General features: G+C 38.3%; 3 protein-coding genes across 8 annotated transcripts; all 3 read right to left on the bottom strand.

Annotated features, from left to right (window-relative positions):
• Positions 1–436: 436 nt before the first annotated feature.
• On the bottom strand, positions 437–19,204 carry LOC117323194. Of its 4 annotated transcripts, none has more exons than XR_004531672.1 (7): positions 19,071–19,204; positions 10,819–10,898; positions 9,249–9,287; positions 7,988–8,948; positions 6,238–6,341; positions 2,768–4,883; positions 437–2,493 (listed from the first exon to the last, which is right to left on the bottom strand). XR_004531672.1 is itself a non-coding variant. In XM_033878251.1 (6 exons), the coding sequence occupies exons 1-6, from the start codon at positions 19,126–19,128 to the stop codon at positions 4,797–4,799; spliced, it is 1,329 nt and encodes a 442-aa protein (XP_033734142.1). In that variant the 5' UTR covers positions 19,129–19,204; the 3' UTR covers positions 437–4,796. The 4 variants fall into 4 exon arrangements, 1 of the variants encoding a protein (XP_033734142.1); XR_004531671.1 differs by having other exon boundaries at positions 437–2,767; positions 2,828–4,883; XR_004531673.1 differs by having other exon boundaries at positions 2,828–4,883.
• Positions 19,205–24,923: 5,719 nt separating this feature from the next.
• On the bottom strand, positions 24,924–29,421 carry LOC117323193 (cysteine-rich PDZ-binding protein-like). Of its 2 annotated transcripts, XM_033878250.1 has the most exons (7): positions 29,373–29,421; positions 27,964–28,029; positions 27,497–27,551; positions 27,099–27,178; positions 26,619–26,636; positions 26,304–26,382; positions 24,924–26,235 (listed from the first exon to the last, which is right to left on the bottom strand). In XM_033878250.1, exons 1-6 carry the CDS (start codon positions 29,386–29,388, stop codon positions 26,318–26,320), a joined length of 300 nt encoding a protein of 99 aa, XP_033734141.1. In that variant the 5' UTR covers positions 29,389–29,421; the 3' UTR covers positions 24,924–26,235; positions 26,304–26,317. The 2 variants fall into 2 exon arrangements, with proteins under 2 accessions (XP_033734141.1, XP_033734140.1); XM_033878249.1 differs by having other exon boundaries at positions 24,924–26,382.
• Positions 29,422–35,497: 6,076 nt separating this feature from the next.
• Positions 35,498–65,143, bottom strand: LOC117323192. 2 transcript variants are annotated; one of them, XM_033878247.1, is made up of 5 exons: positions 63,943–65,143; positions 45,824–46,277; positions 41,581–41,751; positions 40,220–40,443; positions 35,498–38,049 (listed from the first exon to the last, which is right to left on the bottom strand). In XM_033878247.1, the coding sequence occupies exons 1-5, from the start codon at positions 64,198–64,200 to the stop codon at positions 37,849–37,851; spliced, it is 1,308 nt and encodes a 435-aa protein (XP_033734138.1). In that variant the 5' UTR covers positions 64,201–65,143; the 3' UTR covers positions 35,498–37,848. The 2 variants fall into 2 exon arrangements, with proteins under 2 accessions (XP_033734138.1, XP_033734139.1); XM_033878248.1 differs by having other exon boundaries at positions 40,235–40,443; positions 63,943–65,138.
• Between the last annotated feature and the right edge of the window lie 6,946 nt (positions 65,144–72,089).

The following is a 72,089-nucleotide window of genomic DNA, read 5'->3' as shown; positions in this document are numbered from 1 at the left end:
ATAGCCATTCACCTCAATATTCCTACCCTACTCAATACATTCTGTATTTTCTGGCAGCACATACTTTATAGTTTGATGAATATCATTATGACTCTTGGTTGTAAGAAAGATTCCATTTGGGATCCATCAGATCATCTTATTTCAAGATACTTATAGAAATCCTTGCATACAAAAATTGCAAACTTACTCTAAAAGTGTGATGTACTGATGGGAGTTCATTGCCCGAGTCACCATTGGTGGAGAACTACTGTAGTTACTGTAAACATATTTCAGGACTTTATTTTTTAAAATGTCAAGACTTCTGAGGGAGAATTAATATTAAATTTGTTCTTGGAAGATCCCCCACTCCAACCCCTACTTTTTAAAATTCTTTTTCTTTTCTTTCAGAAAGCTTGATATAAATTCATGGTTATGCAATAAAAATAAAAATAAAGAATTAACTTTCAACAGGATTATTTATTGTACTCATGACCATTTCATACAGACAAGAACTTTTAACTGAAGGAGACTGAGAAATAGCAGGTATATAATGATATGTTGTTTTATATGTATATAAAAAAATGAAATAAAAAACATAATGAAACATTCATGATCAGAGTTAAAAACCCGACATGTCTTAGTCATCTATTAAAGGAAAAATTACCACCAGACATAATTAATGATGTGTTGAGAAAATTTTTTTGATTAGCATACCTTCATCATATTGTATTTCATATTGGATGTATTTTTTCAAAAAGGCCAGAATAAAAATGCTGAAGAAGTACAGGAGAAAAATTGTAAAACATATGCTCATGGAGAAGAGGAGACGAGGAGACGAGGGCAATCATAGAAGCTATAAACATTTCAGATACATATTAGAATATAAAATTTCTAAAGCAAATGAACACAGGTGATACAGACATTATTCATTTAGGTGGAATTGATTTGATTCAATTTCAAAAAGTAATGTTCACAATTTAGTTTTGATGAACAACAATCTAATATGAAATAATTGAAAGTTATAAAAAAAACGTAACAAAAAAAAAAAATCCAAATATTTTCAACATTTAATTGTCATTTTATTACATGTACAGGGGTATAGGATGTAATAAAAAAAAATTGTTTTCAAGTAAGTTTTAACGCAAAAAAAGAAAGAAAAAAGAATTGAATCAAAATCATGATAAATTTCGAAAACATTACCAAATATTTCCGCAAGTTGTAACATCACTCTAGTGCATGGTTACTTGTACTGTACTGATGAACCAAATGGTTTAAAGTAATAAAGAACAACATGAACACTTGTAATCAGTAAACTAAACATCATGATGCTGGTATTGATAACTTCTTGGAACTTTGGGAAATAGGACATAATTCTAAACAACACTTACAGGTTGTATTCAGCACAAAAGCAGGAAGACAAAAGATTTGTTTGACATTTTATCAATATACTTTGCATAAATTAAATATACATGTAGTAAATTAAAGGTACAAGAAAAGACATTTATTTTTCATATTTCAAATACATGTACATAAGATCAAAAATGTATAGATAAAAATGATTTTTTTTTATTATTATTGTGTGTGTACCCTGTAGATGTGATGTAAAAATTAATAAATTTTCATTACATTTTTTTTTTTAATTAGTGACAGGCTGTCATATTTAATTTGCTAATCAACAAAATCAATGTTTTAATGAACCAAAATCTTAACTTCAAACTTTATTCTACCAGTTAGTTTTTAATATCAACATTTAAAACCATGGCATTTTACAATGAATTGTTACACTGACAGGCATCTTGCCCAACTTAATATGGTGGATGGTCATCTTTCATAGTTAACAGGATTTTTATACTTATGCCAGCATGTATATGAACAACAATTCTCTATACACCAGACACTAGTCCAGTCATAACGGTGTGTACATGAACAACAATTCTCTGTACACCTACACCAGACACTAGTCATACCGGTGTGTACATGACAACAATTCTCTGTATACCTACACCAGACACGAGTCCAGTCATACCGGTGTGTACATGAACAACAATTCTCTGTACACCTACACCAGACACTAGTCTAGTCATACCGGTGTGTACATGACAACAATTATCTGTACACCAGACACTAGTCATACAGGTGTGTACGTGACAACAATTCTCTGTACACCTACACCAGACACTAGTCCAGTCATACCAGTGTGTACATGATCAACAATTCTCTGTACATCTACACAGACACTAGTCCAGTCATATTGGTGTGTACATGAACAATAATTCTCTGTACATCTACACAGACACTAGTCCAGTCATACCGGTGTGTACATGAACAATAATTCTCTGTACACCTACACCAGACACTAGTCATACCGGTGTGTACATGATCAACAATTCTCTGTACACCTACACCAGACACTAGTCATACAGGTGTGTACATGAACAACAATTCTCTGTACACCTACACCAGACACTTGTCCAGTCATACCGGTGTGTACATGAACAACAATTCTCTGTACACCTACACCAGACACTAGTCATACAGGTGTGTACATGAACAATAATTCTTTGTACACCTACACCAGACACTAGTCATACCGGTGTGTACATGAACAACAATTCTCTGTACACCTACACCAGACACTAGTCATACCGGTGTGTACATGAACAATAATTCTCTGTACACCTACACCAGACACTAGTCATACAGGTGTGTACATGAACAATAATTCTTTGTACACCTACACCAGACACTAGTCATACAGGTGTGTACATGACAACAATTCTCTGTACACCTACACCAGACACTAGTCCAGTCATACAGGTGTGTACATGATCAACAATTCTCTGTACACCTACACCAGACACTAGTCCAGTCATACCGGTGTGTAGGTGAACAACAATTCTATGTACACCTACACCAGACACTAGTCATACCGGTGTGTACATGAACAACAATTCTCTATACACCAGACACCAGACACTAGTCATACAGGTGTGTACATGAACAACAATTCTCTATACACCAGACACCAGACACTAGTCCAGTCACACCGGTGTGTACATGAACAACAATTCTCTATACACCAGACACCAGACCTACCCAATACCATGTACTTATGCTGGCATATACATGTAAAACATGATTTATCAATTAAGTAACACATCTGTAAATGTATTACAATAAAAGATTCCAGATATTATACACAGTTGCAAAGTAGCCACTAAACATGTATATACACTTTGTACATGATACGTGTTAATCCTTACACGATACTACATAATATATTAATAAAGGTGGTAAACCTTTGTCAACAGACTCATATCAGGACTTTTCAAGAGCACCACAAATAAATACATAATTCTCCAGTCTGTCCCTACCTTATAATTTCAACTAAGTTCATGGAAAAGGAAGACGTAGGACAATTTCAGCATCTCTAATCTTGATTATAAGATCCTTGTAAAGGCTGGGCCAAAATATTGTCTGGACTTGACAAAAATGGCCACCAATAAAGTAAAATCCCAAATGAAAAAAAATCATCCCCCAAATTAAATCCATATTACCCTTGTTAGACCGGTAGACCTCCACAAGTACAAGCAAGTCCAAAATTAGGACAATAAAATTATCTGAGTGAATTGTAGACAAATGAAGATACCTGTACCAAACCTTAGACAAAAAAAATAAAAAAAAATTGAAGTCCCAAACATGTCAAAAGCTAATTAAACTTAAATTATTTTCCCAGATTAAATCGATATTGTCTATGTTTCACCCCACAAGAACATCCATACCAATCAGAAGGACAATAACACCTTATCTGACAGAACTGTAGATCACTGAAGAAATTTCATTAAACATTTAACCAACTGTTGACAGATGGATTACCAGATGCAGACACTATACCACAATTTCTCTATCGAAATTCAATAGGCATATGATAATGATATATTGGCAAATTACTATACAAATATAATAGCAGATCTACTTGATATATACAAACCAGTCTTAATGTGTAACATTTCAGACACAAATCTTGATGGACCTGTAGTTGTAAATACATGTACAGGCACTGAAAGGGTCAAGGGTCGTCAGAAAACAAAATAAGATCACCAAATCTATCCTTCATATACACCGTAATTCCATAAAACAACCTCATTCAACCAACCAAACCTCCAACTGGAACTTAAAAGGTTCACATGGTACATGTAATCTGTTGTAAGACATTCATCTTTACCGTGTACGTTTGATACTAAAATGCTCCTGAATTGAACTTTAAAACTATTCGGATTCTCATGTTCTGTTTCCATATACTGAAAGGGGTTCGATAGTAACATTTTTTTGGAAACATAATTATAACTAACTTATATATTTTTGTTCATTGAAGGAGGACCACTATTTTAGAGATTCTAATTTTTCATCTGCAGTGGTATTGATACAATACACCCTAACTGAATACTGATAAGTCTGAAATTGATATATGCCATTCTTAGACTGCCGACAACACTGCCCCCATTCTTAGACTGCCATCAACACTGCCATAAAACTAATTTTTTTCATGTCTAAAATTTTCAATTTTACGAAATGTTTGAAGCAAAACAGGAAAAAATTGATATCTATAAAAGTAACAACTATATTTTCTGACAGGAAAAATGTACAAAATTCATACATCGGGCCGCTCTAACGCTATACAACAATGTCCAATTCTGATTACTGTTCTGTTGGGCACAGTAAGGATATTTCTTCTCTTTAAAAACACACAAAATGCTGTATGTTTGGGAAAACAAAATTCAAAAGTTAGTTCTGTTAAGCGATTGCACTGGATTGGACTACATTTCTTCAATGCTGAGTTGAAATTTCTCGATTTCATCAAATTCTGTGTTGAATTTATCTGCAATGACATCTGTCTTTGTTTTCTGAAATATACAAATCAAATAAGTTATAGGACATAATCTTAATTTAATATGCTTGACTTCCATAATAATTCAGTTAAAACTTTGCTACGAAAGTCACAGGATCTACGATATTCACATCAATATTTTTGCGTCCAGTTTCCAGAAATATGACCCTTCTCTAGGTGAATAAATGAAGAAATACTTGTACATTTTTTCTTTTCACAGTTAATCGTGATTAAGGAGACGTTGATGATTGCTCCAGATCCCAAAACTTATACCAGTATTAATTACCTACTGATTTCAACATATAAATATCCCATTTCATGCATAAATATCAAGGTAAAAGGAAGTACTTTTCATTATACATTAGTTAATCATATCAATTAAAACAGACAATTTTTTGTGAGGAAATACTGTACATCCTACATGTTTAACATCAATTATAGATGAAATAAGAATTAACCAGTCACATAATTCAAGGAGAGGATGAAAACACAGGCTCTGTCCATACGGTTTGATTGAATGAGTCAAAACAAAGCCTTACCAAAACTTCAATCTGTAGGCTGGTTAAAATTTAATAATCATTTTGATATTTATTGCCTAAGGGGCAGTAACTCGATTCAGGATTTTGGTTTACATATACATGTATAAATATATACATATTATATTAAATGTCATATTGTCCCAATACGTGCAGAAAACATATTCTTAACACTCTTTTATATAATTGGCCAAACATGTAGATATAAATAACATATATAATGCCTTTAGGAAATAAAAAAATACTACAGTATATAATCATGAACATTTAACCAACATATTTTGACAAATTTTGCTGAACACAAAAGTGATATCCAAAGTTTACAGATACCTATCTTACAATTTATAAATTGGGGACTTTTGTGTAAACACGCAAATGTATGCATGCAGTATCTTACTCTATTTTTATAAAGTAGGGGAAATTAATCGCAACAAGGACAAGTGTCACCAGGTTAAGCGGGTTACTTATACTTTATTTGCCGACTAGTTTCGCCTCTATATGTGAGGCTTCATCAGGACAATTTTTCAACACAATTTTACCCCCTTAAGTCCTTTTTTTCGGGGTTCAGTTTCTATTGTGACGTAATATATGGACAATCAATATTTTTGGTGTTAAACTGTTTATTGTCCAGAGATTAGTAAGTAAATAGGGCAATAGTTTTTGTGTTTAATAGTGCCATTGACATAATGTAAATTTTCAATAATTTTGATGGCACAAATCTTTGAAATAATATTGTAGCAAACAATGCCCAATTCATTGACTGATTGAAATATGATCAAAATGGATTGACAAATTACATCTCCTAGGAATAAGGAATCATTTTTTATACTTTACTTTTAAATCTTTCAGTTTACTTGATGTCGCTGACACAACTTTCTTGGGCCGTCTCTTTGAAGATGATTTGTACGACTTGGTGGTACTTCTATTAAGTGAAAAATCTGAAATGAAAAATGACAATTACATTGATAATTTAGTCCAGTTAATATTCATAGCAAATTATAATGGTACGACAAGCATTGCATAATTAAGTAAGAGAGAAAAAAAGGGAAAAGGTTACAACAAAACTTTTGTTTGTGATAAGATAATTCAAGTGACAAGAAGTCATATTCATCAATATCTGTACCTCACTAAAAAAATGGTTGTTACATACAATTTTCATAAAGTGTGATATTTAGGCTTTTTATCATTTTTTTTAAAGTTATATTTATGAAAAATACAAAGCAGTCCATGTCCATACCAAAAACACTCTTAGATCACTAGAGCTATGTACAGGTTTTGTGAAGACTTCAAGTTATTTTAAATTAGTTTGGGGGTAACGCTGTAACGCTTAGGAAACAGTAACATTTAGGGTTAAATGATGAAAAATATAGAAAGCATCCCATAGCAAAAGGTACTACTAGAGCTATACATGTACCAGTTTTCATGTATATGTCGTTATCTTTAACAGTTTTGAGTTTTATTGCTGAAACAGTAATATTTAGTTGTTTTTTTTTAGCAATTTAAGAAGCCAAAATCACTATTTTTGAAAGGCAGGGACCAGCTCAGTTGGTTAGAGCATCGATCCACCACATAGCCTTAGGTGAAGATCTGTGCTGAGAAACAAACTGGTCTGTGCTGGTGGTGTTCTAGGGCAAGACATTTTACCTTTATTGCTCTGGGCAATATGCAAAGGACCACCTGTATGTTGTTTGAGTTCAAAAATTTGGAATAATATTTTTAAGAAATGAACAAAGGACATATACTCTACAAAAAGAGTTTGCCATGTGTCCAAATCTCTTTAACACAAAACTGTCATCCATGATGTACATATTAAACAAAAAGAGTTTGCAAAATTACACAAATTAAAGGGAAATAAACTCTAAAGGGGATCCCGAAGAAAACTTGATTTCAACACTCAACACTTACTGCCACCGCGTACATGTGTACCTAGTGGTTTGTCCTATATATTGTACGTATTCAACTCACAGATGAAAGAGTACAGTGCAGCATAAATTGTTAGCAGATTAAATTAATATATATATACGGCACAGTACAATCGTAGCACCTCAAATCGGGGGGTCATACATCCCTGTTTCATCCGTGTGTTCCTAATTTGACATACGATCTAAGGACTCGCCGACAATTACATCTAAAATCATTTATGTTTATCATAGAGACATTCTTATGTTCGCTTTGAAGTTTAAAATATTCCATATTATTTCCAATTACCAAAGCACAGAGATCGGAGAAACCGAGTTTATTTAGGTCGTTTCCTGTGGTATAAATTTATACGAACTTGACACTGGCAGTCACTGATAAAACAACACGAAATCCAATGTAATGTTTTTATTAACCAGTTCTAATCCTAACCTGAATAGGAATTATGAGCTAACGTCGGGCGTCTGTCCTTTTACTGCTCGCTACTGATTTTTAACTCATCGGTGTCGTCACATTTCCCCGTGGCGAACCCCTCACTTTGGATTCGCCACATACAGTAAGCGGTGATATCAATCGATCTGTAGCAATATCAGACCCAGGTAAAACCCCTTCAAAATGAGAAATTCAAAGTGAATTATTTGCAGTAAAATAATTTTTTGTTACAAACCATCCTGTTCCATGGAGAACAATTCTGGCACATCTGCATCGTTTTCCACTGACTGTCGTCGAAATATCTCATCGCAGGAGATTTGCATCGAGTCCATGGAGACATAATCTGAGAGAGGCGTTAATGGTGGCAATGCCTTTGTTTTGACTGGGGACATCTGCAATGGTGTGTCTGCTGCATATGACACACTATCGAAACCGAAGCAGGATTCATTTAAAAGACTATGATCAGGCTGTTTTGGTCTTCCTCGAGGAACTACATAACTGGGTGTTGAGGTATCTGTTGATGCTGGGGCAGGAATCTTATGTATGGACGGAGGGGACATAAGCACACCGCTGTCCCTTTTCCTCTGTTGACGCTTGCCAGACGAGGTGACATTTTTCAGAACTGGTGCTGGTTTAGGTAACTTTGGTTTGAACTGTGGAGTAGCTTGATCCATTGGTGTTTCACATTTTCTTTTCCGTAACTGTCTTTGGAAGGAATGATATCCCTCCACATTGGACAGGTCAAGTCTCTGTAAGGTGACCACTGGTGTTTTACTGAACATGGGAGAATCACTACTTATTGACCCCGGACTGACTTTCGGGGATTTAATTTTAGATTTCACATTTATTGGAGTATTCTCCTGATTCTGTTTATTGTTTTTTTTCACCACACTGGATTTAGTCTTCACTATTTTAACATCAGAGTTTTTTATTGATGCATTTGATTTCTTTCCTTTCTTGACAGCTGGGTCCACTGGCTTTTGTTTCTTGTCTGTAGAAATATTTTTCGACCGAGTGGTACTGGTTTTTGCCTTAGATTTTTTACTTTTTACTTGCAAAGGTGAGATCTGCATTTCAGAATCAGACTCATCGAAGTCGTACAGACTGGTCTCAGCAGGGGCAGGAGACTGCATACTCATGTCGGATGTACCTGTGGTTGAAGCCTCTTCATCAGCCTCATATCCAATCTCTGAGGTCTGTAATATATTGCAAGTAGATGAATAATGACATCAGAAACTAGACAAGTTATTAGTACTTGATATATATATAAACTCCCCTGAAGAGCGGCACGATGTAGCCGCGAAAGTACTAGCTCACCAGATCTGTGTTTGACTTTTTATTCTATTATTATTTACCGTCACATGGACTTTTAACTTTATTCCATATATACCCATATATATTTGTCTTTTTTTAGAAAACACAAATGGCTTGGATTTTATCTATAATTTGAATTAATACCAGTTGTTTCAATCTGTCCACATAAACTGATAACTTACCAGTTGTTTTCTGCGACCATTCTTTTTATGACACGGACCCTAAAATTATATCAAGATAACTGAATTAGAAGTTTACATGTTTTTTTTATCAGCAGAAACATTTGGTTTGTCTTAATTATGAACAAAATATTTTCTCTGGTGATTTTTAGAACATTTGATACATAATATGTAATGCAGAAAACGGAAAGAAAAAAGAATCATAGTCATCAACATGATTTGGGGGCAGAATATGTTATAGATCGCAAGCTTTTGTAAAAAAAAAAACAAGAGCTGTTGGAGAAGAGCATAGCTCGTCTTGCAAATGTTTGTCAATAAATAATTAAAATATATTAATTGGAATGGTTTCGCAAATTGCATAATGCCATTAATACTATTTATATTGTTTACTTGATCAGATTATGTTTTGTGAATTCATGCATTTGGGAGACAAGCTATGCTGTTGTAGATTAAATGAAGATATTAAACACAAATGTAATTGCTTTTGGACATATTTCTTCAATTTTTTGACAACATATCCTAATGAGAGTTGTCTCCCTTGAAAAATGAGACCGGTATAGATTGTCTATTGTGACGTTTTCATATTGTTTTATATTCAGTTTCACCCCAAGAAAAAAAGATAGTGTAACTCCATAGGGACTCTTTTACCAAATATCAGCACCCTAGTACAATCATAAAGTAATGTGTTAAAAAGCTTTCAACATTTGCACGAAAATTTCAAAAAAATATTTCAGTTTAACTCAGGAAAGGGATAGTTCAACCCCCACAGGGAACCTAATACCATGTATAACCATGCCTTTCAACACTCACAATATAATGTTAACACAAAGTCCAAAGATTTAAAAACAAAAAAACACAGATGTAAAAAGAAAAAATCCAATTTTTACTCTAGGAAGGGATTGTCTTACTCCATAGGGACTCTATTGCCAAATATAAGCACCCTTGTACAATTATATAGTGATGTATTAATACCTTTCAACACTTGCACCAAAATCTTAACGCAGAAATATTCCAAGTCCAAAAATTTGAATTTTTTTTTTTTTTTTTTTTTTAAATCTTTTAGTTTAACTCTGGCAAGGGATAGTCTAACCCCAGAGGGACTCTATTGCCAATTATCAGCACCCTAGTACAATTATAAAGTGATGTATAATACCTTTCAACACTCGCACCAAAAACTTAACGCAAAAATTTTCTAAGTCCAAAAATTTTCAAAAATCTGTTTTTTTTTCCAAAAAATCTTTTAGTTTAACTCCAGCAGGGGATAGTTTGACCCCCACAGGGACCATATTACCATAAATTACTATGCCTTTCAACACTTGCACCAAAAATTTAACATTTGGAAAACCAACGCCGACGCCAGAGTGACAACATAAGCTCTCACTCTTCTTCGAAGAGACGAGCTAAAAACTACCAGGTAACCACTACCAATGTAAACATCAGCTTGTATTTAACATACCATTGATTACATAAAATTTCATTGTGAGTGATGATTATTTTTACTAGCCTTTTTCAGATCTATTTATTAAATGAAATTGATAAAATCTTCTCTTCAAGCACAATGACTTAAGCCTACCATAAACCTTGATGAAATTTTGTTCAGTATTTCCAACGTCTTTGAGCATTCAGATTCACTTGAGGCACCAGAGGAATTTCCTGTAAAAAAATAGAACAATTATGCAAGAACAACATGAAATGGAGGTGGAGTACATAATACAATAAATATAATCAGATAAAAAAACTGGAATGACAGTCATGACAGCAATGCAGGTGTTTTTAATAATGCATTTTTTTAAACAAGTATCTAAAAGCGTCTTTAGAAGCAGCATATACACTAATAGCTGCAATCTACCATATGTATTGGCGTGTCCCCAGACTATACTTTATAACACTTTTACATGTGACTTGAACATGTCCATGCTAAATTTTAATTTGTGTAGATTAATAATGATCATGACCATCAAAATAATGTTTTAAGACAAGTGTAGTGAAAATCGGGGGAGTTATCTCCCTTGGTTGGAGCTCATTCCGCACGTGAGCTAGTATAAAATCCCGCGGGGTGTCAGAGAGCGGTCTCTTTGATCCTGAACCCTGCAATGTATACATACAGCCACTTCACGTGAGTACTTGTCACTGTATTGTATGGGTTTTGGGATACGGGAGCATTCATTAGTCTTCTAGAGAAGGCTGGTGATAACCCACACCAGTTTTCTCTACACTGGTGTCAGAGTGTTTGAGAATTTCACGCCAAATTCTATTTTTTTTTCAACATGTTTGTTCAACTTAGTGTCGTCCTGTTCCGGACAGCACCTGTCAGCGCCATTTTGTTTTGACCTGCACGTTGCCTACGGAGCAGAACGACACTCTGTCGGACTATTAGGTTTTTTTTTTTGCTAATTATTTGTAGGTTAGGGTAGGTTGGAACGATTTAATTGTCGTTCCAACAAACATTTTTTTTTTTTTCATGTTTTTGCTGGTACACTTGATCGTGTGGGCCGCCCATATCGGCGGCATACAAAGGCCGAGTGTACAATCATACAGTAACATCGGTTTTTTTTTAATTACAAATTAGTTTAGGTAGTTATTTTTATACGGCTACGCACCTGTGCTGTGGGCCGCCCATTATATTTTGGCGGCGTACGGAGGTGTGTTATAATCGCACGTATTTTAGGTTAGAGTAGTTAGTGTTAGGGAAATTATTTTTAGTTATAGGAAATTAGTGTTAAGTTAGTGTTAGGATATAGTATAGTTTAGAAAGTAATTACATGTACTGTTGGTGTTATTTTATATAAACCCACACAGAGATAGACACACGTAAAAACTGTGTTGTTTATTTTCACACCACCCATTTTGCATATATAAACTGTGTTGTGTTGTTTATTTCTACACCACCCGTTTTGCATATATAAACTGTTGTGTTGCTTATTTACACCACCCTGTGTTATTTATCATCGTATTTAAGACATGCCCTGCATTAATTTAAGAGAAGCAACAGAGGAGGAACTCTGTTCCCTCCCAGGTATAGGGGAGGTGTCAGCAGGAAAGATAATCGAGATTAGGGGAAATGGGGATTTAACATTGTCTGCCCTAAAGGAAATCAGGGTTACAAAGAGTACTTGGCTAGAATGGATAGGGCAGGGGAAAATTACAGGCATTAACTTAATGCCAACCTCACCACCCCATTCACCCACTCCCTCCAGAGGGTCACACTCCCCTAGTAAAAACTTAGAAAGTCGCCTGGATAAACAGGACGATGTGATCAGGGACATGCACCTCAAATTTACAGAGTTATGGGGTAAGCTTGATAAATTTATGGTAGACAGGGGGACAGCGGATCTCTTAAAGGAGGAGTCCGCTGTTACCAGGTCAATTCCTGGTAAGGTGGTACAACCGGGAACAATTCAGCTAACCACCCCTAGTGGGGCGCAGTACATCCATGACCAGGTACCACTACACCCCCAGCCCTTAGAACCCACAGTTCCTGACTTTCCGCCAGTATGGGGGGAACCCACCCAACAACGGGAGGCACCAGGGGGGTTGGTCATGTCGAGGACCCTTCCACAAGGTAACCCTTATCTGGACAGTATCATAAATGTACTACCTAGGGATGGTCGGTACATAAGGGATCAAGTTACCTCATACCCTCCCCAATCTAAAGCCAACACATGGGGGATACAGATATCGCCTCAACAACAAGAATTTGGGGGAGGCACACGTATGATAGGCATAATCGGGACGACCACGGTTCTCGGGGCAGGCTCAACCGATCGAGGGGCCGTTGACAATAGGCGTGCCCGCAATCCGCGTCGTGCCCGAGTGGAAAACCGCCGTGCCGACTCATCGGACAGTGAACCATCTGACTTAGATTTCTCGAGTCAGGAGGAGCCTAATGTGGAGTCATCCAGTGACAACTTCAACCGACATCGGAGAGATGGACACCGCCACCACCGACATCGCAGTAAAAGCCCGCAGCGCCACAAGATGCCAACATCGGCTAAAAAAGAAGATGAAGGAGAGGTTTAGTGACAAGGATGTACCTGTAGTAGCTAGGCGCGAGCTCCAGTATGCCAAGCAGGAAGAAACGGAGACCCTTGCTGAGTACGCTCAGCGTATCCAAACGCTTACCAATGATGGGTATGCTTATGCTGATGAGACCACCCAAGATCAAATCGCGACAGAATCCTTCTTAAAGGGATGCCGGGAGAAGGTGGCGGCTCAAAAAGCTATGGAAAAGAACCCCAAGACGGTTCATAAGGCCCTTAAATATATAAAGGCCTCGATAGCTAACCAGCGCGCTTTATTTGGCACACGCTCATCACATTTTCCGAGTAGACAGGTGGAGTTCGCTGAAGGCACCAAACCCGGGGACGGTGAGACACAGCAGGAGATTATTAAAATGCTACGCGATGAGGTAAATGATCTCAAACGGTCGCTTACGCATGGTGGGACAGCTAACTCACCGTATTACCAGCCTCGGCCCTCACCTCCATACCATAATCAGGGTGGAGGTGAGGTGGTATCTCCGTATTACCCGCCAGCGGGGGATCCACGTTGGTATCCTCCGTATCGCGAAGGGAATCGAAATCCCGACCGAAGACCTCGATATCCCGGTACGACAGTTCCCCGCGGCGCTTCCAACGGTTAACGGATAATGACAGCCGTCAATTTCTGCCTAGGGACCGGGATTGTTCCCCTACTGCTGACCGGAAGACGTGGGACCGAGGACGTAACTCTACGCCACCAGGATGGAGTAATGGTAGGAGCCAGGGCAACACGGAGGACAGCCGCGTCCTTGTAAACAATTCCATGTCCCCAGACCGCCAGAAAAGCTTTCCTACGCGGTCCCGCTCACCGTCCCCTGCGAACAAGGGATCAAGGGATTCATCCCCGCATGATCATAGGGAAATAAAGTAAGTAGTCTCGGAAGGGAGTAGTCTAACCATACCTGTGACCTTGAATGGGACAACCATAAGGGCAGTCGTAGATACAGCCGCCACCATGACACTGATCCGGAGAGGATTGCTGGACCACATGAATGGACCACTTATACTGGGTTAAAGGGTACAGCTCAGAGGATTCACCGGCAACCTGGAGAATGTATGGGAAATTAAGGACCTACTCATTGGGTTAGGAACCACGGTGACCCCCTGGACGGTATGTGAAGCACCCATCACAGATGACATGTTGCTGGGCGTAGATTTCCTAGCCAGGAACAGCTGTATCCTGGACATGAACTCTGGGAGGCTACTAATGGGATATCAGGTAATCCCTCTCACACCTTACAGGGAGAACCCACAGGAACCACCCATGGTGTCCACCGCTCAGACAACTATTCCCTCAAACTCCATAGGATTTTGTGATGTCAGCTGGAACGAGACCACCCGGCAGCCGGTCATGGTCCAGCCCAACTCCAGTGCGGTGGGGCCATTATTTGGCAACACATCGGTATCCTCTGGGGTGGATCATGCCATTATGAAGGTGGTCAGTGACTTCAAAATTGCAAGGGGGAAGGACGTCATGAGAATAGAGACAGTGGAGCCCCATATACCCCTTCCTGTCAGGGAACCACACACTGAGCCGCCAGGAGAAGCCCATTCCAACAGAGACGTGTCATGGAAGACCCAGAATGATCCGAACCCAGGAGGTGGATCAGAGCTTCTTACAAACATGTCGGTAGTACCCGAGAACGCGCTGAAGGGCCGCTATCCGCAGTGTCGTGGGATTTCGCGCCAACAGAAACAGGGTCCGCTGAGTATGTCTGTCAAACCATGGAAGATTGACCCCGGGGGTACCTACTCATGCAGTCTAGGGGAAGAATGGGGACCCTATATCACTCTCCTATACAGGGAGACAAAAACTCCCCATAAGTTGGACATTAAGGTCCATTGGGAAGGGGCTGATACAGGACTAGGGGCCAAGTATTGTCACCACGATCGCTTAAAGCTCTACGCGGGGGATACATTTCCCATATGGCTACGTCGCCTAAGACACAACCTCCTACCGGGGGCCGCGTACGATGATTCCTCGCGGACCGAAGTACCCTCGGACGAGGAGGACATAGACCCGTGTAACGCGAGTTCAGGGGAGGACAGTGACGCTCCGACGGCGAGTCGTGGGGGGAACACCCCGGAAGCGGTAGTAACACACCGCCAAGTGTGGTGTCCCCGAATAAACCATCAACAGGCCCCGGGGTCTCGAACCGCTCGAATACCGTTGGCTCTCCCGATAGCATTTTAAGGGGGGACCAGAATAAACCAGTAACGCGTACGGGGAGACAAACCAGACAACCCCGTAGATTTGACAACTACTTCCTACCCTAGGTTACACTACGGGAGGGGGGGAGGTAAGTTAGGCAAGCGAATACAGGTGGTGTGTGTAGGCACAAATGCAGGTGGTGTATAGGAGTATATAGATAGGAAATGCTACTATTCCGATCCATACAATGCAACTCTCAGTCAATTTCGTTGCAGGACTATAAATGGACATCCTGGAATTGCACCACCGGGAAGATGGTCTCGAGGACCTCCTTAGGGAGGTCCAAGGGTTATTAGAACCCGAAGCCCCATGGCCATCGACCCCCAAAGGGCCGGTGGGTGGGACTTCTCCCTCAGGGACTCCACCGTCCACAGGGACGGAGGAGTCCAAAACGTATGCAAATCCGACTCCTCAATTGGAGTCGGAGACTTCCTCGCCCCCAGGGCCCGTCCGTGCTCCCCTGGCAGAGCCGGAGAAGACAGACCTTGAGGGCGACAACATTCCCCCTGAAACGTCCGGGGGGGATGCCCCTTCACCAACCCGGGGCCCCACTAAAACACCAAACCCGATAGCCACCTTGCCACCGCTTTATAGGAGCTGGAGGTGACGGTGGAGCCCCTAAATATCCAAAATAGAGAAATGCCTCCTAGGGTTCCAAATTATTTGTAGAACCTCAAGGGGGCAAGTCTTAAAAGTCTATGTAACCAGTAATGTTCACCGCGGGGTTCCAGTGGAACCTCAGAAGGCAGCATCCCAATTGATATTTATATACTTGATGAAATATCGGAATTCTCTAATTCTCGGAAGGAGGGTTTAGAGTTCAAGGCACTATGGTACTGATGGAACTTTAAGTCCCTCAAGGGGGGCGTGCAGTCAGCCAGAGATCTCTCCTCAATTGGTGGGTCCGAGAGCCTCTGAGGGGGTGCACGCTGCCACAACACCAACAGATTGATAAGGTGTGAGGTTCTATACTTCCAGCACAAGTTCTCAAGGTCACCGCAGGCTTCCCCCTTGAGTATTCAGGTGGAGAGGGAGGAATCTGTGGAGACAGGTATATAGCTTACCTGAGAGACCCTCCCCTGAGAACTAATACATATAATTAAAATTCGATCAGGTTATCAGATAGCCATTGGTCACAGAGACCACACCTCTTCTTAAGAGAGGGGGTAAGGAATGGAGTACACTTCTAATATAAGTAGTTTTTTATCAAGAGTGCTCTCCAATAAAAGGGGGAGGGAATGGAGTGACTACACTCCTAGTATTTCTATCCTATGAAACTATCAGTTTTGGTTTAATTGGTTAAAATACATCGAATGTATATAGGATCAGTTATGGCTTAAGTGTTGCCCATAGAACCGTCGGGTACTGGGACCTACCACTTAGTAGTGGAACCCTCATCCGAGTGGGGCTGGGACTTAACAAGCAACTTAAAGCCTTTCCTCACATAGGGGAATGTAAATATTGTACATATATCAGTTGCACAAATAGTTATTCTTCATCTCAGCAGGTATAATTTCGTGAAGTAAGTTGCATTAACCCTCAATAAAATCCCTCCACATAAAACAGTAAATGGTTGTTCAAGGAACCCCTGGGTTTTCTCAGGCTGGGGCCTTCGGAACAACCCCAACTCCCTTGAGTTTGGTTATTTAAATATATACTCAGAGTTAAATGTTAGTTAGGAAGTCTGAGGATAAAAACCCTCTGACCGTCGTCTAACACAGCAGTTATATACATAGCTGCTAATAGGAAAACCAAAATAGAATTTCAGAAATTAGGATATCGGCTATTCTGAAAGAATCTCCCATGTGAGTAACGGTTCAAAAGTGCACCGTTTCCAGTCATGGGAGTTAGACAACAGACATAGGATTAGATCTAGCTTAAGGAGGCCAACACCCTCGACGTCCCTCGGAAGATCATCAACCCTAGAATCTGGAGCCTTCCATGCCATTGGATCCATGAATGCTAGGACACCCACCAATTCTTCCCAGGGAGTGTACAGAGTCCAGGAGGGGGCCTTCATAAAACAGGGAGGAGTGTAGTGAAAATCGGGGGAGTTATCTCCCTTGGTTGGAGCTCATTCCGCACGTGAGCTAGTATAAAATCCCGCGGGGTGTCAGAGAGCGGTCTCTTTGATCCTGAACCCTGCAATGCACACATACAGCCACTAAACGTGAGTACTCGTCACTGTATTGTATGGGTTTTGTGATACGGGAGCATTCATTAGTCTTCTAGAGAAGGCTGGTGATAACCCACACCAGTTTTCTCTACACAAGTTTATTTCCAGTACAGGATTAAAGAACCCTATTCACTAGTACTATGTCAGGAACAACGGGTGAAAAATTAGAACTAGAAAGTATAACATCTGAAAAGGACATTGGAGTGACAGTAGATGAAAATTTAAATTTTAGAACCCATATCCAGTTGGGAGTGAATAAAGCAAATAGTATTCTAGGACTAATTAGAAGAACATTCACATATTTAGACGAAAAGATGTTCAAACTATTATTTAAGGCACTAGTAAGACCCCATCTTGAATACGCCTCAAGCGTATGGAGTCCCTATAAGACGAGGGACATCGATTTGATAGAGAACGTCCAGAGGAGGGCCACAAAACTCATACCTGGTTTTAAAAACTTGTCGTACCCGGAACGCTCGCAGAGACTGAAACTGCCAACCTTAGAACACCGAAGGAATAGAGGTGACCTAATCAACGTCTTTAAAATCGTGAAGAATATTTATGACGAGCGAGTCACAACAAATATGTTCCAAATGGACACCACCAGCAGGACAAGGGGACACTCGCACAAAATATTCAAAAAACGATGTAACCTAGACATAAGAAAAAACTTTTTTTTTTAGCTTCAGGGTAGTAGATGTTTGGAACAATTTGCCACAACATGTTATAGATGCCGAGGAGGTTAAACAGTTTGAAATTGCACTGGACAATCACTGGGATAATACCAACAAATAACTTGTGTATATATATGAAAAAGGACAAATTAACTCATTGCACACCAGATGTATATCACATTGTAAACATTGTAATATCAATTGATATGGACATAGAGGCTTACAGCCTGCGTCCATTATTTATCGTATTAAATCGTATTAAAGTACTGGCCCTCAAAATCACAAATACATGATATAAAATAAATTTTCTAATATGTACAAGTGATAAATTTTGTATTCCAGGTAGGCACCTCAATGTTTTATGTTGAACTGCGCTATCGTACTTGAGCTGGGATTGTATGAGATTTGTTAAGCGGTATAAATAATTTGCGGTGGGGCGGGGGGGGGGGGGGGGGGGGGGCGAGTTACTAGGCTTGTCGTGGGAATATCGCGCCCTGTTAAGTGATGCACGTGCATAATTCCAAAGATGCGGGAAGCATAGAGGGTTATAATCTGGCTTACTTGACCCTCCTTCTCAAAACTAAGAACGCTTGTTTACTCAAAACGAGTTATTGTTTAGGCAAGGGGGCCGTAGGCAAGACAGAATGTTGAAACATGTATCAATTCTTACATTTCAAACAATTGATATATAACCTATTTATTGGGATAAATGTTCTAATTTACCACTAGTATTTGCATTCTTTCCCTTTGGCGTCGACTTCTTCTTTCTTTTCCCAGGCATTGTTGACTTTTGACGAACGAAGTGCTACCGACAACACAAGCTTTTCAAAACTTCCGCGCTCTCCCGAATAAGCATGCGTTATCACAACATCCGGTTGAAAGGAACGACAACTCTGCACAGACCCTGTCCAGCTGAATTCACAGTCTTTAACTCCATACACTGTTACAGGACATCTCTGACGACATCCTAGATTTTTGTATTCTGGTCAATCCGAGTGTAAATATATTTTACAACATTTTTTTTATGATTATAAATGTATTTAAATGTGAGTGTTTACGGGTAATTACAATAAAATTGGTAAATATACCGCAGTACAATAGTAACAGAATTAGTTTCTGATATTTATCGGCCTTTAAAAAATCTGATTTGAAACCATATCAGATTTCTAAAAGGTCGATAAAACATCAGAAACCATCGGATTATGAAATTAGGTAGAAGTAAGCTGATAAGTCTTATATATATATATATTCAAAACATTCATGACATAACACGCGCTGCCATCACATAGAATCGACCCGCGATGATTTTCTGTTAAACCTTTAAGTTATATTATTTATTTATTTATTCATTCATTCATTCATTCATTCATTTACTTTTAGCATCTGTACACCACCAAAGATGTTTCCTTATTAATCATAATAGGCCCTCGGCGAATTAAGTATCGGCCGAGGGGGATCACTTTTACAACATTACGATATTTTTTGTTGTTTATACCTACTATATTTGTGTAACTGTTCCATGTTCTATGTCTATATGTGATCGTATGTAATTTACCTGTGTCTTGATAAAGGGGCAGATTGCCTCGAAAATTCGACAATTTACTTGTCTGTACTGTCGTTATTACTACTTGACATATATATATATAGTATCATGAATCCCGCTACTTCAATTTTCTCAAATATATATCATAAATTAATAATATATTAAATATACCAGATAAAATTAAATGAAAGCAAGATTCAATATTAAGTAGCCTCACTGAAGGGTGTCATCGCTCACATCAAACTTGTTTTATTCCACTTTTTTCAGAGTTTGTGAATTTTGGTGAATGGTCTATATATAGGGATGTTTTTAGAAAGAAAGCACTAACATTTTATAACGCTTTCCCGTTACAGTCCGTTCATTCTTATTCGATTTTAAAATAATTTTAAACCGTGTACGGAATTTACCTACAGCGCACAAGATTCAAAGTGTTATTAATGAAGCTGGGGGAAGGAAGTAGTATGTAGTTGTTTGTTTTTTATCGTAAACATATTTTCATAAACCGAAAATTGGGGGAGGTATTTTACTATTTTCTTGACGTCAAATTCTTTTTTTTTCTTCTTTTCTTTCTTTTATTTTGATATCAAGAAATTAAATTGTACCAAACACTGTGAAAATGCATATAGCTTCTTCCACGCATTAGTATGTTTGATAAATTTAAATATACAAATCACCTTGAGGTTGTTACTGTTTTGTTAATGCCGTGGATTTAAACAGAGACTTGCATATCAGACGCCGTTATTTCTAATAATTCCCTTTCGTCAATAATGACGATTTCGTGGAGTGTTTTGAGTTTGGTGCACAGGGGCGCTGATTTTAAAAGAAAGAGAGTTTTTTTTTTTCTCCGCAGATTCAGGGATATAAAGTGTATATAACTTATTATATATCCCTGGTAGACTACAGTTTGGAGTATGAGGCCTGTCCATTTCATTTCCGTCTTTTCCTCTATCCCAAAGTAATTCAGGTCCAGCACAGGGGCGCTGATTTAAAAAGAAAGAGAGTTTTTTTCTCTCCGTAGATTCAGGGATATAAAGTGTATATTATATATCCCTGGTAGACTACAGTTTGGAGTATGAGGCCTGTCCATTTCATTTCCGTCTTTTCCTCTATCCTAAAGTAATTCAGGTCCAGTTCCGGTATATAACTCCGCTGAACTTTTCAGAATCGACAGAAGTCTACTCATCCCATCACATTTCCACATTTAGATAATGGACAAAGTGGCATTCATCTATTTCCTTACCAAGGACAACATTAACCGAATTTCAAATACATATATACATTCTTCTTATTTTTTAAGCGGCTCCTCTGTTCCAACTATATGTATAGTATAGTGGTGTATTTTGATTAAATTTTGTTTGCCAATGTTTCTTATCATTTTCAGGGTTCATACGGATTATGTCAAACCAAATTAAATATCCAAGGCCCATTTTACCCGTCATCTAAGTCATCTTGAGAGGGAACAAGAGAACAAAAAAGCAACTCATAGCTTTCCACTTGATCAAAATACAACTTGACATGGTTATTATTAATGTTTGTAGGGGAAGCGGCAAAGACGAAGTTGAATCCAAATGATGGCCAGGGTTTCATTTATCCTAATGAAACTTTAATATTCACGGACTTTTCAAGGCTGTAAACCAATTTCATGGCTTTTCAAGGCCCAAGGTGAAATTCAAGGCTTTTCAAGACCCAAGGTGAAATTCAAGGCTTTTCAAGACCCAAGGTGAAATTCAAGGCTTTTCAAGACCCAAGGTGAAATTCAAGGCTTTCTAAATTAGGTTTGGTTTATTTTGTTTAACGTCCTATTAACAGCTAAGGTCATTTGAGGACGGCCTCCCGTGCGTACGACATGCATGCGTGTGTTGAATGCGTATGTGTGTTTTGGGAGACTGCGGTATGTTCGTGTTAAGTCTCCTTGTGATAGGCCGGAACTTTTGCCGATTTATAGTGCTACCTCACTGAAGCATACTGCCGAAGACACCCAGCAGGACACCCCACCCGGTCACATTATACTGACAACGGGCGAACCAGTCGTCCCACTCCTTGTATGCTGAGCGCTAAGCAGGAGCAGCAACTACCATTTTTAAAGACTCTGATATGTCTCGGCCAGGGGACAGAACCCAAAGCCTCCCTCACAGGGGACGAACGCTCAACTAAAGGCCAAAAGTGAGGCAGTGTCAAGGGAGACGTTAGGTAGAAGAAAGTTGTTTAGAAAGAAGAGAAAAGATAAGATCCCAAATTTAGTCGCCTCTTACGATCATGCAATGGGGGCAGCAGGCTTTCTAAAGGCCCAAGGGAAATTCAAGGCTTTCTAAAGGCCCAAGGTGAAATTCAGGGCTTCTAAAGGTCCGTGCTAACCCTGATTTTGAAAGCATTCATGCGGTCGTATAGCGCAGCCATGCGATATTTGATATATCACATATATATAGTATTTATATGATCTGAATTATCGTATAGTATACTAAAACAATCTAATTGAAATCTAGATTCTCTTTCTCACCTCGTTACATGAATATCTAACAACCTCCCATCAGGGGTCACGTCAGGGTGACCATTCGGATAAGCCAATCAAATGACTACTTCCAGAATCTTGGAAGTGATTTTTTTACATCTGCGAACTAGCATGACTAGAGTCCAGAGCTTGCATAATCTGTCAATTTGTTTCGAGTCGTTTCGTCCCACGAATCTAACGATGTATATATACGCTGTCCCGAAATGGTTTGCTTCCATGACATCATCAAATTGACATATCGCCCCTGAGAGTGAAATACACACATCTCAAAGGTCATCAGAACGTGACCCCATATGGGATGTTGTTTGATGGTCTAGATGTCAATCAGAAGTTGTATACAAATATATCTTTCCCGAACGCGTTGGTTTCAAAAGTCGTTTTTCCCGCCAAAATCCAAAACCGCCAAAAGCAATGATGTAGATCTAATTGTGTCTCGAACGTTAATTACTCGCAATATTAGTCAGTTGGGGAGTTATCTTATGTCAACGTAACATACACAGGATTCTCCTGTCAGGGTAGTCATGACGCCATATCTAGCGAATAGATCAGTACCAGTGATAGCGATACGTTACTGGGATCGACCCGTTATATACTTTTTTTATATACCATCATCCGCTGGTGGGCTACCACCATCACCGCTGGTGGGCTATTCAAATCGCCATATGTTCGTGGTCCACCCCTCCGTAAACAACTATTGTTATCGCTATTTCTAAGAAAGCACTAAAGGGACCTTTGTCTTTCATGTAAGTTCCCCTTGGTCCCTTGTGGATATTGCATTTTTTGGACCGATTGGAAAAACATGGCGACATGCGGCCATCTTGGATTTTAACAATAGAAGTTTGTTATCGCTATTTCTCAGAAAGTGCAAAAGGGATCTTTATGAAATTTGATATGTAGGTTTCCCTTGGTCCCTAGTTGTGCATGTAGCATTTTGGGATCGATCAGAAAACAACATGGCTGACATGCGACCATCGTGTGTTTTGACGATTGCAAGTAGCTCTTGCTATATTGTGTTATATAAAGTTATCAATGTTTTGAAAGAAGAGTGAAAGAAAGGAAAAGAAGAGAAAAGGTAAGACTTTCATTTGACTAATATGGATAATTCAATGATGGGCGCCAAGATTCCTCTGGTATCTCGTTTTTTATGATGGTACTACATGAATGCGAGACGGTTACATAAGAAAAAAAATACATGTCTAATATTGTTTTTCAAGAAACATGTATGAGGTCGATATCCACAATTACATGGAAACCAACATCCATATGTATTAGATATAGTTTCCACTGAAGTTCACTGCCCTATGGATGTAGTTTCCACTGAAGTTCACTGCCCTATGGATGTAGTTTCTACTAAGTTCACTGCCCTATGGATGTAGTTTCTACTGAAGTTCACTGCCCTATGGATGTAGTTTCCACTGAAGTTCACTGCCCTATGGATGTAGTTTCTACTAAGTTCACTGCCCTATGGGTGTAGTTTCCACTGAAGTTCACTGCCCTATGGATGTAGTTTCCACTGAAGTTCACTGCCCTATGGGTGTAGTTTCTACTAAGTTCACTGCCCTATGGATGTAGTTTCCACTGAAGTTCACTGCCCTATGGATGTAGTTTCTACTAAGTTCACTGCCCTATGGATATAGTTTCCACTGAAGTTCACTGCCCTATGGATGTAGTTTCCACTGAAGTTCACTGCCCTATGGATGTAGTTTCTACTAAGTTCACTGCCCTATGGGTGTAGTTTCTACTAAGTTCACTGCCCTATGGGTGTAGTTTCCACTGAAGTTCACTGCCCTATGGATGTAGTTTCCACTGAAGTTCACTGCCCTATGGATGTAGTTTCTACTAAGTTCACTGCCCTATGGATGTAGTTTCCACTGAAGTTCACTGCCCTATGGATATAGTTTCTACTAAGTTCACTGCCCTATGGGTGTAGTTTCCACTGAAGTTCACTGCCCTATGGATGTAGTTTCCACTGAAGTTCACTGCCCTATGGGTGTAGTTTCTACTAAGTTCACTGCCCTATGGATGTAGTTTCCACTGAAGTTCACTGCCCTATGGATGTAGTTTCTACTAAGTTCACTGCCCTATGGATATAGTTTCCACTGAAGTTCACTGCCCTATGGATGTAGTTTCCACTGAAGTTCACTGCCCTATGGATGTAGTTTCCACTGAAGTTCACTGCCCTATGGATGTAGTTTCTACTAAGTTCACTGCCCTATGGATGTAGTTTCTACTAAGTTCACTGCCCTATGGATGTAGTTTCTACTAAGTTCACTGCCCTATGAATGTAGTTTCCACTGAAGTTCACTGCCCTATGAATGTAGTTTCCACTGGAGTTCACTTCCCTATGGATGTAGTTTCCACTGAAGTTCACTGCCCTATGGATGTAGTTTCTACTAAGTTCACTGCCCTATGGATGTAGTTTCTACTAAGTTCACTGCCTTATGGGTGTAGTTTCTACCATTACTGGGGTATATTAAGGGAGAGCAATACTCAAATAAGTGGAAGGTACTAACAGGGCTCATAATCACATAAATACACTTGAAGTTTTGTTTATTTTTTTAAACACCAGTATTCTAAAGGTTATGAATAACCATCAATAACAAAAATGTCAATTTTTTCTGTTTCTTTTCAACACACAACTACATGTATCCACATCAACATACACATCCTCTCAGAGAATCGGCATACACACTTACATACATCTTATATAAAATATTTATCAAATTGGTATTTACAGTTAAAATGCAATACTATCGGTATTTTCATCTCAAATTTTGATGAAAATGATGACATAACAAAGAGCATTAAATTACTTATTAATGCTTATAAATAGCTACTACTGGTATGAAAGAGAGTCCCAACAAATGTCAGGACTTTTATTAATCAATGTCTTTTGATTACCATGGAATAATTTAAGGATGTTATCTTAAAATACCCGTCAACTCAAACTTGAATTGGTTAAAATTTCATATTTTTTCCTTTTTAAGCACTGATGCCATCATACGAATACAACTGAAATTTAGTTTCTTTCTCTGAAATCAATGAAGCTATCAGTAACACACCACTGCTGCCATTTCAAGATTTCAAGATTTTTTTTCTGAAGATTTCATGGACAAAAATTATGCACATGTATTTGAAAACAGATCCGATCACTTCCTTGAATATACCGGTAACCTCTTGTAACCTCTTCAAAACTGTTTGAGTAGAGTTGTCCTGTGCAAACCATTATTGTACAGAAGATATCTACATAATTATGAATACGCTCTAAGTTTACATAAATAATTTACAAATGTTTATAGGCTACAGGTCGAAACAATTGATCACAGACCTCTACAACAATTAATACATAATCACACATTTGCTCATTCAGATAGAATTCAAAATTGTGTTTAAAACTGTGTTGCAAACTAATCAGATTTTACACACTTGTTTTGTATATCTGTAATATACAGATTCTTATTCTATTTTAATAGAATTTATGGGAATGAAGATTGCCAATAAATTATTGTGTGAACTGATTAAAGACAACATTAGCCAGATATAACCAATGTCAATCAAGAAGTTCTGCCCAATCCAATAATCAGTACTCTGTACACTCTAAAGTCTGAAAATAACACTGATATCAGGCAGTAGTCATTTGTTATCAAAATATGTTTGTCACCATTCTTAGATCATGTTGACCTCTGGAGATACTTCTTTGTCAACAAATAATGTGTGTCTTCCAATATTACAATACATTGATCTCTGGCAACAATTCTTCATAGCATGCCTGTTACCATTTTTATAATCACACCAATGTCTGGCATTAGTTCCTTGTCTCTAAGAATCATATTAACCTCCATTTTATAATCACTCTGTCACTGATGTCTGGCATTAGTTCCTTGTCTCTTAGAATCATATTAACCTCCATTTTTATAATCACACCGATGTCTGGCGATAGTTTTTGGTCTCGATAATCTTCTTTCCACACATTGCACAGATACCTGTAAAGGGAGATAATTTGTTAGGAATGAGCAGGACTTGATCTGAAACTGAATGTATTTGCATAACAGGAAACCAGCAAAATCAAAACTGATTTTATTAAATTAAGTGATGTATTACAGAGTATCAAAAAGTTATATTATATTATATGCCGACTGATTGAATGGTTTTGAATATATATTCTCTTGTGCAAAAAAATCTTGAAAAAATAATTTCATCAAAAGTGTATTTTACTTACCTTTCTTATAAGCACATCCTACAATAATAAGAATATATATTTATATACACTTATAATTATTTGATTTCAAACAGTATATGAACATAATGCTAATGATGATTTTTTTTCACATGTAAATCATTCAGCTCTAATTTTCTATATTGCAAGCGAGGACAGTAAGTACACTGCAATGTCACACACTAAGAGGTATAACATTATATTACCTGTCAATACATAATAGTAAATAATCTTTATAAACATCAAGATAGTTCTAATTATCTGACAATATTTTCAAGAAATCCTCCATAATAATGTATGAATTATCTCCCCTTAATTTTATCTTGAAATAAAACTTTCATTTGACACTGATTATTATTACAGTGTGTTTTTGGGATTGAATTGTAAGTTCAACTGATGTGGAGTTTCTGCATTTCTGATATTTCCTCAGAAACAAATAAAAACCTTGAAACTTTATTTACCACCAACTTAAAATATGCTCACCTTGACAGTAGTGTGATCCAGACTGATGAACAGAAGATTTACAGATACGACATTTCTCAAAGGTAGCATATGGTGAAAATCTGAAAAAACACCAAAATAATGTATAATAAAACAAGGAAAATGGTAACATGAAATCCTTTATCTGTACTTGAATCATATTTACAGCTAAAAGATATGTTGATTTGAAATTATGAATGTATAAAAACATGAAATCATTTAAGTTTGTTTAGAGTTCACCATAAACCAAGTGAGACTGTAAGACACCTAAATCTAAACCAACAATATACAGTATGAAGGAAATATACCACATTTACAAAGGCTCATTGCCTCCTAACAAAAACAATTGTCTTTCGTCAACGTCTGTGTCAAGTGTAATTATAAGGTGATACAAGACTTACCTGTTTTTCTTTGCTGTTAAAGCTTTATTTTCACCCACTTTACGACCACCACCCTCTGTAAATATAACAGCCAATTTTATTTTTCAGTACATATGCTGTGTGCCCTCTGTAAATATAATATCTAATTGTATGTATAAGTATATATGCTGTGTATGTGCTTATTTATATTTTAGTCTGTTTAAAAAATTAATGAGTTCCTGGAATTATGTTTCTAGTCCATATGAATGCAACTTCTCCTGATAGTGTCCATATAGGAGAAAGAAAATATGAAAATATTCATAAATCTAGAAACCAAAGAAATGATAAATCTTTGTTCTGACAAATATAAAATGTCAATAAAACATGTAGGCGAAAATTTTGCAGTGAAATAAGACAGGTCGAGGTTACAATATTACTGTGAAGGGAATCTCAATATGGCCCAAACATTTAAGATCTGAGCACAAGTTTTCAAAGCACTTTAATGATACCTGTTGTATTTCTTGCTCCACTTTTCCATGGATCTGGAGTGATGACTTTTCCCAGCTTTTTTTGACCTTAATTTTGAAATATAATTTAAAGTATATGTGGTATCACATGTACAGGAGTTTGCCATTCTATCAATATTGAACATCGTATATAATCATATTAAAATACATAACAGTACTCTAATTATAACAAACATGTTATTTTATTTGGGTTATACATTATTATGTACTATGTGTTATATAAAAACAAAGAAAAATACATCCGGGTGGAATTCTCCGTTCCCTTTTAAATCATCAACTCCAAGAATAACACAATTATAAAATTAATTTGTTCGCAACCTATGTTATGTTCTATATTCATATATATATATATTTTTGTCAGAAACTAGCCCGAGTTTCCTCTGGCCCTGTCACCATGTCTGGTATAGGGCCAGAGCGCACTACTATATGAAAACGTGGAATTCTCCGACACCGTTTGGTGTCGCTAAGAATCTGGTGCAAATACAATAAAATCGGGAGTGACATAACACCTACCTTACATATATGGATAAATGAGATATTTATTTACTTCAGAACATCCATTTAGTCCCACATAGGTGTTTTATTCCATCCGTATAGACCCTCGCTTTACGCTAGTGAAAATTTCATACTTGACTCGACGCCATATTGCTAACTATGTAGGTCGTGGGCGGCCTAATTACCCTGATCAGTGCGCGATGGAGCGAAAAGAAAAAAAAATACAACATTTATTTTTATATATTTTACCGCTTATAGTTTATAAATAATAAATTTTTGAATTGAATATAACAGGTTTTGGGAAATAATAAGCTTAGTTTTCTTAATTTTAACTATGTAAGAAGAAAAACACAATAATTGATATGTGGTCTTTTCGGTCCATTGCGTTCCGATTCGGGTGGTTAGGCGTACTATCACTTACAAAATGGCGGGTCAACAGTATGAAATTTTGACTAGCGTAAAGCGAGGGTCTATACGGGCGGAATAAAACACCTATGTGGGACTAAATGGGTGTTCTGGGGTAAATAAATATCTCATTTATCCATATATGTAAGGTAGGTGTTATGTCACTCCCGATTTTATTGTATTTGCACCAGATTCTTAGCGACACCAAACGGTGTCGGAGAATTCCACGTTTTCATATAGTAGTGCGCTCTGGCCCTACACCAGACATGGTGACAGGGCCAGAGAAAACTCGGGCTAGTCAGAAACCAGCTGGTAATAATATATATAAATAAGAATGTTCACCAGAACGAACTGGAATACGGATCCCGGAGCCCCAAGTGAATCTCAGTACCAGACGACTCGTTCTTAATTGCCCTAAGACAGTTTGTTGATCACAAATCATCATAAAACTTTTAGATTAAGGCAATAAAAGAACAAATAATTGGACTTACATTTCTCACAAACCATCTTTGTTGTTTTGTCAGCCTGACAGGAAATGGAAGCAGACAACTAATAATAATACAAAATGTAGACGGTACGTAAATCCGGCTACGGTTTACTGCGAGTAACCTCCCCTAGTCCACAGAAACTGACCGTACGAGTAGAGTATACTGTATTTGCTACTCACCTGTAGATTTTCTAGTTTGATTTCCAAAAAAACAAAAAAAACAAAAACAAAAACAAAAGCCAAAAAACTTCATTTCTGAGACAATCTATAAATGAATATCGCCGGGACTGTCTAAACAGTGTTATCATTTACGGAATATGAGTTTGTTGCGATGTGTGAACGTGAGAAATCGGTAGCTAGGTTTATCAAAAGACATTATTTGATATAACCAATGATATTTGCACGTTTTCCCCGATTAGACCAATTTTAGCTACACGCCGTTTCAAGAAATCATGTGACCTAAGGTCAAAACCGCTAGATCAAAGGTCAAGATCGCCAGATCAAAGGTCAAGATCACTAGACCAAAGATCAAGATCGCTAGATCAAAATCGCAGACTTTGTTTTTCTCAATAAATAAACGATCAGTATGGACGTCATTCTATCCACATAGCTTTCAAATGGATAATTAATTAAATCTACGGACCAATCGACATTTAAACACGTTCTCAGGTCCCTGTGTTCACGATAACACCATTTCATCTGACAATTACAAGAGTTCCACCCCTTCAGTTTTACTAGCCTGGACTGTTCCGGAGTGACTCAGAATTTTGCATCATTAAACATGTAAATCAAATTAATATGTTTGGTCAAAATGCTGCTTCGTAACATTGTACCAATCCTACAAAATTTCAACAAGATCGGTTTAAAGTAATGACAGAGATCTTCGAACAGGATAAAAGATTGAAATAAACAAAGGACAGTAACTCTCTTAATGATTGTCAGTTGTCAGCATATCGATTGGTTCACAATTGAAAAAGCACATCTCCACAGAAAATTGACATATTTAAAGAAAAAAGGACATTAAAAAGCACAATGTCTAATCAAAACGCCACCCAAGGAAACAACTAAAAAACCTTCAAGGTTTCAAAGAGATCGATTGAAAACTGTGAGAGATTTCCGGACAAAAAAAGGTTACGTCGGACGGATTGACATCTCTAAGACCCTAGGGCTAGTGTTATGTGTTAGTCATTATCTCGTCTAGATATCGCAGTTCATGGAACTTCGAGGGTGACGGACGAACGGCCATACCAGGATGAGGTGGCCGAATGACCAAGGTTGACTTGTGGGATGTAGTGCTTTGTCCATCGACTTGTGGGGTGTAGTGCTTTGTCTATCGACTTGTGGGGTGTAGTGCTTTGTCTGTCGACTTGTGGGGTGTAGTGCTTGGTCTATCGACTTGTGGGATGTAGTGCTTGGTCTGCACCCCGCTAGTCGATCCGAATTTCAAAATTTGTTTTTATTTCCGTTCATCCTGTCGTTAAAAAAGACACGGATAAAAAAGAAAATTACTTCAATATTCGCCCCCTAAAGGCGACGATGATATTTTGACGCAATAAATCGGTGAATGCACCCCATAAGGATGTTGTGCGAGTACGGACGGACGAACCACGCCACAGTATAACAATAATCCGTGTAATTTTGCCAGACGTATAAAAACTTCGTACGTCAAACCAAAGCTATCATGTTTCTGGGCAGGACAAAATCTTGTCGACTTGTTTTGTCAAACCCTCAGAACAGATTAATAGATTTGATAAACATGAAAAAGATCTTACGACATCGAGTTCCGTCCGACAGACCGTTACTTATGTGGTAGCGTTCGGAGTAGCTGCACCTGGTTTATTGGTTTATTTGTTTGCTGACGTATTTGTGTGTAATACGTAGGTGTTGTCATTAAAATTTGTGTAGATCGATACACAGATATGCTAAGCATTTACCTAAAAAAACACAAAAAAACTAAAAAAAAAAAAAACAACTCGCGGACAACAGGAATCAGCATTTTCAAGTGGAATCCAAACCACAGTCGTCTGGTTCGAAATCAAAGAACATTTATGTGCACATCCATATCTTCTTCGTTTTGAAATGATTTTATTAAAATAATGATCGATTATTCATTCGATTGTACTTAATTTGTTTCAGCCATCATCCACAACATCCTCAGGTTGAGATTCGAGGTGGATAGTTCGACGCTACCTATCCGTGTCTGTGTGTGTTCCCCAGGAAACTGAGAAACGGGCCGGTCTGTGCTCTCGTGATTGTGTCTTTGGGTAAGACACTTTACCCTAATTGCTGTGGATGCCATACGACGGGCCTCTCGTACGTTGTTCAGTGAGCCAGCCACCAACTACAACAATGAGACCCGCCTATAATTACCCTCTCTGTTCACGTGGCGATAAACCCAGCAAACAAATAAGTACATGTTCTCCAGTTCACATGGACTTAGCACGTTCCTGTATACATGGTCAAGTCGCTGTGTTTCATTGACAAAGGACTGATAAAATACGGTACATGTAATTAAATAACGTTTTTTTAGCATACCGAAAACTGTAAGCTTTGAAAAGACGGCAACGTCAACGAGCAATCTGAGAGTGGCATTGGAGGGCAATACTATGTTAATGAGTTTTAAAAACCATGTTTACTCCTCTGTTTATAATATATGAATTGAATTATACAGTAAGGCTACGTCTCTAGAAGGGCTCTACATTTAGGAATTTAAAGTGATATAGTAGGAGTAAATACTTACTAGATGCAGACGCCTGTGATACAGTATTTTTTTTTCTATTGCATCCATACCTTGAAACAACACGATCCTGATGCGAAAGTTTATAATCCAGTGAGACTGTGACAAATCCAGCGAGACATTGACAGATCCAGCGAGATGTGACAGATCCAGCGAGACCATGACAGATTCAGCGAGACTGTGACAGATCCAGCGAGACTATGACCGATCCAGCGAGACTATGACAGATCCAGCGAGACTATGACAGATCCAGCGAGACTGTGACAGATCCAGCGAGACTATGACAGATCCAGCGAGACTGTGGCAGATCCAGCGAGACTATAACAGATCCAACGAGACTGTGACAGATCCAGCGAGGCTATGACAGATCCAGCGAGACTGTGACAGATCCAGCGAGACTGTGATAGATCCAGCGAGACTATGACAGATCCAGCGAGACTATGACAGATCCAGCGAGACTGTGACCGATCCAGAGAGACTGTGACAGATCCAGCGAGACTATGACAGATCCAGCGAGACTGTGACAGATCCAGCGAGACTGTGGCAGATCCAGCGAGACTATAACAGATCCAACGAGACTGTGACAGATCCAGCCAGACTGTTACAGATCCAGCGAGACTATAACAGATCCAGCGAGACTGACGGATCCAGCGATACCGTGGCAGATCCAGTGAGACTGTGACAGATCCAGCGAGACTGTGACAGATCCAGCGAGACTATGACAGATCCAGCGAGACTGTGACAGATCCAGCGAGACTATGACAGATCCAGCGAGACTGTGACAGATCCAGCGAGACTGTGACAAATCCAGCGAGACTGTGACAGATCCAGCGAGACTATGACAGATCCAGCGAGACTGTGACAGATCCAGCGAGACTATGACAGATCCGGCGAGACTATGACAGATCCAGCGAGACTGACAGAGCCAGAGAGACTGTGACAGATCCAGCGAGACTATGACAGATCCAGCGAGACTATGACAGATCAAGCGAGACTGTGACAGATCCAGAGAGACCATGACCGAGATCCAGTGAGACTATGACAGATCCAGCGAGACTATGACAGATCCAGCGAGACTGTGACAGATCAAGCGAGACTGTGACAGATCCAGCGAGACTGTGACAGATCCAGAGAGACTATGACCGATATCCAGAGAGACTACATTATTATGTATGACAGATCCAGCGAGACTGTGACCGATCCAGAGAGACTATGACATATCCAGCGAGACTATGACAAATCCAGCGAGACTATGGCAGATTCAGCGCGACTGTGACAAATCCAGCGAGACTGACAGATCCAGCGAGACTATGACAGATCCATCGAGACTATGGCAGATTCAGCGAGACTGTGACAGATCCAGCGAGACTATGACAGATCCAGCGAGACTATGACAGATCCGGCGAGACTGTGACAGATCTAGTGAGACTGTGACAGATCCAGCGAGACTGTGACAGATCAAGCGAGACTGTGACCGATCCAGAGAGACTATGACAGATCCAGCGAGACTATGACAGATCCAGCGAGACTATGACAGATCAAGCGAGACTGTGACAGATCCAGAGAGACTATGACCGATCCAGAGAGACTATGACAGATCCAGCGAGACTATGACAGATCCAGCGAGACTATGACAGATCAAGCGAGACTGTGACAGATCCAGAGAGACTATGACCGAGATCCAGTGAGACTATGACAGATCCAGCGTGATGTGACAGATTCAGCGAGACTATGACAGATCCAGCGAGACTGTGACAGATCCAGCGAGACTATGACAGATCCGGCGAGACTATGACAGATCCAGCGAGACTATGACAAATCCAGAGAGACTATGACAGATCCAGTGAGACTATGACAGATCCAGCGAGACTATGACAGATCCAGCGAGACTATGACAGATCAAGCGAGACTGTGACAGATCCAGAGAGACTATGACCGAGATCCAGTGAGACTGTGACAAATCCAGCGTGATGTGACAGATTCAGCGAGACTGTGATAGATCCAGCGAGACTATGACAGATCCAGTGAGACTATGACAGATCCAGCGTGATGTGACAGATTCAGCGAGACTGTGATTGATCCAGCGAGACTATGACCGAGATCCAGTGAGACTATGACAGATCCAGCGTGATGTGACAAACCCAGCGAGACTGTGACAAATCCAGCGAGACTATGACAGATCCAGCGAGACTGTGGCAAATCCAGCGAGACTGTGACAGATCCAGCGAGACTATGACAAATCCAGCGATACTGTGACAGATCCAGCGAGACTATGACAGATCCGGCGAGACTGTGACAGATCCTGCGAGACTATAACAGATCCAGCGAGACTGTGACTGTTCCAGCGAGACTATGACAGATAAAGCGAGATATGACAGATCCAGCGAGACTATGACAGATCCAGAGAGACTATGATAGATCCAGCGAGATGTGACTGATCCAGCGAGACCATGACAGTTCCAGCGAGATGTGACAGATCCAGCGAGACTGTGACAGATCCAGCGAGACTGTGACAGAGTCAGCGAGACTATGACAGATCCAGTGAGACTATGACAGATCCAGCGAGACTGTGACAGATCCAGTGAGACTGTTACAGATCCAGCGAGACTGTGACAGAGTCCGAGCGTGACAGATCCAGAGAGACTGTGACAGATCCAGAGAGACTATGACCGATATCCAGAGAGACTACATTATTATGTATGACAGATCCAGCGAGACTGTGACCGATCCAGAGAGACTATGACATATCCGGCGAGACTATGACAAATCCAGCGAGACTATGGCAGATTCAGCGCGACTGTGACAAATCCAGCGAGACTGACAGATCCAGCGAGACTGTGACATATCCAGCGAGACTGACAGATCCAGCGAGACTGTGACAGATCCAGAGAAACTATGACAGATCCAGCGATACCGTGGCAGATCCAGCGAGACTGTGACCGATCCAGAGAGACTATGACATATCCGGCGAGACTATGACAAATCCAGCGAGACTGACAGATCCAGCGAGACTGTGACATATCCAGCGAGACTGACAGATCCAGCGAGACTGTGACAGATCCAGAGAAACTATGACAGATCCAGCGAGACTATGACAGATTCAGCGAGACTATGACATATCCGGCGAGACTATGACAAATCCAGCGAGACTGACAGATCCAGCGAGACTGTGACATATCCAGCGAGACTGACAGATCCAGCAAGACTATGACAGATCCAGCGAGACTATGACAGATCCAGAGAAACTATGACAGGTCCTACGGGACGAGATCAGCGCCTAAGAAGATTTTCATAAATATCTCAAATCATTTTTTGTCCAACTTCATTACATCTTTCAACGACACATGCTGATTTTGGTAAGTAACAGTAATTTAGTTAAGTCAAACAGCATCGAAATCTTTAGTATTTATTGCAATAATGACCAAAATACAGAAACATGATATGAATTTACAGAAGAGGTGATATGAGTTGACGCTAATCGACAGGGTTTATATATCACCCCACCTGGTAGTTGCATAGCCTAGATATAATGATCATTGGATACAAAAATACTGATCAGGCCCTATGTCATGTAAATGGATATAATTATTGTAATTTAAGTCTTATTTCATTTGTATTTTATTTGTACATTAGTTTAAGAGTTTTGTTCAATAAAATAATAATGTAATTTATATTTATAGACTATGCTTATGTATCGTAACTAATGCTGACCACCGAAACAATACATACTAGATCCTTCCGCCAGAGATGGGAACGACATCCTGACAAAATAATACTATATATCCTTCCGCCAAAAGAAATGGGAACTATATCCTGCCAAAATACAAACTATATCCCGCAAAATACATCATATAACCCGCCAAAATTACATGATTCAATGATGGCTGATCATGACGAGCTACACTACACAAGTAATACGTGGACACCAAAAATGGCACCGCATAAACATCTGCAGATTCCTGAAAATACCCGGTAATTAAAGCATTATGGAGTCATGACCTTCACAGCATTATGGGGTCATGGCCTTAAATTCATTAACATGAACATGTTATTCAATGCCAGGACATGTCATTTGATAAAACTCCGATTTTCCTCTGACCCCACCACCAAACGTTAGACACCCTGACGGAGAGAAGTCTGTCTGCCAGTCAAAATTTCGAATGTCTGTTATGCAATATCTAGGTTATCCGATGTAAGTTTAGCTAAATATTGATCAATTGGAACAACGTTGCTCATTAATAAATATGGGCCTGGGATTAGTTCAGGGGTTCCTGTAGCTCAGTTCTTTGTTTATTTTCACATATTTTATTTCATCAAACATTTGTTTATAGTATTAATTCATGTACCAAACATCGTGGCACTGAGCCTTCACAATGTGTAATTTTCTTTATACCATGTTCAGGGAAACAATTTTTATAAAATTAGGAAAACAAAATAGGTGTCTACTGTACAAGGGATTGCTTTTGGTACGTACATATGATATTAAATAATCTGAAACAAATCTTAACTTCGGTCTCTACTGAGTGCCGAGCCCATTTCGATAAAGAATTGTTCTGGTCCCCAAGGTTAATATAATATAAACCGGGTCATTGTTCTTACGAGATACAGATTACATTGTATGGCGGACGACTGATCACGACATTATATAATATTTACTTATTCTGATACATTCCATAATAGATTAACTTACACAGCATGTATTCTATCGCCACTAAACACAGCAAATACTATAATAAAATAAATAGGTACACAGCATGTATTCAATAACAAATCAACACTTCCAAATACTAGCGGACACAGCCTTGCCTTACACTGCTTCTAACACGACATAGAATATAGACTATTAATATTGCTTTAAACATATAAACACTTAATAAAAATCCATCAGTAATGTCATTAAAACATAAGGCAGAATTAAATGATATATCTTATGATCGTTCCAAAGACGTTTTGGGAACGCTCGGAGACGCTATTGTTAATTTGTTGACACTAGTTCAGGAGTACTAGTATACAAGGCGTCCCTTCTCAGTAGATAATACACTGTGTACATGGAAAATTCTTAATTAAACACTTGGACATAAAATATGACGTCACGATGAGTACAAATAATCGCTAAATACTAATAAACATGTATGTAGTTTGTAAACAGTGCGTGCATCGGTACTCTTTTGCAAGCACTTTGGCTCGGAAAATCAATGGAAGAAAATTATGAAATGAGTTATTGTCTTGAGATAACGAATTTTCCCCCACTCCTCTCCGATGCCAAGGGATAGGATAATGTAGTCCAGCCTTATTTGAATCCAAAGTTTTATCAAACGCGCTTTGATTCATTTCTCGTCTCAAATGAAATTAATTGTTCCATCAAGCATCTGGAGTAATCTTACCCAGGATTCCTTGCGTAAGCTTGGGGACCACAATGCATCTGGAACCCATTCAGTGAATTTCTAACAGCCATGCGCATGTGATTAAAGATGCCCCATATCTTCCTGTGTACCTTGGGATATCGACGGACTTATCTAGGTCCGTGGAGTAACCATTGGACACGAATTGTAAAGACAACAAAGTCTGGCACCAGAGGGCGCTATATACACTTCATCTTATGCAAGGAGTAAAGCTGGCCACATCCGGTATAGTGCATGTCCATGCATTAAATTGCAATCCATTATTTCAGAGATAATAATACTTTGACTCTCAGCCTAACGTAATCGTACAATGCTATTTACAGGGATGGCCTTGACCTTTGTTAGTGTAACAAAGGCGCGTGATGGTGAATTTGAGCCACAAAGTCCCTAGCGGCCGTTAGTGGCATTTCCGGGTGAATGTACACGACCACAATTGTCTCTGTATGCCAGGGCGGCATACTTATCCCCATACGGATGGTCCGAGTGTTGACCGGAACTGGCATTGGACGGGACGACCTCCACGTCGTAGAACATCGGTCAATCTGGGAAAAAAGTACCAACAATTCATTTATTGTGTTATGTGTGCAATTAATAACAAACTATGCTATTCTGTTCATTTCGAGAATTCGTTGTTCAAAATTGTTTTTCGAAAATTAATATTCGCGATTTAGCTCTGTTTCTGTTTCGCACAATTCTCAAAATCATCTTTTTTAATACTACTTTTTTGTACGTGTAAAATCTCAGGTTTAAAAACGGTTGAATTAAATATATATATATATATTGAAATGATATTCAAAGTTCTTCCAGTAGAAACCAATTAAAAACATTAGTGCAAAAGTATTAAACAAAAATATTAAATATGAATTTTGGAAAGAAAAAAAAAAGAAAGAAAAAAAAACCGAGAACATGTATTCAAGTGGAATAGATATATAGTAATACCCGATTAGGTATCTTTAATAAAGACATTTATTGCCATAATGATTGTGTTACAAAAACCTCAAAGACAGACAGCCCTACACTCTATCTTTGACAGTAGATTATTGTCAGTATGGAATCAGGAATGTTACCAGCCAAAATAAAGGTTATAAATCTACCGGCGCCCGACACGCCAAAGGAAACGGGGAAAAACAACACTAAACGTCAACATCATCACTTATTGTGTGTTAATTGACAGGGTAAGTGACAATTTAAATAAATTAAGATACAATACAACCAGAAATCGTTCTGTTTTAACAGTACTCTTTATCAGATACATGTTAAGGCTATGGTGCGTCTTTATTCCAGTCTATTGATTAACTCTCGATACAAACTACTGCCTCTGTAGATTAAAACCAGTTTCCTGTTTTTATTTGCAGGTTTTATGTAAATAAAAGAAACGCCAGTAAGACCGGGCCTGTGTGTAAGATAGGGGCCGACTTTCAAACGGTATTTATGGTTTTTATCTCGTAACTAGTGATAAATTCGAGATAAATAACAGAAAACTGCGCCAAATGTTCGGTTGTTATTGCCAAACACTAACCAATGAAATTGCATTGACAATACATAGATAGTATTCAGGATCAATAGTAGACATTATTCCTGTACCCATAACGTGTAGCCAATATCCTCTGTCTGCTGTTCGGTGCAGTTTTCGAAATACTCGGCAATCCTCCAGAATTTAGGTACCGTATTGGTTTTGCTCTGTACATCCCGTAATACCTGTCAAAACCGGCACGTGCACAAAACGAAACCCAGCTGTTCTTAATGTTTGAAATAATGATAATGAAGCCCCTATGATAGGACTGTCTCACAGGGACTTGGTACGATTCCCAACCCACGGTCCATACACATATAATATATATATATAGGCCTATATGACTTTACTTTAATGCATGGTTTGGAAGTCCCTGTGAGCTGTCTAAGAATCAAAATGGCGGACTTATCTGTATGACGAGAATAATTATCCTGCCGTGTCCTAAGACAATATTTATCTACAAAAATTATTGTATACATTATAAAATCTTCCTTGTTGGTTTCCTGAGGTCCCGAATGGCGTTAAAAGTTTTCATAACAGTAAGTATATTGTATACTCTCTTTATGGACTTAAATATATTTAAATTAGCAACTGCCGTTCCAAAATCACCGTTCGTTAGTCACATGACACAGGTAGTCGCTATACAGAGAGTCGTTATATAAATCTCACGGGGAATCTTAAAATCGGTCGTTATATACAGGCAGTCGTTATATACAGGCGGTCATTAGAGCAGGTTTGACTGTACATGTATAAAACGCAGTGAAACTATTATCAAGCATTACAAAGAAATGAAAACGCGTTTATCAAAATGAAATATTTAATTAAAAATACACATTTTAATAAGAATCAGAGGCCAGTGATGTTTTGGAGAAAAAACACCGATTATTTCACAAAGATCCGAAATTCTTATAATTGTCACTGGCGAAATGACTACCATGTACTTACTGTTGATTACTCAATTGTTGCTGATACTTATTTTCGCTATTCTCTGTTTTAAAATTTGCAAAAATTAAAATTCAAGAAAGGAACAAAATCATCCAACAGTTTTTACGTAATTAGACCTAATTATACCTAAACTATTTCTGTTTACTTCAGCACTCGTCAACAACGGTTAGTACGAACATAAACATATCACAATTAATAAGAGTAATTTATTATTTGAACTAATTACTTTACTGTTCTTTGTTCTTGGCAAGTACCTGTAAACAACTTACTCCTAGACACGAACAGAGGCCGCAACAGAGTGGTTTCTGTTCTGTGAGGCGACTCTCCAGGGAACTTCCGACGCTCGCAGACAGTTCCACGCCAAGGAAGCAGCCGAGTGGTACGTTCTGGTAAAATGTACTGTTGTATTTGGAAAGTTCCAGCTTATAACCACTCGTTGTAGCAGAGCTCTCGTCTCCAAACTCCGACAGTGTAGCGTCTGTAATTATTAACGACATTTCCTATATGAGAAACAGACACAAAATCCCCTGGTATCTCAAGTCTGCTGGCAACAACTATTTATCTTATTTTTTTCACATAATATGAATTTAATCAGGCACGAACAATGAATCGTTTTGTCGAGGTTTGTCCTGAGATTAGTACGATTTGTACATCGTTACATCGTGTGTCTGATGTCCACAATAAGTTGTCTCCGTCGCCGTCGGAAGGTCAACGGTGCTGTAGTGACCTAAATTAGAAAGCCTTCTTTCTACAGGGATCTCACATTAGTCACCTCTTACGATCACGCAGCGTGATTCAACAGGCCTATTGGGGTTCCCTCGCACCTGCTTGTTACCGTTCAAAATGAGATAAAGCAGAAAGAAACATGACGATCCGGATTTTTGGAGACACGCGTTTGTTTTTACTTGTTATACTCCTGTCAACTTGGACAGGCTTTAGGAAATCTACTGACGGTTACGGGACGGACCAAATTCCCCCCCCCCCCCCCCTCTTATAGCCCCATAAGGAAAATCAACACAAAATAGGTAAATCAGACCTCAATTAGTTAATATGATGCTTAACAGACCAAATAATACGTTTTTGGAGAGAATCGCGTTTTAGGACTGATTTCTCTTTAGAAATGACCCGTACAAGTTGTACCCGGCTCATGGACGAGACGATGTTCTGCAATTTCATGGAGATACAAATGTATCCATAAACAGGGAGGAAATATTACACAACTATCAATCAGAAATGCTGGATAAACACATACAATGAGGTATTGTTATATTATGTTTTCTATAAAAAAAAATCAAAAAAAATCCAAATAATTATCAATCAAATTCTTTCGTTTACTTCATTCGGCCTCCTTTTTTTGGGTATTAGTTTATCGACAATAATGATCGTTTTAATCGAGCAATATGGTGATCCTATACTGCGATTACCAAGCTATATAATTGTTCAGTCAGTAAAAATACAGATATTCAATATTTTACTATAATGACCAAGATAAATCTATTCAGTACTTTACTATGATGACCCAGATAAATATTTTTTAATACTTTACCATAATGACCAAGCTAAACAAAGAATGTATGACCTAGAAACAAAACTTATTTGCCGACCAATACAATACCTTCATTAGCTTCCGCTGACAAGATGAGCAGCTTCCGGTCCGTGAGACATATCCGACCCTTGCCTACGGAGGGTTTGACCTTGGATTTCCCCTCCTTGTCCAGGAAGTCAAGGTGAGTGAAATAGAGCCATGCCCCTCCCAGAACCAATACCTCGCCCTCCTCCAGCATTCCTGTTATAGAGAGGTCAGAGGTCAGTTTATAACTTCTATGTCACCAATGAGGAAGAGAAGCAATACAAAGATAAAGATAATGGCTTCTACACTGAGCCTAGTCAACTAATACCAAGTTACTGGTAATACATGTAACATAAATTGTGTGACCAATGCTCGTGATGTAACGTGTATGTGTTGTCAGTTGGTGTATAATAATTCGTTTTATGTGTTATCAGTTTGTATGATAAGTAGTTGTATGTGTTATCAGTTTGTATGATAAGTAGTTGTTTGTGTTATCAGTTTGTATGATAAGTAGTTGTTTGTGTGATCAGTTTGTATCAGTAGTTTTTTGTGTTATCAGTTTGTATAAGTAGTTGTATGTGTGATCAGTTTGTATAAGTAGTTGTATGTGTTATCAGTTTGTATAAGTAGTTGTTTGTGTTATCAGTTTGTATGACAAGTAGTTGTATGTGTTATCAGTTTGTATGATAAGCAGTTGTATGTGTTATCAGTTTGTATGATAAGTAGTTGTTTGTGTGATCAGTTTGTATGATAAGTAGTTGTATGTGTTATCAGTTTGTATGATAAGTAGTTGTATGTGTTATCAGTTTGTATGATAAGTAGTTGTATGTGTTATCAGTTTGTATGATAAGTAGTTGTATGTGTTATCAGTTTGTATAAGTAGTTGTATGTGTTATCAGTTTGTATAAGTAGTTGTATATGTTATGAGTTTGTATAAGTAGTTGTATGTGTTATCAGTTTGTATAAGTAGTTGTATGTGTTATCAGTTTGTATGATAAGTAGTTGTATGTGTTATCAGTTTGTATAAGTAGTTGTATGTGTTATCAGTTTGTATAAGTAGTTGTATGTGTTATCAGTTTGTATGATAAGTAGTTGTATGTGTTATCTGTTTGTATAAGTAGTTGTATGTGTTATCAGTTTGTATGATAAGTAGTTGTATGTGTTATCAGTTTGTATAAGTAGTTGTATGTGTTATCTGTTTGTATAAGTAGTTGTATGTGTTATCAGTTTGTATGATAAGTAGTTGTATGTGTTATCAGTTTGTATAAGTAGTTGTATGTGTTATCAGTTTGTATCAGTAGTTTTTTGTGTTATCAGTTTGTATGACAAGTAGTTGTATGTGTTATCAGTTTGTATGACAAGTAGTTGTATGTGTTATCAGTTTGTATAAGTAGTTGTTTGTGATATCAGTTTGTATGATAAGTAGTTGTTTGTGTTATCAGTTTATATGATAAGTAGTTGTATGTGTTATAAGTTTGTATGATAAGTAGTTGTATGTGTTATCAGTTTGTATGACAAGTAGTTGTATGTGTTATCAGTTTGTATGATAAGTAGTTGTTTGTGTGATCAGTTTGTATGATAAGTAGTTGTTTGTGTGATCAGTTTGTATGATAAGTAGTTGTATATGTTATGAGTTTGTATATGTAGTTGTATGTGTTATCAGTTTATATAAGTAGTTGTTTGTGTTATCAGTTTGTATGATAAGTAGTTGTATATGTTATCAGTTTGTATATGTAGTTGTATGTGTTATCAGTTTATATAAGTAGTTGTATGTGTTATCAGTTTGTATATGTAGTTGTATGTGTTATCAGTTTATATAAGTAGTTGTATGTGTTATCAGTTTGTATGATAAGTAGTTGTATGTGTTATCAGTTTGTATATGTAGTTGTATGTGTTATCAGTTTGTATATAAGTAGTTGTATGTGTTATCAGTTTATATAAGTAGTTGTATGTGTTATCAGTTTGTATATGTAGTTGTATGTGTTATCAGTTTGTATATGTAGTTGTATGTGTTATCAGTTTATATAAGTAGTTGTATGTGTTATCAGTTTGTATAAGTAGTTGTTTGTGTTATCAGTTTGTATGATAAGTAGTTGTATGTGTTATCAGTTTGTATATGTAGTTGTATGTGTTATCAGTTGTATATAAGTAGTTGTATGTGTTATCAGTTTGTATGATGTAGTTGTATGTGTTATCAGTTTATATAAGTAGTTGTATGTGTTATCAGTTTGTATAAGTAGTTGTATGTGTTATCAGTTTGTATAAGTAGTTGTATGTGTTATCAGTTTGTATGATAAGTAGTTGTATGTGTTATCAGTTTGTATAAGTAGTTGTATGTGTTATCAGTTTGTATAAGTAGTTGTTTGTGTTATCAGTTTGTATGATAAGTAGTTGTATGTGTTATCAGTTTGTATGATAAGTAGTTGTTTGTGTTATCAGTTTGCATGATAAGTAGTTGTATGTGTTATCAGTTTGTATGATATGTAGTTGGATGTGATATCAGTTTGTATGATAAGTAGTTGTATATGTTATCACTTTGTATGACAAGTAGTTGTATGTGTTATCAGTTTGTATCAGTAGTTTTTTGTGTTATCAGTTTGTATGACAAGTAGTTGTATGTGTTATCAGTTTGTATGATAAGTAGTTGTATGTGTTATCACTTTGTATAAGTAGTTGTATGTGTTATCAGTTTGTATGATAAGTAGTTGTATGTGTTATCAGTTTGTATGATAAGTAGTTGTTTGTGTTATCAGTTTGTATGATAAGTAGTTGTATGTGTTATCAGTTTGTATAAGTAGTTGTATGTGTTATCAGTTTGTATGATAAGTAGTTGTATGTGTTATCAGTTTGTATCAGTAGTTTTTTGTGTTATCAGTTTGTATAAGTAGTTGTATGTGTGATCAGTTTGTATAAGTAGTTGTATGTGTTATCAGTTTGTATGATAAGTAGTTGTATGTGTTATCAGTTTGTATGATAAGTAGTTGTTTGTGTTATCAGTTTATATAAGTAGTTGTATGTGTTATCAGTTTGTATGATAAGTAGTTGTATGTGTTATCAGTTTATATAAGTAGTTGTTTGTGTTATCAGTTTGTATGACAAGTAGTTGTATGTGTTATCAGTTTGTATGATAAGTAGTTGTTTGTGTTATCAGTTTATATAAGTAGTTGTATGTGTTATCAGTTTGTATGATAAGTAGTTGTATGTGTTATCAGTTTATATAAGTAGTTGTATGTGTTATCAGTTTGTATAAGTAGTTGTATGTGTTATCAGTTTGTATGATAAGTAGTTGTATGTGTTATCAGTTTGTATGATAAGTAGTTGTATGTGTTATCAGTTTGTATGATAAGTAGTTGTTTGTGTTATCAGTTTGTATGATAAGTAGTTGTTTGTGTGATCAGTTTGTATGATAAGTAGTTGTATGTGTTATCAGTTTGTATGATAAGTAGTTGTATGTGTTATCAGTTTGTATGATATGTAGTTGTTTGTGTTATCAGTTTGTATGACAAGTAGTTGTATGTGTTATCAGTTTGTATGATAAGTAGTTGTATGTGTTATCACTTTGTATAAGTAGTTGTATGTGTTATCAGTTTGTATGATAAGTAGTTGTATGTGTTATCAGTTTGTATCAGTAGTTTTTTGTGTTATCAGTTTGTATAAGTAGTTGTATGTGTGATCAGTTTGTATAAGTAGTTGTATGTGTTATCAGTTTGTATGATAAGTAGTTGTATGTGTTATCAGTTTGTATAAGTAGTTGTTTGTGTTATCAGTTTGTATGACAAGTAGTTGTATGTGTTATCAGTTTGTATGATAAGTAGTTGTTTGTGTTATCAGTTTGTATGATAAGTAGTTGTATGTGTTATCAGTTGTATGATAAGTAGTTGTATGTGTTATCAGTTTGTATGATAAGTAGTTGTATGTGTTATCAGTTTATATAAGTAGTTGTTTGTGTTATCAGTTTGTATGATATGTAGTTGTATGTGTTATCAGTTTGTATGATAAGTAGTTGTTTGTGTTATCAGTTTGTATGATAAGTAGTTGTATATGTTATGAGTTTGTATAAGTAGTTGTTTGTGATATCAGTTTGTATGATAAGTAGTTGTATGTGTTGTCAGTTTGTATGATAAGTAGTTGTATATGTTATCAGTTTGTATAAGTAGTTGTTTGTGATATCAGTTTGTATGATAAGTAGTTGTATGTGTGATCAGTTTGTATGGTAAGTAGTTGTTTGTGTTATCAGTTTGTATGATAAGTACATGTAGTTGTATGTGGTGAGTGTAACTGTTATCACCTTGTAGAAGCTGTTCGTACGTGAGTAGCTCCCCCGGACGACCTTTGGCCTGCCACACATCTTGCCTCATATCTTCTCCCTGTGTCAGGAGACAGTCGTTCAGTCGGTAGAACTTTCGCTGTTTGGTATACGCCCGCTCCAACACCTGTTGAGATGAAGGATTCAGGTCTAGACGAGAGAAGTCCTGGTTAAAGGGCCGGGGTTCGTCCACGATCACAAATCCGATCTTCCCATTGCTGTCCATAGTTGTGGGCGGGAATATCGTAGAGGGCGTTGTGGTCGCCGTTGACGTTGTGGTCGCTATCGTCGTCTTCGCGCCGAACGGTACCAATGTATGGGTCTCGGAGGTGCTGGCGGGTGAGGAAGTGGTGATAGTCTTTAGTGTTGAAGGCGGCCGACTCACCTGATTGGAGTTGACAAGTGCTACACCTTTGTTTACTGTTATTTCCGTTTCCTGCAACGATGATGGATGTAGAACATAAGACTAACAGATGTACGAGTATCGCGCGCTCTAAGTGGCGACCCTGATCCCCTCCCGTTGTCGCTCGAGACGATGGTAAACGGTTGGCGGGGTTTCAACATACATACGTCTATCATGTGGGGGTACAGTAAGTACAGATATATACTTCCGCATTCCCTCAATCTGCTGACAAGTAATGGCCAATTAAAATGCTTTTTATACTTTTGAAGATTAAGAGATTTTAGAGAACAGAGTATGAGAGACACTTACAGGGCACCTATACAGAAGTGTCCAACATACAAAGCGTTTCAGCGATAAAAGGAAAGCATATGAATCTCAATGACAGAAAATATCTTCATAGACTGAAATGTTCCCCCCCTGTCTGATGACGTCATCAAAGCAATGAAGCCATCAGCAGGAACACGATATCCAGTTAATTTCAAAGCGGGGTATTGAATTATTGCCCAAGTCGATCTAATCGATTTGACCTTGAGGCAAATTAAATCAAACTTTGAAGGTTACCAAATTCATATCATAAAATTGACTGATAAAACAGCATTCTAATCCCCAGATTTCCGGTATACATTGATTTTATAAGAGCAGTATGCTTGCTTAAGGTTATGTAGGGTAAAGGGTCTCGAACGGGACTTGTACAAGTCTAGTCTACGTACTAAATTTAAAATGACGTAATCGTGGATTAAACATTGATATTGATTTACTAGGAAAATAAAGCATAAGCTGTTAACGTTTATTGCTCTAAGATCAGACCATTTCAATTTGCGAGGAAATCAGTTAGATGGACTGACAGCCAAGAAAACTAAGAATTATCGATTCTGTTCAAAACAGTCCTTATCCAAAATTAAAACAAAACAAGTCTGTATTTCTTGACCCCGATGTCAAAACCACATAAAAGTTCATGACGAGTTTGTGGATGTGGCTGAAGATAATTGATTTTTGTCTGAAAACACTAATACATTTCCTGCTTACATAATGAACTCGGCTTGTTTGACAACCAAGAGTAAGTCTACCTACACGTTTTCCGATTTTTCTAAAGACGAAATACTGTCTATTCATTCTCCAGTAGTATTGAAATCTTATAAAATCCCCGATAGTAAGAAGGATGCAGATCTACTTCGTTTATATTGGATTTCTAAACTTTAAGTATTTAAGTATCCTTATTTACATGGTTTTATTGCTGACTCGTGTATAGATGTTCAATTTAACCTTTATCTTAACTTCTTACTACCAATCTGATTACCGGCAAGTCGAGACAGCGGTCCTTTCGGGATAGTGTTTACTCCATAGGGGGAATTATGTGGATTCTTTAGGTTCATTTTGAATGAACATCCGCTCCTAAAGAATATTTCTCCCATCAAATCAGTAGATGTTGATACTAGTTACTCTACCATTCCTCATTCCTAACGCATCCGGCCTCTTATAATGAGCGCTATATTTTCAGAGAAATTAACAACAAAATGTTTCGGGGACGCAGGTTGATGAAGAACATGGGGTGGGGTGGGGTGGGGGGTGGGGGTGGGGGTGTTGGTTGGTTAGGGGGCGGGGGGGGGGGGGGGGGGGGGGGGGGCTGATATGGTCGACATTATGATCTTATTTGGAAATATTCTATTTCCTTATGTGATATTAAATCAGCCGTGTTTGTTGCTTGGTGCCGTTGTCATCACCCAACCTGTGCCTTAACCCGGATTTGACCTAGATGTATATGTAACAGAAGACGTTTACTCCACCGGAACACCTGGTCTCGTGTTCCTAGTGTCTTCAACCCCAATATCCTGTAATCCTGTGTATGTAAGTGAGTTTTCCGATTACGTCATTGAGATGTTGTTTATGTTTCTAAATTTCTGGTTCCCGGTACTAGAACCATTGAGAACATAGGTGCTGGCTGAAAGTGGGGGCGTTTGTCTGCGCCGTTATGTTGTTTTTTGACTTTAAACTGATGCGTGTAAAGATTAAAACCGCAAACTATCGTATCCAAAACGCTAGACATTAAGGTCCCTACAGCAGTTATATAACATCTTTCCCTCAGTATCTGATACATTCTTTGCATATAACACACATTTGTTTCAATTAAGTTAAAACAACTTTGTTTTGTGATGCGTTTTTTCACTTTTCAATGCCACTTGGTCACGTCCGTCTATTGCTCGTCAATTTCTCCTTAAATGTTTACTGGTCGACAAAAGGATATTGAATAACTGTGAAGGTTCACAACGGGATATTGAATAAGTGTAAAGGTTCACAACGGGATATTGAATAACTGTGAAGGTTCACAATGGGATATTGAATAACTGTAAAGGTCCACAACGGGATATTGAATAATTGTAAAGGTCCACAACGGGATATTGAATAACTGTAAAGGTCCCCAACGGGATATTGAATAACTTTGCAGGTCCACAACGGGATATTGAATAATTGTACAGGTCCACAACGGGATATTGAATAACTGTAAAGGTCCACAACGGATATTGAATAACTATACAGGTCCACAACGGGATATTGAATAACTGTACAGGTCCACAACGGGATATTGAATAACTGTGAAGGTTCACAACGGGATATTGAATAACTGTAAAGGTCCACAACGGATATTGAATAACTGTGAAGGTTCACAACGGGATATTGAATAATTGTAAAGGTCCACAACGGATATTGAATAACTGTAAAGGTCCATAACGGGATATTGAATAACTGTAAAGGTCCACAACGGGATATTGAATAACTGTAAAGGTCCACAACGGGATATTGAATAACTATACAGGTCCCCAACGGGATATTGAATAACTGTACAGGTCCACAACGGGGTATTGAATAACTGTAAAGGTCCACAACGGGATATTGAATAACTAAAAAGGTCCACAACGGGATATTGAATAACTAAAAAGGTCCACAACGGGATATTAAATAACTGTAAAGGTCCACAACGGGATATTGAATAACTGTACATGTCCACAACGGGATATTGAATAACTGTAAAGGTCCACAACGGGATATTGAATAACTGTAAAGGTCCACAACGGATATTGAATAACTAAAAAGGTCCACAACGGGATATTGAATAACTGTGAAGGTCTACAACGGGATATTGAATAACTGTAAAGGTCCACAACCGGATATTGAATAACTGTAAAGGTCCACAACGGATATTGAATAACTAAAAAGGTCCACAACGGGATATTGAATAACTGTGAAGGTCTACAACGGGATATTGAATAACTGTAAAGGTCCACAACGGGATATTGAATAACTGTACAGGTCCACAACGGGATATTGAATAACTGAAAAGGTCCACAACGGGATATTGAATAACTGTAAAGGTCCACAACGGATATTGAATAACTAAAAAGGTCCACAACGGGATATTGAATAACCGTGAAGGTCTACAACGGGATATTGAATAACTGTAAAGGTCACAACGGGATATTGAATAACTGTAAATGAAAAAGCCCTGTACTCTCTCGTTACCTTAAGACATATCTAAAATCATTTTGAAATTTAACATTATACGAATATGACTATGGTTAATTGTTTAAAACATTTTGCCTATAACATGTTTACATCATATTTCTCGGCTTTTGTTTAACAAATAAATTTGAATCATGCTGATAAGAGCCATTCAGTTTCACGAGTCTTCCTAAAACACGGTCCCGCTCTGAAGTAATTAGTCAAATATGTGGCTTCGTTACGGGGCACATTTCCAGTCACCGCATACCAGGGAATGCTGTGTCTGCCAAAACCTATGTATGACAGTTACGAGGTAAATGATTTTATCATTTTACAATTAGTGAAACATATTACTGGATGATGTTCATCTTCTGCCATGTTGTATGTCGGGCTGTAAATAATTACTGGAGGCCGTACAACTTCTCCGAGACACAATTAAACGCACGAGCGTGTTCATTGGACATTTTATAGTTTCTAAGGCCAAGTAAATGATATTTCAGTTTCCTGTGAGATCCGTTTAAATAACTAGAGAATATTTGAGTAGTTTGACCCGTTAAGGATCTTGGTATCCAAATACAGACAATTTATCGCATTTTGAAAATAGTTTTCTCCCTTTAAAACCAGAACTCGTTTTAATTTGACTTTCAAACAGCTTATCAACTAATAAAAAAGTTTAAAATTTATTAAAAAAATCAACTCTTTTTAAAGGAGGCATATAACTTAGTGACGTCACACGTGAACCGTGAATGACATTATCTAGTAGTCTATTACTAGTAGCCAATTTAGATAAGATAAGATAGAGATAAGATAAATTTCATCACCAGTGCAGGACCTTTTGATTCTCTATACCGGACTCCAAAATATGATTATTACAATTAATAAAATCAATAAATTGTGACAACAGGTCCAATTCCTATATGATTTCACTGTTATAGTTATATAAACGTTCCTAATTTTCCCAATGATTATCTCGTCTTTTTGGAAAGAATTTACTTTGGTGCTAATTTAAGACAACATGTTCTGGGAGATTGTTTCATAATTTTTTTCCCTCCAAGTTTTTGTAAGTTTTCTGTAGAACTTTAATTTGTATAATGTGCTAGGGTGATTATCTGTATAACCAATGAGCTAATATTTATAGTAGATATGAACGACGAAGCGCTGTCTAGAATCGTCACATTGCACAGTAGTGCTATCGAACCGATTCTAATTCAATTCAGCAAATTGTTTGTTAGCGGCAGCGTGTGCGCCATTTTGTCAGGGTGTGCTATCACCGTCCCCACGAGGCCATAGCTACGATTGGTACGGGAACAATTCCATTTAGTCTGCCAAATGGCACAACTGTCTGGTAGCTTTATACAAGATAACTTTCATGCAAATGTCAAAATTATACACTAAGGATGTTAATTCGGCTAGTGTGTTCCACGTTATAGTATTCCTGTTTGATATCAACTCTGTAGTCTTTTAAATCGTTATTAGTCATCTTAACGTCATATAATAACCATTCCGAGTAGATGCTTACTTGGTTTAGTTTTTACAAATGCTGAATTTAAAGTTATTTTCATATTAAGTTTGAGCAGCTCTCTGTTGCCAGTCCTAGTCAAAATGGTTATTACAATCCATGTTTTAACACCAAGTATTGGTAAAGAAATTTAATGTTCTGTATTGAATTAAAGATAATTTGTGATTTAGACAAAACTTTCATGAACGCAGACAGTTGCTATACCGCAGAGAATGTGTCTTCAGACAGTTAACATAGCCTGTCCTGGTACGATATACGTTAGCATTGGTAAAGTAATAACCGCCCGCTAACACGTGTTGGTAAGGGGGGATTCCGACATCTGTCTGTACTTTGTAGAAAATCCCTTGTATATCTTATAATTAGTCGAACGCGACGAGCGTGTTTTTGTTTCCACCTCAGCTTAAAAGATATCCACTTCAACTATTGAATCGTTGTTTTGTCTTCTTCCATGTACAGATAGTTGACCTAATTCAGGATTCTAAGCAATGTTCATGTTTATATACTAAGCCTGTATACTATGGCAAGCCAACTTAACATTGATGTCAACCCATATCTTCATAAAGCGATTCAAGATACCTTATATAGCATATGATGTATCTTATATGGCAAAAGATAAAAAAGGCTATTTGTCAAGTTGAAATGTGCTTTATGCGTGTTACAATCGACAATGATTGAGGCTTGCACAGTTGAACACACCTTTGATATACTCCAGGGGTTACAATCACTCGGTGCAGAGATCGAGTGGTCGTAGCCGTTGGAGATACATGTTACCTATACCAATCAGTGGTTGTCTTCATTGATTATTTATTACTTTATATCTCTGCGAAACCACAAAACTTGTATCGCTTAAAATAACTAATAAATGATAAAAATACGCAGATTTCAAATCACCTCAATAACATTTCGTTTCATATTATCATCTTCAGAATTGGTAAGCTCTAATAAGTGTAGCAAGTAATTAAAACAAATCGAACCTGACATAAACAACACAAAATTTCAAAAGACAAAAAGTATCGGAATGCGGGGCACGTAATAATGATTGTGGATTTCATAATTTCCATGTTGGTTAAAAGCTAACAAAGCTTTGGACCCACATGTTTAAAACTTAAGCGGGAACATCTTCACAAGAGCGAGCTGTCACAATCCATCTGTTTCCTGTGTGGAGACGGATACACAGGATACCACATGTCAATAAATCTACCTATACTTTACTGTAAATAGTGGAACAGGTTCTCCCCTTCAGGCGTAGCGATACCCCCTCCCCCTCCCACATAACGTACATCATTGTCAGCTTTCGCTTACTACGGTATAGAAATGTGCTAAAATAATTACCGCGGTTATCATTTAAAACTAGCGACTCTTTATATATTGGAATCATTGTTCAATAATAATACAAATGAATGCGAGTAACACGATTTAAAAATGGTCAGAGTCGGGTTTAGATTGACACTTTAGCTAGGAATGTGGAGAAAGGTATCTTTGTATTTATTAAGAGAGGGAGAGAGAGAGAGAGCGACCGTGTTTTTGTTTTTGTTTCGCGGCCTATTGCTGAGTTAAGTCATTTGAGACCAAGCAGCACCAGAAATAAGCTTCATAAAACATCCATCACAAACTGAGAATCGAAATGTAGAAGGAAGGTAACAAAAGAAGTCTGTTGTATCTAATTTATAAATGTCTCCACATGATATATCTAATCCTCTCCGAGTCAATTAAATAGATACTCCTCCCCGAGTCAATTAAATACTAGTAGATACCCATCCCCGAGTCAATTACAAATGTAAATAGATACTCCTCTCCGAGTCAATTAAATACTAGTAGATACTCATCCCAGAGTCAATTAAATAGATACTCCTCTCCGAGTCAATAAAATAGATACTCCTCCACGAGTCAATTAAATAGATACTCCTCCCTGAGTCAGTTAAATAGATACTCCTCCCCGAGTCAATTAAATAGATACTCCTCTCCGAGTCAATAAAATAGATACTCCTCCACGAGTCAATTAAATAGATACTCCTCCCTGAGTCAGTTAAATAGATACTCCTCCCCGAGTCAATTAAATAGATACTCCTCTCCGAGTCAATTAAATAGATACTCCTCCCCGAGTCAGTTAAATAGATACTCCTCCCTGTGTCAGTTAAATAGATACTCCTCCCCGAGTCAATTAAATAGATACTCCTCTCCGAGTCAATTAAATAGATACTCCTCCCCGAGTCAGTTAAATAGATACTCCTCCCTGAGTCAGTTAAATAGATACTCCTCCCCGAGTCAATTAAATAGATACTCCTCTCCGAGTCAATTAAATAGATACTCCTCCCCGAGTCAGTTAAATAGATACTCCTCCCCGAGTCAATTAAATAGATACTCCTCTCCGAGTCAATTAAATAGATACTCCTCCCCGAGTCAGTTAAACAGATACTCCTCCCCGAGTCAGTTAAATAGATACTCCTCCCCGAGTCAATTAAATAAATACTCCTCCCCGAGTCAATTAAATAGATACTCCTCTCCGAGTCAATTAAATAGATACTCCTCCCCGAGTCAGTTAAACAGATACTCCTCCCCGAGTCAGTTAAATAGATACTCCTCCCCGAGTCAATTAAATAAATACTCCTCCCCGAGTCAATTTAATAGATACTCCTCCCCGAGTCAATTAAATAATACTCCTCCCCGAGCCAATTAAATAGATACTCCTCCCTGAGTCAGTTATATAGATACTTCTCCCCGAATTATTTCAATAGATACTCCTCCCCGAGTCAATTAAATAGATACTCCTCCTCGAGTCAGTTATATAGATACTCCTCCCCGAGTCAATTAAATAGATACTCCTCCCCAAGTCAATTAAATAGATACTCATCCCCGAGTCAGTTATATAGATACTCCTCCCCGAGTCAATTAAATAGATACTCCTCCCCGAGTCAATTAAATAGATACTCCTCTCCGAGTCAATTAAATAGAAACTCCTCCCCAAGTCAATTAAATAGATACTCCTCTCCGAGTCATTTAAATAGATACTCCTCTCCGAGTCAATAAAATAGATACTCCTCCACGAGTCAATTTAATAGATACTCATCCCAGAGTCAATTTAATAGATCCACATCCCCGAGTCCACCAGACAGATCCTCCTCCCCGAATCTTGGGTGTCAGCTTTCTTGTCCATCACCGCTTGTGTCAAACATTCACCCCTGTCCATCCTCCTGTCCATCTGTCCATCATTCTGTCCATTTTCCTGTCCATTCTGTCCACCCCTTCCGTATCGTTGTCGGGTTTATTTACCACAATTATCTCGCTGTATCAGTACTGATCCATTTCGTTCCATTAGGATTACATCGGGCGATTAGTTATTTCCGGAGTAGTTCCGAATGCCATTCGTCAAAGAAACGTGTTATTTAATACAAAACTATTATTTATTTGGAAAGTCTATACAGTACATCCTTCGATATCACTGACATTATCAAGGACGTGGCTCATATTTAAGTTATTATATACAGGCAAGTATGTTATGACTACTCTACTTTACGAGAGAAAAAATCCGCGTGTTACAAGAGACAGGCCTTTATCGTCATCATGAGAAGGAATTCAGCCGTCCGAGCCAGCAGAGTCGTACACCGAAAGGTTATCTCTGCTCTAGCATACCGGCATCACACTACACTTTTTATCGATACCGTGGGATGGAAGATTTTCATTGCAGAAGAGTCGTCAGATCTGGCACATTTCCATGTAAATCACGGTTTCTGGTCGTCATATTCCACCGGCCAATATATAAGTCTATCGTCTGTACGGGAATTCCTCACAAATATCGACGGCGAGTGGCCCGTGGGTATTCTTCCTTAAAATTCGGGCATAAAATGTTGATGCTGATCGCAATGCATGTATGTGAAAGGGGCATTGCGGGTGAAGTGGGGACAGACATCCACAGGAAGGCGATCAATGTATTTTTGCTTACAAGCCAATGCCAGTTTTTTTTCTCTATCAATAGGCTTTTTGTTCTGCGGTTCCATGGCCGCTCATCAAACGAAATGGAACCATTATTCCCCGCGGCATTACAAATAATAGTCTGTAGAAACTTCCACAGATGGAAGTGATGTCTTTATATGTAAACAAATACATCACCTACTACAGACATATTCCTAGACCAATGCTAGGTCGGATATACACGAGTATAAGGTCATATTCATCTTGTGTCCTCAAATGATTTCAATTTTTCAAAACGAATGTTGAATAGTCTAATAAAAACCGGAAACCTCTTTACTTTCCCGCCATTTGTAACCAGATTCTGCCATCAATGTCAAACGAATGGGGCCTTACCACAAAACATCTAGTCTGTTCTATCATTGTAATGAAATAAGATACCAACTTCCTACCGCACGTAAAATATCAAACGTGGAAGTTACCAATCTATTGGAGGAAGAAGTTTTAACACGACCAATGACTGTACGAACTCGTCGCCTTCATCAATACATGTATATACCAGGGAATGGCGGGAAATTTTAGCGGCCATTAAATTTGGCGATTTGGTCATGAAAACTGAAAGTTAAATTTTGACGGGTTGAAATGTAGCGATTTCCCTTAAATCTAGGGAGGTATAGGGAGGAGTTTTAACATAACCAGTGACTGAACGAAATGAACAGTCACTTTCATCAAACAAGAGACCCGCAGTAGAAACAAGTAAGAATTCGCCATGGTTGCCTGAAGAAATGGATATTTTGGGATAAACTCGTGTGACATATGACGTCACACACTGTCATGTCCAAGAGGGGAATCGAACAACGACTGTTTTACTGAATAACGAATGTCACTTCGGTACCTTTTAGGACATGTGCTTTTAAGTGAATAAACCTGTCCTCTTGGCTAATATGACGACTACCATTCTAAAAAACGTCACATGTATACAGGTCACTAATTGTGTAATTATAACCGATATAGCTATCCACAAACCTGAAGGTATCTAATCATTACGTCACATATAAACAGGTCACTAATTGTGTAATAATAACCGATATAGCTATCCACAAACCTGAAGGTATCTAATCATTACGTCACATATAAACAGGTCACTAATAATCACTATAATTGTGTAATTATATTCACAAACCCGGAGGTATCTGTTACCATAATGACAAAGTTGGAGATCTAGATATTTCCTCTGCACAATGCTTCACTTGGCAGAGGACCCGCCCAAACAAAGAAGGAACTGGGTTCTGTCCACTGACCGGAAACAACAAAAAAGTTTAAAAAAAAATTCGGTAGACACTGATCGGGAACAAAAACATTTACACTTTTCAGTATGATGTGACCGGGAGGGGTGTCGCGCTACCGTGTCAAGTTGAGGCGTTTCATTTTGATCGCACTATATAAACGTCCGTCAGTGGCCGCGACATCCGTGGATATCGTCGCCATTCGCTGTCGCAAGGACGTAAAGAAACAGTAAAACAGTAAGTATAGCAATGGAGTGTTAATCGTATACCACATAGATATATATAGACAGTGCGCGAAGGTGAACAATGTCATGACTCTACTCGGCCCGACCCACTACTAGGATTACCGTAGAGAATACGCCAGCAGCCAGTAATGCTATTTAACATTGGAATAAACTCTTGGTCGTCCATTAAACAATAGATAGCGGCTTTCAATTGTTATCTGCCATAGTGAGGACTCGCGGGTTGAAATCCTTACAGTTGTTGAAAGTGGTCCAGCTTGGTGAAGAATAGCTCCCTTTGACTGAATCTTCCTCAATTTATTCGCGTTTCGTTGACATTTTTGAATTCAATAGCTTTACAAATCTTCAAAATTCAATTCAATTAATGTATTACCTTAAACTTTACGGTTTATCAGTACAAATATATACAGTAATTCATCAGTACATGTCATAGATGCCAAAGTTTTGGAAGTATCATAAATTCAAATTGGAGAAAAGACCTTCACTAAATGGGCCTCGTTAGTACGCTTTAAATTATGGTGTTTTTCTTCAAAATAAAAAAAAAATGCGACAAACGTAAATTAGGTAAACAGTGAGAATCAATGGTGTCTTTCATTAGAACCTTTTCTAATCGACACCTCGGGTGATTGTGTGAACAGTGACGCGCAGTTCATATCGACGTAAGGGGATTGCGTCGCTGCGCTGAATACAGATAACCGCACTAGCGCACTCTGCACCTCGCTAACGATGTGATAATACACGTGATTTACACGTCAAATACACATCGTTACACTTGTAACATTCTCGTCTCTACGGCGTACGATACAATTAGGGGGCATACTGCGTTAGTTATACGTGCACCGCCACGTGACATAACACTACAACGCTCTCTCCCTAGAGAGCCTCAAAGCAGCGTAAAGTGCGCGCGAGTAGAACACGTTCATTGTGCTTATTACGTTCATAGTGTGTGCGTTCATTAGCCTATGAACTTCAATGAATTAAAGTTGTGAACGCTATCAACCTGTTCCATTGATCCATCAACTATGGAGTCAGTTTGATATTACAAAATATACCTGTACCCTAATTGTTCTAGTTTGTCCGTCCGACCCTCATTTCCGGTCGGAATCCAAATTAACTGATTTCCGTGATTGAATAACAATATCTCGACTCCAGATATATAGTCCATGGACGTACAAAGTTGATTATTTATCAAGTTTCGGAGTCATTTCAAAGAATCAAATTTTTATGTAACGAAAACATCAAATAGTTCTAATAAGCATTGCACATTGCATACATTAATTTATAAAAAAAAAAAAAAAGTTATTATGTAGTTTCCAGCAGAGGCAATATCTCCGAAATTCAGGGAGCCCAGTTCTACACCTGTAGAAGGTATGTTCACCGAGAGAAGACGTGGAGTTTACAGTCCTGTGGCCCACATGTACAAGTTGGGGAGATGGTGTTACACGTCTGTAACATACAATCACGTAACATCACCTATACCGCATAGATTTGACAACTTAGACGAAACAGTCTCGTCACTTCTAATGAATAATGTTTAATATCAATACGAAAACCCAGTCAACTATTGTCCGTTTCCACATATAACACAATTTATTTATTCATCGATTTTCCACACAGGAAATAGTTTCGCCCGCCGGAACATAATAACATCCAAAAAATACATTAATAACCATGCAATGTAAAATTAATGCGATGAGGCAAAAATTGTGAATATTATTAATTACTTCATAACATTTCTAATCCCAGGATAGAAATCCGAGCCCAGATCCCTGACATTCTCTTAATAGCTAGCAAACAACGCCATACCAACATGGAGGACCGAGGTAGCTTGACTACTGGTTATATACATTACTAGCCCGAGTTTCCTCTGGCCCTGACACCATGTCTGGTGTAGGGCCTAAACACCTGACATGGTGTCAGGGCCAGAGGAAACTCGGGCTAATAAGACAGTGTAACACAATATCACCGTATCTTAATACACGTATAACTTTGGAATTAGAATCAAATTAAAAAATTGACCAGAGACAGCGAAAATGAAGAATCCTTTTCATGCTTTCGGAAAAAAAATCTAAAACTAACAATCGATGTTTGGTGGCTTGACATTTAGCAAAAAGATTGGACCGGACGTAGATACAGTGAGATCAACACTTAATTAGTTTAGAAATAAATCTAATTTCGCCTAAAATATTGCATCCATGGGACTCTTGGCGATAATTCATTCCTGACTGGTTCAGTACTGTGATCGTTCTATTTCTCTGTTTAGCTGGGAAGCTAAACTCTCCCTTCCGATTCATGTTTTTATGCCATCCCAATGGAATCAGTTCTGAGGGTTGAGAACGGCTATGTGCGTGACGATGTAAATACAATGATTACTCCCTATATAAATATCATAACTAAAGGAGTAAGCCTTCCCCCATAACAATGATTACTCCCTATAAATATCATAACTAAGGAGTAAGTCTACCCCCATAACAATGATTACTCCCCTATAAATATCATAACTAAAGGAGTAAGCCTTCCCCCATAACAATGATTACTCCCTATAAATATCATAACTAAGGAGTAAGCCTACCCCAATAACAATGATTACTCCCCTATAAATATCATAACAAAGAGTAAGCCTACCCCCGTAACAATGATTACTCCCCTATAAATATCATAACAAAGAGTAAGCCTACCCCCGTAACAATGATTACTCCCCTATAAATATCATAGCAAAGAGTAAGCCTACCCCCGTAACAATGATTACTCCCCTATAAATATCATAACAAAGGAGTAAGCCTACCCCCATAACAATGATTACTCCCCTATAAATATCATAACAAAGGAGTAAGTCTACCCCCATAACAATGATTACTCCCCTATATTAATATCATAACAAAGGAGTAAGTCTACCCCCATAACAATGATAACTCCCCTATAAATATCATAACTAAAGGAGTAAGTCTACCCCCATAACAATGATTACTCCCCTATAAATATCATAACTAAGGAGTAAGCTGCCTATCCCCATAACAATGATAACTCCCCTATAAATATCATAACAAAGGAGTAAGTCTACCCCCATAACAATGATTACTCCCCTATAAATATCATAACAAAGGAGTAAGCCTTCCCCCATAACAATGATTACTCCCCTATATTAATACCATAACAAAGGAGTAAGTCTACCCCCATAACAATGATTACTCCCCTATAAATATCATAACAAAGGAGTAAGCTGCCTACCCCCATAACAATGATTACTCCCCTATAAATATCATAACAAAGGAGTAAGTCTACCCCCATAACAATGATTACTCCCCTATAAATATCATAACAAAGGAGTAAGCTGCCTACCCCCCATCTCATTTCACATGTCTGTAATAGCTGGGTTACTATCGGTATATCTATTTTCAGGTCAGATATCACTGTAACCTTGAAAGTAGGACAAGGTCATTCATTTGAACAAATTCAATAGCTCTTCACCTCGTATGCTACTCGCAATATCATGACCCAGGAACCCATGGTTGTTGAGAAGAAGCCGATTAAATATTTAAAGAACTTTGACCCCTGTGCCATTTCAAGTATGTCAAGGTCATTCATTTAAACAAACTTGGTAGCCCTTTATCCCAGCAGGTTACTGACCAAATATCATACCACTAGGCCTATAATATTGATCACGTGACAACAACGCACGCAAGGTATAAACATTGAATGGCGTTGAATGCCGTCCGTGATGACAGAAATATTTCAATAAGATTGCTTTAACAGCACTATGCAGGCATCAAAATATTCCGTTCAATCTTTATATAATTTGCTTTTCTATTTACATGTATTCGATTTTTATTCACCAATGATTCACCAAGTTCTCTAATTAGAATACAACGTGAACTCATATCTGAAGTACAATTCATCAAATGTGCTTGAACACGATTCCTTAGGTTTTTATATACCTGGACATGTGTTTTATTTTTGATATATTAAAACAAATATGAATTTCAAACGTCGATCACAGAAAGAATGTATAACATTAGTAAAACGCGTTTTCCTCGACTGATTCAGGATTTTTGTCATGAAGATTACTATGTAATTATTTGAGCTAAATCTCTGCACCGCTTCCCCTCCACACGAGATCCCCTGAACCGTACACCCACTATATATATAATACGTGGAACTCGGCATGTCGTGGTTAAATGGAATTCACAACTGTTGTAGCTCCACCGCGGACATCCTCGGGCTTACAGTATCCTTACTCCCCACTGTTGGCAAATGTGTATATAACATTGCATTCTTGTGAAAACGATTTTCCAGAAATAAGCCCTCTCTCCCTCTATGAAGGATGAAAAAAACTTATCAAGCTGATCGCTTCCTTCAGCATGCCGCGTTATTATGAATCCTAAGTCTGAGTACAGAATATATACTAGGCCGTGGATCCCTCGCACGTGCACACATATCTGACAATGCACACGTAACGGGTTCACTGATACCACATTTGCGTGTGTTAAATTTAGATATTTCTCAAACATGAATTAAATCAATACATAAGATGTGTACGCATGTTATTGTTTACACAACACTACGTGATTCACAGACAATCGATCAATTACATACACTCTGTGTACCAGAGTATCATTTAACCCCAAGTCCGGGTCAGAGGCCAATATAGACTTATTCGTTTGAACAATCCGTCAATATGAAAAAACTCGTTAATACGACGGACAGTCAAAGTTACTGAGTGTTAATAGAAATCCACAATTAGGATTTTGCAACCCCCCCCCCCCCCCCCCCCCCAAAAAAAAACCCAGGCCACACAATCACACAGAACACACACACAAATGGTGTTTTCAGTCTCATACCTCAGGGTTGCCCTATATAAAATGGGAGTACACAATAAATCAATAATTCATCAAATATATACCCACAATTCTGGCATCAAGTGGGATCATACAATTATGGACACCTTAGTCTGGTATTAGGGGTGTCAATCGAACTAGACCCATCAATTCTAAAGTCTGGTAATAATAGGGATAGGTAGTCCTGGTGTCAATCGAATGGGCCCAACCATTCTATAGTCTGGTTATATTAGGGATAGGGAGTCCTGGTGTCAATCGAATAGGCCTAACCATTCTAGAGTCTGGTTATATTAGGGACAGGGAGTCCTGGTGTCACTCGAACGAGCCCAACCATTCTATAGTCCTGGTGTCACTCGAACGGGCCCAACCATTCTATAGATTAATTCACGCGCCTGGTATATCTCACTGGGGACATCTAGAAATTTTCATTTCGTCGTGCGAGAACTCTGGGAAAGATTGGTTAGTTATTTTCTCATTAGTATCTCATTCGGGATTCAGCGCGCTGCACAACATTCAGCATTTTGTGAAGTAGATAAGGGTAAGGTGTTCGACCTGTGAAAAACGGTATTGTGTTTGTTTTTTTGTAAACAAACGCTGTTATGTAAAATAACACCCACATGTTGTTAAATATTAAAGTGTTGATCGATTTTGTATGATTGCACAACCACTTGCACAAGTGGGTAATACAATGTGGAATAAATCGATCTTCAGTAATTGTTTTTTCACATGCGACCTCTTTTCATTTAACGTTAGAATTGATTCGTGAAATAAACAACAAAACACTGTCGCATAGTCCATAATGCGGTATCCTAAACAATCGATAAAGTGTTGTTTTGTCGTAAGGTTTGGGAAAGTCATTCCGCTTTATGTCTAGAAACAACCTATTCTATAGATCGAGATAATTCCCATCTTGTTGACAGAGACAGTAGAATGTTCAAGAGCCAGATCAATGTCTGTTCTGATTCGAGATGAGGGGGCACATACATATGTCTACCTTAACCAGAAGTGTAAACAAATCCATTTGGTAATAAAATGGACGTTATGGAGCCTACCACTGCAGAAATGAACTTATCTCTTAAATATAAATAAAATTGCGCTTATAATTTTGTCTCCAGGAAAATTTGGTCTAATTATGAAACTATTATTCAGAAAGCAACGCACTTACCATAGAGCATGATATAATGCCATACTATCAGACACGAGTCCTGACCGAGAGAAAGCTCTAAAGTGCGGCCTGTGTGTATATAAACGAGTGACCAGTTTAGTATGACCCAGAGCTGTAACTCGCGTTGCTATGCTTTAATTATGCAGTACTAATTCCGGATAAATATGTTCCGTGGTTCCCTGGCACCAGTATATCATTGATTGGCCTTCAGCATACGGCTCAACCTTCCAGTCCGAACAATTTGACGAGCGCCAATCACTATTTCATCATACGGAGAGCGTCTACGCCCGACAGGCGTATGGTCTAATATGTAGTTATGTAAGAGATTGATTTTCAAAAGCAATTAACATAGAAAAATTCTATATTGACATATAACTTGATGGAGAAAGCGCCGTGCCTGTAGGCCGGTATGTACGTGCTTGTGTTATGTTTACGTTTGATACATCTAAACGGCATATGGATGGAACGCCTTACAATAGGATTAGGCGTCTACAGAACAAGCATGGTTAGCTTGTCCTCATTCAAATCTACACTTTTATGAGAGTAACAGAAATGTCTCGACGATATACATTAGTATGGAATATATTGATGGGATCAACAAAACACCAATCCTCTCAACATGCTGAAATGTTATCAGATTATTAAGGAAATAGTCATGTTTGAGAGGCTCTTAAAATGACAAAACATTGGATGCAGAGGTTAAGCCTCTAATGGCTAATATCGGTTTTGTATGATAACGACGCATTGATTTCTTATATAATTAGGATCTCAGTATCTCTAGGATAATGCTTGTTTACATTCACACAACAATCATTAGATATTGTTATCATTTTCACTCGACAATAAATATTACTTCACTCTCTAACACACCAGGGACCGATCATTTTCCTATGCAACGTTAATTTATAACCTTTGCCATGACCTTGACACCTTAACGCCCAATATAACTTCTAACCCCTTCAATTATTCATACCAATGAAACATCCCTCCCTGGGGGTCTGAACACCAGTGACCTTTTCCTGGCCCTATTCCCTGTTGACCTATAGTATTTATAATGCCCCGTTTAAACAGTCATTGACTTCTACTAATTGTCTCCTTTGACGTTACCCACATATAGTAATATATTTCAATTTTATTCCCCCCCCCCCTCCACGTATAAACCCCCCCCCCCCCCCCCTAAGTCATCCTACATCCCTGCCCCTCAAGGCCTATAGGACGGCCTTGTCAGAACCGTCCCCAATTGTACACACCTTTTTGCCGCGCAAATTGGTCATCTGCGCCACCTGGCGTTGATCCTGTACGGACGGCAGTTCTGCTTGTTCCTCAACGAACTCATTCCCATCCCCCTCCAGGACGGGTGACAGTTTTGACTCCGTTTTAGGTTTGACTGTCTTCGGACTTGGAGATTTAATGGACATGATGACATGATCAGAGCCTGGCCACGTGGCGGGGGTACCAAGGGGCCTCCGAATCGGGAATTCCACGTTATCATATGGAGCTGCATCCATGACAGCGCCACGGGGTTGATGGTATCGGTCACGCCGTGACAAGAATGTAACAAATTACCAGTCACTACGCTCAAAGGCAATACACCTTTAACACAGGAAATCTTCTCATCTTCTCTACACAATTAGTCTGCCCTATAGAGGCTGTCCGGCCGGTACACCCCACCTAAACAGAGGTGTACCCTCCCTGTCGGTCCGCCTTAGGTACTACGACCGCTTATGTGATATGTAATCCATGCCATAAACCCTGCTAGTGAATCACCCAGATACTGACTGTACACAACACAAATATTCCACTGATAATTTGAAATATATCCGATTATAAAAACACCCATTAAGTTCCATTTCACAGTTGAGGTTGAAAACTCGTCATTTGGTATGCACGGGCACATGGAATTTGGTCTCGCCAGTTTTTTTCTCCCCTTTGAACAGTTCTGTAAGTCTTCATCCAGGATGTAAGTAACAGAGCTGTGCTCTCGTGTAACATGTACACAGCAGCTCGCAACACGTGCAATAAACATAGAGAGTGACTTCGGGGCTTTCAATGCATGTTGGTTACAAAAGGAGCGCCATTCATCATCCTATGAACTTTGACCTTGGGCGTATTCCCCCACAATGCGGGAGCGAGTGGACGTTGGGTTTCATTCGACGTAACCTTTGACCCCTTTGTCACTAGTCCAAAAATGACTTTAGTTCCACCACAGGGAAATCAATCAGATGCGTGATACACATTCAACAAGGTACTAAGCGATCGTCCAAACAACGGCTATGTGAGCAGAGCAATGGCTTGTCCATTCCAGGATGGAATTGTAAACACAGTCCTATTTTAAAAGTGTGACGTAATAATCGTTAGATTAAGACGTATCCAGAAAACTTGAGAATACCTGTTGCTGGCTGTGACTGCCTGGAGTACCGCCGATACGTTCGGTTGTGGATGTCCCTCTGTAGTACGATATCGATCCGGCGGGAAGAAATACCGTTTTGCTATGACGAGAGCCTCGCGAACTCTGCCTTACACTTTTGTCCCTGTAGACGGCAAATCATTCCAAAATATGTCATGTCGGAGTTGATAAAATATTCCCTCCGACTCCATTACACGTACAAACTGTATCCACGGCGTCAGCATTTAGGGAATTTATTTGTCAATTGTTGGAAATCAAAATGACCTTTTGTTAAAGGACACGAATAATGAGTGATTTATTAATCGTTCTGAAAATAAATTACATCTCTGCTGAACAACCAATGTCAACACGTCAAAATACCGCAATCGGTACCGTCAGTTAAAATGCGTGAAAAAAGAAAGTACATTGAGGGGGGACATAACTCTAAGGCAGAAAAGTTATATTTTACAGCTTCGCCCTTTTGGGAGCCTACTCCAAACAAAACAGTGCAATTTTTACAGGTACTTACAGTATTACCATTTATATAAATGAACGCATTGTTAATACAAATTACTACATTGTGTAGTTTATCATCAAAAGTGTTTAACTTAAGGGTGTATGCTATATTGTATTATTTTCAGTAGTCATGTTCAGCGGTCCTGAGTTTACCTTCTTACAACATATAGATCACGTGAAGACAGTTACTTAGTAGTTTATTTACTTCCACGAGTAGAGTGGGTGGCAGAACAAAACAAAATCACTGATTAGGCTCCAGATTAATCTTTAGTGTCTGCCTAGAGACTAGATAATACATTACGTTTACACAGATACATGTATTACGGTATCCGATAGATAATACATTACGTTTACACAGGTACATGTATTACGGTATCCGATAGATAATACATCACGTTTACACAGGTACATGTATTACGGTATCCCATAGATAATACATCACGTTTACACAGGTACATGTATTACGGTATCCCATAGATAATACATCACGTTTACACAGGTACATGTATTACGGTATCCGATAGATAATACATCACGTTTACACAGGTACATGTATTACGGTATCCGATAGATAATACATCACGTTTACACAGGTACATGTATTACGGTATCCGATAGATAATACATTACGTTAACACAGGTACATGTATTACGGTATCCGATAGATAATACATTACGTTTACACAGGTACATGTGTTACGGTATCCGATAGATAATACATTACGTTTACACAGGTACATGTATTACGGTATCCGGTAGATAATACATTACGTTTACACAGGTACATGTTTTACGGTATCCGATAGATAATACATTACGTTTACACAGGTACATGTATTACGGTATCCGATAGATAATACATTACGTTTACACAGGTACATGTATTACGGTATCCCATAGATAAAACATCACGTTTACACAGGTACATGTGTTACGGTATCCGATAGATAATACATTACGTTTACACAGGTACATGTATTACGGTAGCCGACCCTGTAGTGTGTCAGATTACGTTTACACAGGTACATGTATTACGGTATCCGATAGATAATACATTACGTTTACACAGGTACATGTGTTACGGTATCCGACCCTGTAATGTGTCAGATTACGTTTACACAGGTACATGTGTTACGGTATCTGACCCTGTAGTGTGTCGGATTACGTTTACACAGGTACATGTATTACGGTATCCGATAGATAATACATTACGTTTACACAGGTACATGTATTACGGTATCCCATAGATAATACATTACGTTTACACAGGTACATGTGTTACGGTATCCGATAGATAATACATCACGTTTACACAGGTACATGTGTTACGGTATCCGACCCTACACGCTTGTCACAAGGAGCACATATATCAAATACCTGATACTGTATCCGTATTAGTATGTTTTATTGAAATATTAATATATTCGTCTACGGACAACGCCGATAACGACGTCAACGCAACGCAGCGCAAACGTCGGGGGTATAGCAATAACTCCCCATTGTACAGGTAAGCTAAAACATTACTTTTCAATACGTGTTTAGATGCAAACCTGTACATTGCTTACAGGTTACACAGCGGAAAACGAGCTGAAATTCAGAGGTTAGACCAACTAAGACATCTATCATACAAAACACACTTGTATCTGAATCCATTTTAGGATAATCAATCGTTTAGTAAACTGATGATTCCCTTATACAAATCACCTATAACATCCGTCACGAACAGACGTCAGTGTCGATACACGAGTTTGGTATAGGAATGGTAAAATTATACATACTGAGATTAAACAATGCATTTAAAAGACTCCGGTCTAGTTTATAAAACACGACAGTACGACTCCGCCTGATGATCTCTTATAACTTGATTAACCGACATCTTATTGCAACAAAGCGCATGCGCGATATGTTTTAAAAGATATCTACTTCAAACCGGATGAAATGCTATCTATTTGTAACCATTCCACAGAAGTTAAACATTTTATTAAATCTCTTAATTAAGACTCAATATTATAACGAAAGATCCCAAAAAGGTTTTCATCGCTAATCCTGGCTATGTGTTAAATAATGCCCCCCTCCCCCATCCTACATTTTGTCCCCTGTACAGTACCTTGTATCTCAGGGTCAGAGGGATCGGACGAGTCCCCATCATCGATAGGTGCCACCAATCACAGGACGTGATACAGAACCAATATTTTACCCATAAACCAATTCGGCACAATCTGGTTGCTGTTTGTAGCAGACAACCCATGAGGTAGGAGGTATGCTTGAAAAAAAAAAAAAAAAAGGTCCAAGGGGCCTGTGCTATGGCCCGATCAGGTGTGTACTACAGGGTTCACTTTTTTATCCAAAAAACTACCAAGATAATGTTGTATGCTATCAAATGACCTTATAGTCTTAAGAGTATTGTTTAAAATACGAGCTCAAACATGTATAGGTATATATTACACAATGAATACATGTACACGTATGTAACACAATCTTAGATATTCAAATACTGAGGCACGTTTTCGGCTATATACATTTTTAAAGGTAAATTTGATACAGTTATCCTATAGTTTATGTATTTAAGATATAGATATATCTATCAGTTAATAAGTCATTCCATAGTGTAACTAAGTACGCGAAGTATTTCTATTAGGCACGAAATGTTTAGATGGCTTACTAATTAAATGGCGTCTCTGTTTTAAATATGTCGGTCAACAGATATTTCAGATCCCGGAAAAATGAGAATCTATATTTAGACTTTGTGATCTAGACATTGTATATAGCTCTGTTTATAATCCGCCCGAGCTAAAACGCATTAACTAACCCTATCTACATCTCCGGCTAGGCGTGCTTCTGTCGAGTCCGGTAAGACGCTGTAATACAGGTCCGCTGACATTGCACCACTGTGTCGATATCATATACAGCGACACTGATGACTTGACGGAAGCCATATACTGCGCAGACAAATTACCGCCTCGACGGAACTACTGTCTCACCAATATTTCATTCTTAAAGCGACAAAAACACCAGGCAGTTATTACATTATAAGGTTCTGGCCTTTCTTTTACCTTTTAATAAGTTTAGAGACTTAATTTCTCGTGGACAAATGAAATAGGATGGAATTGACACCCTTTAACAACTGGGATATGAGCAGGAAAATTGAGTTCCTTTAACAAAAATACCGATAAATCAACGACATGTAAGCGAAACAACAAAGGCGAATTCAAATGCGATCGGATGAACGGCAAACGGCTTCATTGAAAACATCTGACATGTAAATTTAGGCTAAATCCAGATAAATTCACGTTCTCAAAAAGAGAAACGAGGTGGAATCAGCGGAATCACCATGCTGATTCCATCAGAACCGCCGGACATATCAATAATTCCGTCAGGAACCACCGAACATACCAATGAATCTGTCAGGAACTTCCGGACGTACCAATAATTCCGTCAGGGTAACGTCCGTTCCTAAGAGTCTTTACTGTTGGAGTCTTCTTTGCGTTTTACTCGTTTGACCGGAGCTATGCAAAGACGGATCACGTGAATATTTTACCATTATTCTTATCTGTGCTCCTCGATGCTCCACCTACGTATTTATTCAATACCAAAACTTCGTGAATTCTTTTCTGCTCAAAGCGTAAAAACAGAACCACGAAAATCAATACACAATAAATCGTCGCATTGCTGATGTATCATTTATGCATGGAATGAGCTAGTGAGTCTTCATTAAAGGGGTCAACTAATGGGTTGCCTAATATGGTCTTCATTAAAGGGGTCAACTGGTGTATTGTTGAGGATTGGCTTAAAAGGGTCAACTGGAGTATTGCTTGAGTTTCCTTTAAAGGGGTCAACTGGTGTGTGTTGTTTAGGATTTTCATAAAGAGGTCAACTGGTGTGTGTTGTTTAGGATTTTCATAAAGGGTCAACTGGTGTGTGTTGTTTAGGATTTTCATAAAGAGGTCAACTGGTGGGTTGTTTAGGATTTTCATAAAGGGTCAACTGGTGTGTTGTCTAAGGGCTATCACAGGAAAGCCTCCAGCTTTTAGGTAACGCTAGAGTAAGGAGCATACATTAATTTCGCGCGTAGCATGTTAATATGCACAAGACGGGTTTACCAGATAAAGCGACAGAATTAAATTTGAAAGCATATACACAAAACTGCATGAGGCACACCCTCTCTTTGTGATACCAACACTTTCTGCCAGAATAGTCAGAGGGGAGACATTTTATCAGAATTTGGCAATCGTATATATCGTACTTCACTGAACGATCAAACATACCAATGAAGATATCACGCGCGCACGTTCGTGCCGTCTTAGTGGTTTCTACGTCAAATCCATTGAGAAACAGTAAGGGAAGTTGATAAAGCTGGTGGTGACGGTGTTGATAATAAAAAGACATATGTATTATAAAGTGGCACGTGTCTGTTTCCCTTCAACAATGTCCCTCACTCTGACCGCGATAAAAGTGTCCGGAGTGTGATGAGGTTTTACTCACATATTACAATAGACAGGTTGTACGTGTCCGGATTAACGGATTATCGAGGCTTGTTTTGCAGTTTCAGAAAATTGGCCAGTAGTTATATAATTTGTACGCCGGATTCCGGATGACATGAGCAGCATTCTGACGTCAAGGTTTGGTACGCCGTGTAAACAACACGCTTCATTTACGGCAATATAGTTATTCTCGTTAATCCATCGTGCTATTTGGACACTAGTTATTGAATAACCCGACAAACTGGACAGGGCTGCATGTTAAGCTGGACCACGACCTTTGAGGTCAGTGATATTCTCAGAGTGAAGTTTGGTCCACAAGACATCACTTTTGTAAAACGACATTGTCATTAGATGCGAACCCTATTGTATCGACATTTCGGACAATAGAGGAATAACAGTCTTGTGGAAACATTCACGCCGAATTCTCGTCAGTCCTGAATTTTTATAAAATTTTGGCTTATTTTACCATCCCCTCACATGTGTAAATATTCCTTTCTCTTCATTTCTACAAAATACGTTTTTAAAACGGGTTGAATGTTTAACTTAATATAAATGGATTAAAGGAATAATTTACTATAAACGGATTAAAAGTATAATAATTAACTATAAACGGTTTAAATGAATAATTTACTACAAACGGGTTAAATGAATAATTTACTATGAACGGGTTGATTTAATAATTTACTATGCTAACTGCCAAATAAACTGAAAAGTGTTACAAATTGTAGTTAATAGTCAGCCCAAGTAACATTACCAAGTTCGAGTCACAGGACACACATCCATGTTGTCAAACAACTTCGTCATTGTGTACGAACCCTTCGTATTCAAATTATGAACATCAGCCAGATAAATAGTATTGTGAAACCTACGTTTGTAAATCTAGTGTGTGGTATCGATTTCGGTACCAAACATCACTGACGAGCCCTAGATGGACTAAACAGCTACATAAGGCAGCCTCATTATCATTGTTCGACATGCATTGTGCTATTATGAAATTCAAATTAAAAGATGATAATTACTGACGTGTTTTTGTAAGACCTTTTCATGAATAGCTGCGTATCTAAAAATTGGAAAAATGTGACTGCATTCCAACTCAACTTATTCACAATAAGATAATTGAATTCTTTCATTAGTTACCTTAATTATAATTCCTTCGTGTACCACTATTTGTTTCGTTGTTAGAGCGTTACCTTAATTAAAATACCTTTGTGTTCCATTGCTTGTTTCATTGTTCTAACGTTGCTTATTTTCAGTTTTCCCCAACGTAATTCCAGTCTGCCGTCTCATTCAAACGTTGGCAAGTTCAAAACTTTTTAAAATGGCTGCTTTTTTTGCAGACGGCACTTCATGGAATCCAAATTTAAAATTCTGCGCATGCCCCATAAGCTCAACACTTAAACGCCAGTACCTTGTTAATTGACATGTGATATTTATTTCGGGTATGGTTTAATAATAATCTGTGTTGGTGATGTAGGATAATATACAAATATTCAATTGCATGTATGTCTATATGGTACTGGCCAACTTCAACAACTTGAAGGAGAACTGCCAGAGGAGAGTGAAAATGGAGAAAGGTTTTTTTTCTTGAACATTTTACTATTTATATTCAGATAAAAGCTTGATAAAATATTTGGCTCTACTTGGTTATGAATAATGACGGTAGATAGCTGATTTAAATCTGTGGTGAGACAGGAGACGATGTCTGGTGAGCCTGTGGTGAGGACAGGAGACGATGTCTGGTGAGTCTGTGGTGGGACAGGAGACGATGTCTGGTGAGTCTGTTGTAGGACAGGAGACGATGTCTGGTGAGTCTGTGGTGGGACAGGAGACGATGTTGGTGAGGGTCTGTGGTGGACAGGAGACGATGTCTGGTGAGTCTGTTGGAGGGACAGGAGACAATGTCTGGTGAGTCTGTGTGTGGGACAGGAGACGATGTCTGGTGAGTCTGTGGTGGGACAGGAGACGATGTCTGGTGAGTCTGTGGTGGGACAGGAGACGATGTCTGTTGAGTCTG

This window comes from Pecten maximus, chromosome 3 (assembly GCF_902652985.1).
Source record: "Pecten maximus chromosome 3, xPecMax1.1, whole genome shotgun sequence".
NCBI classification, from domain to species: domain Eukaryota; kingdom Metazoa; phylum Mollusca; class Bivalvia; order Pectinida; family Pectinidae; genus Pecten; species Pecten maximus.
Note: the sequence above shows the minus strand (reverse complement) of the source record. Positions and strands in the feature narration are given on the sequence as shown.

What these genes read in the sequence shown, in the direction of transcription:
- LOC117323194 (XM_033878251.1), bottom strand. Translation starts at nt 19,128, where the DNA reads ATGCCTGGGAAAAGAAAGAAGAAGTCGACGCCAAAGGGAAAGAATGCA. An exon ending in AAAGAATGCAAATACTAGTG is followed by an intron (nt 10,899 to 19,070) that starts GTAAATTAGAAC and finishes ATTTTTTTACAG; the next exon opens with GAAATTCCTCTGGTGCCTCA. An exon ending in GTAAACTGAAAGATTTAAAA is followed by an intron (nt 4,884 to 6,237) that starts GTAAAGTATAAA and finishes TGTATATTTCAG; the next exon opens with AAAACAAAGACAGATGTCAT.
- LOC117323193 (XM_033878249.1), bottom strand. An exon ending in TGGAGCAAGAAATACAACAG is followed by an intron (nt 27,552 to 27,963) that starts GTATCATTAAAG and finishes TTATATTTACAG; the next exon opens with AGGGTGGTGGTCGTAAAGTG. An exon ending in TTAACAGCAAAGAAAAACAG is followed by an intron (nt 27,179 to 27,496) that starts GTAAGTCTTGTA and finishes GTGTTTTTTCAG; the next exon opens with ATTTTCACCATATGCTACCT.
- LOC117323192 (XM_033878247.1), bottom strand. Translation starts at nt 64,200, where the DNA reads ATGGATGCAGCTCCATATGATAACGTGGAATTCCCGATTCGGAGGCCC. An exon ending in CCAATTTGCGCGGCAAAAAG is followed by an intron (nt 46,278 to 63,942) that starts GTGTGTACAATT and finishes TCATCGTTGCAG; the next exon opens with GAAACGGAAATAACAGTAAA. An exon ending in TAGGAGTAAGTTGTTTACAG is followed by an intron (nt 38,050 to 40,219) that starts GTACTTGCCAAG and finishes CTTTTTTCCCAG; the next exon opens with ATTGACCGATGTTCTACGAC.